General features: G+C 42.1%; 1 protein-coding gene across 2 annotated transcripts; it reads right to left on the bottom strand.

Annotated features, from left to right (window-relative positions):
- Positions 1 to 17,102: 17,102 nt before the first annotated feature.
- LRIG2 (leucine rich repeats and immunoglobulin like domains 2) lies at positions 17,103 to 65,330 on the bottom strand. Of its 2 annotated transcripts, none has more exons than XM_019730395.2 (18): positions 64,863 to 65,330; positions 43,815 to 43,880; positions 41,810 to 41,884; positions 41,516 to 41,650; positions 40,789 to 40,932; positions 40,537 to 40,680; positions 39,885 to 40,028; positions 39,536 to 39,679; positions 37,250 to 37,330; positions 36,425 to 36,496; positions 36,218 to 36,286; positions 31,991 to 32,154; positions 29,986 to 30,306; positions 28,739 to 29,020; positions 26,951 to 27,400; positions 26,210 to 26,332; positions 24,249 to 24,539; positions 17,103 to 22,284 (listed from the first exon to the last, which is right to left on the bottom strand). In XM_019730395.2, exons 1-18 carry the CDS (start codon positions 65,099 to 65,101, stop codon positions 22,058 to 22,060), a joined length of 3,171 nt encoding a protein of 1,056 aa, XP_019585954.2. In that variant the 5' UTR covers positions 65,102 to 65,330; the 3' UTR covers positions 17,103 to 22,057. The 2 variants fall into 2 exon arrangements, with proteins under 2 accessions (XP_019585954.2, XP_019585953.2); XM_019730394.2 differs by having other exon boundaries at positions 26,183 to 26,332; positions 64,863 to 65,329.
- Between the last annotated feature and the right edge of the window lie 6,759 nt (positions 65,331 to 72,089).

Raw genomic sequence — 72,089 nt, 5'->3', positions numbered from 1 at the left:
GCTTATTTCACCCAACAAATAACAGTGGACAGCCAGCCCCAGGCAAAGCCCTGTGCCAGGCACCACGGAGGAGACAAGTGTAACTCAGGCCCATACCACGCCCCACACGGGGCTCCTGAGTACGCAAAGCTGCCAGCCCAGGCCTGCCAAGTCCTTGTGCAGTGTTCTTTCCACAATAGCACTGCCTTCCAAAAGTAGTGCCCAGCTGCCAGAATTAGGAGCAAGCAGTCTTCCAGCAGTGTGTGCTCTGGAGGCTGCAACTGAGGTTTCCGTCTGCGGGCCCTGCAGCGCGCTAGGCGAGGACCCAATGGAAACAGGTCTCACCCCACCCCAGGGAGCTTCCAGTGGCAGCTGCGTCAGTATCTAGATGAAATGGAGGAGATAAGAGGGACCTGCTCCCAGAGACTGAGACCAGGCAGGAAGTGGGGTTAGTGCCTGGGAAACCAGAAGCCACAGCAGCGGAAGGAAGGAGCAGGTGTGGGGGAACATGCTCTGTTTGGGGCGTCAGTAACCTGGGGCTTCCTGACTGGTTCTTGTCCTGGGATGGGACACTCCCTCCTCACGTAACAAGCCCACAAGCTCCTTCCGCAGCCCCTGCCCCCGTCTGGTCCAGCGACAACAATGGACATGAAGGCTTCCTGCTCTTTTGCGTCTTGCTGTCAGTCGTCTTCCCCAGGAAGTGTCTGCTCTTCAGGGTACATGAGCACCGGGGTGTGTCTTCTGGAATGCCTGTGCTCCCTTATGTGGAGTGTGCTGCAGGGGACATAGTTGCCCACCCCATTCTGAGGTATTTTCAGTTGTACAGGCAGATCAGGGATAGAGAACCAGGCGAAAGAGCTTTCAGGAAGCCAAAGGAGATGACGTATTGGTTGGCCTACACAGGATTTCTCAGCTTTGGTACTACTGACATTTGGGCCAGATCATTCTTTCAGGGGTAGGGTGGGTGTGGTGGCTGCCCTGTGCTTTACAGGATGTTTAGCAGTGTCCCTGGCCTCTACTCACTGCGTAACAGTGAGCAACTTCCCAGTTATGGCAAACAAAAATGTCTCCAAACATTTCCTATGTCCCTTGCTAAGAATTATTGGAGCACCAGCTTCTGGTTTGAATCCTGGCTCTACCATTTGCTAGCTGTGTGACCACAGCAGGTTAATAACCTAATCTGTGCCTCAATTTTCTTATCTGTAAAATGGGGATAATAATACCCACCTCATAAGATTTTTATGAAAAAAGTTAGTATGTATAGTAGGGATCCAGTCCAGATGGCAGAGTAGGTCAATGCTGTGCTTACCTCCTCTCATGACCACATCAAAATTACAACTAAACTACAGAACAACCACCATTGAGAATCGCCTGAAGTCTTGCTGAACCGAAGCCCTACAATTAAAGACATACAGAAGAAGCCACCTTGATACTTGCAGGAGGGGTGGAGACGTGGAACTGGCAGTTCCCATATCCTCATGTGACCACTAAAAATCAGGAGGGATATATTAGCTGAGGAGGTAGCCCCACCGACCCCCCACCCCAGGGGGAGTGAGGGATCCCAGCACCATATCGGGCTCCCCAACCCAGGGTTTCAGTGCCAGGGAGAAAAGTCCCCACAACCTCTGGCTGTCCAAACCAGCAGAAATTGTGGCTGAACGAGATGAGGGTGGCTGCATTCTCAGATGCTCCTCTTAAAGGGCCCATGCATGGACTTACTCACTGACGAAATCACTGGCTCCAGCACTGGGGCAGCAGCTCGAAAGGCACCAGGGACATATGGGGAGGAATTGAGTTGTCTGGCCTCAGGGTAAGGGCTGGAAGGGCAACTTTCTCCTAGAGGGAGGAGCTGGCAGAAACCATTGCTTCTTTGTTGAGCCCCCACTCCTCCCAGCGTGCAGACGCAGGCGGCCGCCATATCTGAGTCTCCATCAACCTGGCTAAACCCTTCGTTTGCCCTGATTCCTTGAGACCCCACCCCACCCAACTTTCAGGCACACCCAATTCTCTTCCAGTGGCTTTGCCATATAAATGGCCTATCTTGGCTCATGCTGGGGACTTTCTTAAAATCTCTCAAAGGTTCACAAAACCCAAACAAGCAGCATCTGGCTTTGGCATGTCCCATACCTCTGTCTGAGCAGCCCTAAGCCCAGCACTAGCGACAGCAGACTTCAGTTTGCAGCTTGGCCTCCCAAGGTACCTCCAAGCCCAGTGCGGGAGGCAGCCATCTATGAATTGTTTTGTGGCTCATGCCAGGTTGCCCTGGGCAGGACACAGGCTGTGGCTGAACTTGGCCTGTGGTGGGTCCCCTCCCAGGAGGCCCCGGGACTGGCACGCCCAGTAGCCAGCTTTGGACCCAGCCAGAGCATCACCTGGCCACCTCTGGGGGCGACACACCCAAAGGGTACACTGGGCAGGTACCAGAGCCCTGCTAAAGTGAATCCTGCTCTGTACAGTCAGCCCCTGCACACAGCTCCTCCACTGTAGTGATGGCCAGTCCTCACAACCAGTCGGCCCGAGGGTCAATCCCTTCCATTGATGTGCCAACAGCAACCAAGGCTCAACTACAACAGGAGGGCACACATAAGGGACACACCTGGAGTACCCAGCTCAGGAGACCAGGGAGACTGTGCTACTGAGCCCTACAGCACACCTACTACATAAGGCCACTCTACTAAGACCAAGACGCATAGCAGCCCTACCTAATACATAGAAACAAACACAGGGAGGCAGCCAAAATGGGGAGACAAAGAAACATGTCCCAAATAAAAGAATAGAACAAAGCTCCAGAAAAAGAACTAAACAAAGTGGAGACAAGCAATCTACCTGGTTATCAGGATGCTCAATGATCTCAGAGAGAACTTCAACAAAGAGATAGGAAACATAAAAATGGAGATAGAAAACATAAAAAACAACCAGTCAGAAATAAAGAACACAATAACTGAAATGAAGAATACATTAGAGGGGATCAACAGTAGATTAGATGAAGCAGAGGATTTAGAAGATAAAGTAGCAGAAAACACCCAAACAGAACAGCAAAATGAATCCAAAAGGTGAGGATAGTTTAAGGGGCCTCTGGGACAACATCAAGCATACCAATATTCACATCATAGGGGTATCAGAAGGGGAAGAGAGAGAGCAAGGGTTTGAAAACCTATTTGAAGGGGCGGCCAGTTAGCTCATTGGTTTAGAGCACGGTGCTCTTAACAACAAGGTTGCTGGTTCGATCCCCACATGGGCCACTGGGAGCTGTGCCCTCCACAAACTAGATTGAAACAACTACTTGACTTGGAGCTGATGGGTCCTGAAAAAACACATTTAAAATAAATAAAATTTATAACAAACAAACAAACAAAAAAAACCTATTTGAATGATGAAAAACTTCCCTAACCTGGTGAAGGAATAAATATATAAGCTCAGGAAGCACAGAGAGTCCTAAACAAGATGAACCAAAGAGGCCCACACCATGACACATTATAATTAAAATGCCAAAGGTTAAAGATAAAGAGAGAATCTTAAAAGCAGCAAAAGAAAAGCAGTTCAATGTCCACAGGGCGCTCCCATAAGACTGTCAGCTGATTTCTCAACAGAAACTTTGCAGGCCAGAAGGAATTATGGCAGGGAATATTCAATGTGATGAAAACTAAGGACATACAAACAAGAGTACTCTACCCAGCAAAGCTATTATTTAGAATCAAAAGACAGATAAAGAACTTCCCACCCAAGATAAAGCTAAGGGAATTCATTACCACCAAACCAGTATTACAAGGAACTTCTTTAAGATGACCAAAAAAAAAAGATTAAAAATATGAATAATAAAATGGCAATAATTACATATCTATCAACAATTACTTTTAATGTAAGTGGATTAAATGCTCAAATCAAAAGACATCGGGTGACTAAATATATAAGAAAACAGACCCTTACATATGCTGGCTACTTCAGATCAAAAAATACATACAGATTGAAAGTAAAGGAATGGGAAAAAGAGATTTCATAAAAATGGAAACAAACAAACAAAAGCTGGGGTAGCAATACTCATTATACCAGACAAAATAGACTTTAAGACAATGGCTGTAAAAGAGACAAAGAAGGACCCAGTAATCCCACTTCTGGGTATTTATCTGAAGAAACCCAACATGCTACTTCGAGGAGACGTGCTCATCCATATGTCCATTGCAGCACTGTTTACAGTGGCCAAGATGTGGAGGCAGCCTGGGTGTCTGTTGATGGAAGAATGAATAAAGAGGACGTGGTTCATATATACAGTGGAATATTGCTCAGCCATGGAAGGGAGTGGGCTCTTGCCATCTGCAGCAGCATGGATGGACCTGGAGGGTATTGTGCTGAGTGGAGTATGTCAGACACAGAAAGACAGATGCAATGTGATTTCACTTATATGTGGAATCTAAAGAACAAAATAAACAAACAAAACTGAAACAAACAAACAGAAACATTTCAATGGTTGCCAGATGGGAGGAGAGTTGGGGGTGGGTGAAAAAGGGGATGGGATTAAGAAGTACAAATTCATTGTTACAGAATAGTCATGGGGATGTAAAGTACAGCATAGGGAATATAGTCAATGATACGGTAATAACTAAGTATAGTGCTAGATGGGTACTAGTCGGGGGGATCACTTCTTAAGTTATATAAATGTCTAACCACTATGCTGTACACCTGAAATTAATATAAAATAATACTGAATGTCAACTGTAATTTAAAAATTTAAAAAGGGGAGAAAAAGGTGAAGGGGAATAAGAGGTTCAGATTTCCAGGTATAAAACAAATAAGTCATGGGGATATAATGTACAGCATAGGAAACACAATCAATAATATGGTGATAATGTGGTACAGTGTCAGATGGTTGCTGGACTTATCATGGTGATCACTTCTTTAGGTCTATAAATGTTGAATACCTATGGTGTACCCCTGAAACTAATATAATATTGTATGTTGGCTATATTTTAACAAAAATCATTTTATTAAAATAAAATTTAATAAAAATCGTTTTTATTATGTGCTTAGCATAAATTTATTATATATTATTATTTTATATAAATGTGCTTAGCATTTATTTATTAAATTTAATAAAATTTAATAAATAAAAATTTAATAACATTTAATAAAAATCGTTTTTTATTATGTGCTTAGCACATAATAAACATTCAATAAATGCTAACTATTGTTCTGATCACAAAAATCAAATGCAGATAAAGTAGATGATCAGAAAGACTGCTCCATAAATACTCATTACAGCATAGAAACAAGGAATTTAATTCATTCGTTGATTTTCTGCCCTGCTTATATCTGGTTAATTACCTGAGGCAGCTTAAAATAAAAGCACACACACCATAGGCAATTAAAAAACTTTTTTTACAACACAAGGGCAAATCATTTTAATATTTAAAGAACTCATACAGATCAACAAGTAGAGCATCAATATCACCTAGATTAATGAGGGCAGGACATGAGCACAAAAGTTTACAAGAGAAAATAACATGGAAAAATGTTCAAAAGACATAAAAACTTAAATAGCAACCAAACAAAACCTATTAATATTAAAATGTCAGATTAGCAGGTCAGAGGGCAAAGAAACTAACACTCTCATAGATTGTAGTAAGAAACATGGCAATTTAAAATTGATTCAGGGATTAATAACCAGTAAAAGGGGAGGAAAAACTGGAGAGGGAAAGTTAATTTTATCATGAACTCAACATCAGATGGTGTGTCCGCTTAAGCAACAAATAGAATCCCGAGCTTCCTAGCAGCCACTGCAAAAATAAAAACACAGGTAAGAAAACTCATGGGCATGGCCTCTAGGAGAGAGAAACTTTGTTCACCAAGGCCAACGGGAATTTTGGTCGAGTCCTAACACAAGGCCCTGAGGAACAGAATCTGACAATGTTTCAACAGCAGTTCTGAGGTCATGTAACATGTGCCTCAGCTGCAATCAAAGCTTATTTGAAGCAGCACACACAGCTCTACACATCTACTCTGGCCAAGAATGTACCCTCCCACTCATCATTGAAGAATGAATTCGCTGAAAATGCCCGCCACTCTAGCAGTACGTTGGGCCTGGCAGGTACCCGGCTCACCTGCAGGCCTCCTCCAGGCTGACAGGCAGGGATGGCTGCCAGCTCAGGCTGCCAGCTGCCTAAACAGTCCTGCTGGCTTGGCTCTCTGGCTGCAACCCCTCACTAAACGGAGGCCCATAGCACAGCCTGGCCCTGGGGTAGATGCTGCAGCCAAATTCCCCCACTGCCCCCCCCAAACACACACACACACACACACACACACACACACACACACCATTCAGTTTTAAATGGCTCCCTGTGGGAAAGTAGGGAGGGGAAGGGGCCAACTCCAAGTGTGTCGAATAAAGGAAATGGAGGCTCAAGTGCCCCAGAGAAAAGAAAACACTCACCTGAACATGACGCAGTGAAAGCAGTTTCTTGCTCTCTTAACGTCACTGTGCCTCAGTTTCCTCTTCTGTAGAATGGGGATAATTCACTTATCATCAGTAGGTTCTGAGACTTTAAACGAAACAAATCTAATGAAATCAATTTTACCCTAGGCTAATTGACACAAACACACGTTAAGTTCCTACTGCGTCTCATCAACGTTAGAAAGAAACTATGAGGACCAGCTGTGGTGACCTCAGGGGGTTACTGGGAGGATTAAAAGAGCTGCACGTGCAAAGTGCTTTGAGCTAAGCCTGGCACATGGTAAATGTTAGCTGCTATTATTGTCATTATTTTTGCCTTCAGCACTCCTCTGTGTGTATCCTAGACTCAAGCAACATACATATCTCCAGGAGGGGCTCACAGTGCAAGGGGGGGATAGGAAAAAGTTTCTGAACCTTTGAGTCACTGGGTAATCCTCAGCCTAGAGCCAAGCAATGGGACCAAGTATTAGTTCATGATATTAATATTAATATATTGGAGGAGCCCAAGCATTGAATAGTCGTCTCAGCCCTGCCACTAACTGGTGCCCCTGTGCAAGGGCATTGGGCCGTGGGCCTTGGGCAAATCCTTGCTCCAATCTGGGCCTCAGTTTATTCACCTATAAAATGAAATGATGGGACTAAGTAATTCCTAAATTTGACTACACGTCAGAATCACTTTCAGGGCATCATAAAATGCAGATTTCCAGGCCCTGCCAATTGAATTCAAGTCTCTGACAATGGAAACTGAATGTCTGCATTTTAATGAGCTCCTTAGCAGATTCTTGATGTTCAGTCAGGTTTGGAAGCCACTGACTAGGTGAGCGGTCAGGCCCCCTCCAATATTCACATGCTAAGTCTACCTGCAGGGCAGAAAGGGGCCGTGAGTGTCGTGTGCTTGGTGGCCCAGGGCAGGAGGTCGACTGCCTGTGGGAGCCCCAGAAGGATATCCGAGTACCCTTGGTGTTCTTCCAGGGCTTAGTCATGCCTACAGGTAGGGAGTTATACTTTTCCTAACCCCAGCTCTGATGGCGTCACGTCTCCACCCTCAACCCTCCCCACCACTCCATCAAAACCTAACTGCTCTCCCCACCCTTCAAGGCCTGGCAGGGCCTAAACCAACCACATTTTTGCTTTCATAGCTTATTACATTTCTCTTCCATAACCCCCACTGGCAAAGAGCCACTTTGGGCTACAGTTAACGTTCTCGAATTTTTTTTTTTTTTTTTTTTTTTTTTACAGAGAGTTTCCCAGACTTGAATAACATGGAACACTCTCTCCCCACCACTGCCTGTTTTTCATGGCAAAAAATACCTGCAATATGCATACAAAGTGACTTATGGAACTCAGTTTGGGACCCACTCTCTGTGCTCTTCCATCTGCTTGCCAACGGCTTGACTCTCTTCTGGCATTTGCCCAGGTCTTGAGCTCCGACTCAGAACAATCGCTAAGGTTCTTAAGCCTGCTGTCTCTCCATCTGACTGCACAACTGTCAAGGTTCTACAGAGACGTGGGACCAGAACACTACTTTGTCCCCACCCTTATTCCTCTCTGCCTTCCTTTGAGCGGGTATCACACTTTCCCCAAGGGTGGAACTACTCAAAGTCCATCTTGGTTTCCTCTAGCGAGCACGTTGACCATTCAACCATCTTTGTTTCCCAACTTCCAAATAAACAGCCTCTTCTTCTCATTAGCAACTCAAACAGGTAAATCCTGACCTCTCCTGGAGCTACTTCCCTTTCCTGCATCTGTGACAGTGCTACTTCCCTTTCCTGCATCTGTGACAGTGCTACTTCCCTTTCCTGCATCTGTGACAGTGCTACTTCCCTTTCCTGCATCTGTGACAGTGCTACTTCCCTTTCCTGCATCTGTGACAGTGCTACTCCCCCTTCCTGCATCTGTGACAGTCACCATGGACTGATCACAGCACTTGCTCCTAAGCCTCAGATGTGACGATGTACATTCAGCATCCGTCTCCACACAATTCCCCAGGCAGGTATTATCCATCAATCAGAGTTGGCATGCCCGTCGAGACAGTCCTACTTACCATCAATGACCTAGTTGATTAAATAGCGAATGTGTTTACCAGAAAAGCTCCACTGAGTTTCAATTTCAACTCCCTTATGGAACCTTAAACGAGAGTAGTCTCTAGTTACATTCTATCTACTCGAAGCCTTTCAGGCGGGAGGATCTGGGTTGTGGGTGAGGATCTATCAGAAGTCTAATGTGGCATAAGACCTGGAATAAGACTGCTGAGATCAGAAAAGCTTGTACAAAGAACTGCCCTGGAGCATGGTCCACCTCCCATCTTTTTCTCTGGCCAAAACCCTAAGATGTATCTGGTGAGCTGGCTGGTCTTAGACATAAAGAAGAGCACTTGAGAGGCTACCAAACAAATGACAAACCACCCCTAGAAAGACGAATCTCTGGAGCAGACAGCAATTGGAGATGGCTGCAATGTCCCTGAGCAGTGGCAAGGTTTTAGACTTGGCCTGAGCCAATGGAACCATGTGCAATGGAACCATTGACCGGTATCTTCGGTCAGATAACAGGCTGCTCCAGTTTCTTCTCGCCTCCTCCCCCTCCTTCTCCTCCAAGCTGATCACATTTCCTTGGTGATTTTCATGCTTAGTCAGTAGGTCTTAGGGGACAAGTGTGAATTCCATAGGGACCTGGTTCGTATATGCTGCTCTGTACTGATGCTATCCTCTGCATGGTATCTTCCTTCCTGCCTGCCGTAGGCATTTACTAAACACCTACTATGTGCCGTGTGGTGAGCACGACTGTAGAGAAGAAAGCCTTTGAACTCTAACTGGAGCCACCAGGGGAGGCTGTCTATTAAAGATAACGCCCGCTGCTCTGATCAGCAGAAAAATGCATTTCAAGTTGCTTCCTCTCTTCTTCAGGCCTCAAAAGACGTCTAACTGGGGTTGGAGAAAATGGAGAGGCTGGCAGCTAAAATACAGGAATTTCAGCGAATTCTCCAAAATCATGAAAAGCCCCCTAGGATGAATACAAACCAGTTCTCAAATCCACGACACTACAAGGAGAGAGCAGCAGAACCCTTGCGAACTTTGGCTAATGGCCAGGGATTGTTTTGTTTTATGTATATTAACTCCCTAAACCCCCACAATAATGCTATGAGTTAAATAGTTGATATTCAAAAGATGAGAAACAGGCACAGAGATGTTAACTGATTTGCCCAAGGCCAGCAGCAAGGAAGTGCTGGAGCTGGGATTTGAACCTCTGTATTCTCCTGGCAGAGTCCTAAGCTACCTGTGTCTGTGCATTTAAACAACAAAGAAAGTGCTGATCTCAGAAGGACTGGAGAGGGGTGGGGTGAATAATGACTGCATAGAGAAAAGCCTCATAAAGGCCACACCCCCCCAGAGCCACATCTCCTAGTGTCCCTGACAAATAGCAGACTGGGGCCTCAGGGCCTGACCCACTCTTGAAAGCCAGGCGTGGACACAGATCCACATAGGTCCCTCTACGTCCTAGCAAACTGCATTTCTGACTGGGAAACCTCGCGATGTAATTAGTGCCTGGTGCAGCCCTGTCACAGGTCCTAGCAGCCTGAAGCCCTAACTTCTAGACTGGACTTTACCACCTTCTGTCCTGCAGTTCAGTTTTTTCCCTCTGTAAATATTTACCCATTCAGTAAACAATTCTGAGCACCAGGCATCCTGTGCGAAGCCCTGAAACCCCTCAGCTGAATTCAGTAGCTGCCCCCAAGGAAGTTGCCATTTGCTGGTAGAGACGAGGAAAGTGAGCTTTAGATTGCACTGTGTCCTCCCAGGGCTCCAGAGAGCAAGGGAGGGCCCCACTGTGTCCCTCCTTCCCCTGGGAGTTTATGAGCAGCAAATAAGATCACACAGGGGAAAGTGCTTTGTAAATAGCAGAAGGTGAGAATGAGGTGTGTGGGGAGGAGGGGCAGGATTTAAACCCAGGAGCTGGTGGTCATGTGTGGAGGCCTTGGGCAGGCAGCTGGCCAAGCTACCTGCTCCGTCCGTCCGGGGCGGTGAGCCTCGGCGAGGCCTCGTGGGCGCGACAGGACAGCCTGACGCTCTGGGCCCACTTTCTCCGCAGGCCAAGCCCAAACCTTGCGGCCCTGGGCTGTGTCATGGCAGGGACCCCAGTTGGGACGAACGAGGTGTTTCTGCAGCCCCGCGCCAACCCCTGACCTCTTCAGTGTCTCCGCGTGAACAGTGACAAAGGCTCTGTCTCCCCTCCATTGTGCAGCCCGAGAAGCCAGATTTCCGTGAGTCCCTTTACACAACGACGTCCCTGAGACCTGGTGGACCGAGGCGCCGCCGGCACAGCCATTCTCTGGGCTGAAGCACCACCTAGAGGCCAGTTCTAGCTCGAATGAATGTGTAGGTCTGTTTTACAATTTGCCTGCGTAGGGGGAGACAGGCAGAAAAAGGAGGTTCACAGGACTAAAAGGCAAAAAAATGGCAGAGGATCCTTCAGGAGACCCCATCAATCCCTTCCCAAACCCCTCTGGTGTTGGCTCATGAAGGGCTGAAATGTCTCTGCTTCTCACTGGGGCAGGATTTCCTCTACATCCAGGGACCAGTGTGAGAATGTCTCTAACTGAGTATGTCACATACTCTAAAATCTCAATCTGAAGGGCAAACATACTGAGAAAACCCCCAGTCTGCCCGACAGCCCAGACCCCAACCCATCTGCTCCTCTCCCCCTGTCCCTCTGGCGAGCTTGGGAAAGTGGTTTTTCAATGGCTGAGTCCTCCTTTGGGGGAAGAGTTTGTTGATTCTGCTTACATTTCTGGAACTGGCTGCCCTCCGCTGAGCATGAACACACATTTATCATGGGCCATTTATTCAGAAGTAGCTGGACAAGTCTACAAAGGCATCAAAGATACGCCAATAGTTCAAAATCAGCATGGAGTTATGTTTGCCCAAAGAAAATCCAAGCCAGATGGTAGCAGAGTATCAAGACAGGTAAGCCAAACTCCCAAACTGACCAACTTGGTTTTGTTTTTTTTAATCCTCTTACTTTAGGTTTTTCTGTTCAATCCTTTGCCAGGGCAGCAATTTCACTTCCTACTACTAGGCTTATCAAATTGTTACGTCTAATTAGAAAACAAGACACATACAATATCCAAGCTCTCACTGCCCATCCAAGTGTCCTAGCTCACGCTGCTTGGGGGCAGCAGCTGGCGCAGTGTCCAGGGAGGGCCCGCAGAGGCCATAACACGTCTTGGCCTGCAAGCAGCTGCTGCCCTCTCTTCAGATCACCACCAATTCCGACAGGGGCTCCCCGTAGAGGAAACCCTGAGCCGCCTTGGGAAAACTAGAATGATGTTTGGATCTATTAAAAAGCTACAGCTGTTCCTCATGGATAAAGTGCAGTCCACCGACTGGCCAAAGGGCCCAGAGGAAGTGAAGCTGCCATCTCCACGCTCCCAAATGAGTCCGATTTACTAAAACTGCAGTGTTTGCTTCTCCCCAGTAGAAACAAGTCCACTTGGCGCTTACAGCAATCTTGACATATGATCTTGAGATGATATTACCATCACTGCTCTCTCTTGCAGAGAAGGAAATGGCGGCTACAAGAATTGAGTCGTTTTCCTGTACACGACGTAGCCAAGATTTGCACTCAAGTGTTCTGGTTCATTTTCCCAATGCCACCGTCTCTTTTGGCGTGACGCCAACATATTAAGTACCCAAAGAATATTCTGAAAAGCAATTCATTTTGCTACAGATTGTTGCAAGAATTCTTACACAATCATAAGGACTACACTATAAGGTGGAATTCATGGACCCGGGGTGACCTTCCTTCAGGAATAATGCTCCCTGGAGGTCAGTTCACACAATTCACTTTGAGAGCTCCAAGTTTCTCAGTGAAACTGAAATACTTCTCCTGAGTTCGTTTCCTACTGCGTTCCTTTGATTTGAATCAGACAGGATCTTTGTCCCCTACAAAATCCCATGCAAGTGTTCGGAACTCTTCTTCTGATCAAGTGAGTTCCCTCCTGGGAGGGGAAGGAAGAGAAAGAGCAGCGCTTAGCACGAGTGCCCATAACAACAGCTAATCTTTATGGAGTGCTATGCTGGGCACTGCGCTTAGCACTTCACGTGCAATAGCTCATCTAACCCTCTCAACAGCCATATAAGGTAGGCATGTTTATTTTCACTTTACCGATAATGAAGCACAAAGCACCTAAGGAGCTGGCTTAAGTTCCCACAACTTGTAGGAGTGGAATCCGGCTGTGTTTCAAAGGCCGTGCTCCAACCACTGACTTTTAATAACCACATGGTAAATGCAGGGCCCGGGGAATCAAATTCTATCTTGGCTGACCCCAGGGAACCCTCAAACACCAGCAGCCAGCTGTCCTGGCACAACATTGCAGCCTCGGCTAAAGGGAATGTCAGCAGGTTGGGGCCTTGGGAGTTTGGTTTCTTGCTTCTCCTGCCCGAACTCTTTTACTTGGGGATGGAGGAAGCGTAGGACAGCAGGAAGGAAGGAACATTCAGGACTGGAGGTTTAGTGGGGACAGAACACAGAGCAGGTCTGTTGTCTACACCAAGGGTATTCTAAGAGCCACACCCTCCTTCTAGAGCTACAGAAAAAAATTCGATGCCATTCTTAAATTCTTCCACCAGCCTCAAAACCCATTTCACTAACAAGTCTTCATCTGCTAGAACTTAAATTAGACACAAGAAAGGAATTGTGGGCAAAATGAACCAGTCGTCTCTGTAAATTGGAATGTCTCTTCACAAAATCCCTTTCCTGGCATGAGGAAAGTAATGTACCCAGCCAGCTAGCTCTTAGGACCGTCTCTAAATTAAGGCTGCCCAAAGGAAAACACACTGAGATTTCCAACAGGGGAGACAGAAGGGAGTTTTCAAACTTAGTACCTTCCTTGGTATTAAAGTCTTTTGCCCTCAAGGGACCTCCAGGAACTGGCAGGCATTTAGCAGGTGAGATTGGCTACTAAGGTCTAGAAAAAGTAAGAAAGTTGGTGTTTATGGAGGAGGCACAACTCCTGCAAACACCACACTGCTTTCCCCCCCGAATCTGCAATTTATTATGATTTTGTGCTTCTCCATGTGTCTGAAGTTCTCAATATCACACACTTGGACCATAACCGTAAGTTCCTTTTCAGGAAGAGCCTATTTGTGTGGATTTGTGTGGTCCCTGGATGACACCCCCCCCCCCCCCCAGGTTATATGTATAAAGATCAGGGCCCCGGAAGCAGCAGTAATTCACTGTTTGACGACAAATCTATTTTAGGTTGGTGCAAAAGTAAATGCAATTTTTGCGATTATTTTTAGCATTTTGAACCGCAATTACTTTTGCACCAACCTAGTATTTCTTCTCTGCACTAGCTGTTTCTGGCCTGGCACGTACACCCGTGCACTTGTCTCTGGAGCTTACCCAGAATAAATAATTCAAGCGAGGTTCTATCACGTGGCGACTTGAACCACACGCCTATTGTTTTTGAGGCTGGAATTCACATTGGCTTTAATGGGGGATTTAAAAGGGACACACCATTAAACTACTGGATCTGGCGTGTAACTCAAGAACGGCCAGTAATTCCACATATGGGATTCTACTTACTGATCCAAAAGCCTGGTTTCTCCTTGGGTGAGAATAAAATGGGAGCTTAAAAGCACGCACTCTGGAATGTTCCAAATAGTTCGCTGCTTTGTTCCCAGATGCACTCGACTTATGATCACTTATGCTGTAAACACATGTCAGCTTCTTGCTTTCTGGCAAGCATCTTTCAGTGCTGCAGTCGCCTTTTGTTTGAACTTCTGAGAGGCTGAGGAGGTGTAGAGCGTCAGGCCTCCAGCATGCCAGCCCGTGTTCGTGGGTTTCATTTCGTTTCTCTGCAGTGCTTCTCAGTATCTAAAGCCCTGACTGGGACCAGAAGACAGCATGCGTCAGCTTTGGAGCATGTGACTGTAGGTAAATCACCTAGCTTGAGTTCTAAGAAAATTCTACCATCCTGGCTGGGTTATTGGAAGACTGTATTAGTTTGCTTGGGCTGCCATAACAAAATACCACAGACTGGGTGGCTTACAACAGCGGTTTACTTTTTCACGGTTCTGGAGTCTTGAAGTCCAAGATAAATGCTGGCAGCTTTGCTCGAGGCCTCTCTTGTTGGTCTGTCTGCGGATGGCTGCCTTCTGTGTCCTCACATGGTCTTTCCTCGGTGCGCACACGTCTGGTGTCTAAATTTCTGTTTTTTAGGACAGAAGCCATATTGGATTAGGGTTTACCCTAAAAAAAACAAAAACCCTCATTTTAATTACTTCTTTAAAGACCTTATCTAGTCACATTCTGAGGTAGTGGAGATGAAGGCTTCAACATATGAATTTACGGCACACGATTCAGTCTGTAACAAAGACGGACAAAGTAGGGGGAAAGAACGTGTGCCTTGCAATCATAAAGCGTAATTTCAACCCTTGCTTCTACTGCTTGTTAATTATGTGAATTTGGGCAAGTTGCTGAACCTGTATCATCTGTAAAGTGGGATTAATCTCTCTCTCAAAGGGATTGCTGTGAAAATAAGTTAGGTATGTGACGTGCTTAACAGTATATGGAAGGGGTCGGCCGGATGTATTGCTATTATTGCATTATTTCTTCCTAGCAAGAATTGATTAATGCTTCCTATTGGCCTCTTTTTGTCAAAGTGCTTTGCACCTAGCCTTGGTGATGGTCTGTGAACTACATAAAGTGACAAATCTGTCCTAGGGATTTCAAGAAACACTTCTTAATTGGTTGAACAAAGGCTGCGGCAGATGAGACATCCCCAGTGACACCTCACCATAGTGATTCCACAGTCCACATCGGACCCCGCAGAATCAGACCATCTCCCTCCCTCTTTGGACGATGACCTATGTTCTTCCTCTTCCCTTAAGACTATCTCATGACAGAATTTCCCTTGTAACAAAAGTCACAGCCTGAGGCAACCCACCGACAGCACTGGCCAGTCTCACAGCAGGACTGGAGAACAGGTGGCATGTTACAAAGGACTCCCGCACGCCACTGAGACGTTGTAGAGGCGGAGGCAGCTGAGCCAAAAAGGTGTTTTCATTGTTGCTTCTGGTCAGGGAGGCCTCCAGACAGAAGCCCAGTTCTCAGTTTCAACCATTGCAAACCAGCAAGAATAAAGAACCTCCAGAAATGTGCCAGAAAGGTCTTCGTGACACAACTGTGAACGTGGTCACAGCAGCTCCTCCACACAGGGTCTGCAGACCTGTCTCTCTCCACAAAATGTTTGCTACTGGTCCACGACCAAGCACAGAAATGAAGAGTAAGCATCTAGAAGCAGCAGTTTGACAGGGCAATTTTATATCTGTTAAATCTATGAGAACTTCCTGCTTTTTTCCTTCCTAGAAATTCATCCTTATTGAATTTTTACAAAAGTATCAATCTGTGGCATCTAGTCCTGCAGCAGAAAGAGCTTAAGCGCTGGGTTCCAAGCTTCTAAATTGCCCTCGGAGTGACTCTCCTCAGTCAGCAGATGCCACTACTTGGGTCCTAGTAGATCACACTCCAAAACAGAAATTAGTGAGACCGTGGCATTTTTCTTCCTTCCAGCCTTTTAAGAAAATGCTAGTCTGTTCTCCTATCAGGAATACAGTAAAAATCAGCTTCCAGGGTTCATTCCAGTCCAAACTTTCACCATTTTGGAAGTGATCAATGCCCAAAAGGGTTTTTATTCAAATGTGTATGAAGACACTCGACACGACACTCAGTTCAGAACTGGAAGGTATCACAGTGGAAAAAATCCTGAATGAGTCAGAAAATCTGGATTCAAATCCTGACTTTATTGCCTGAAAGCTTTTTGATCCTGTATGAGTGATGCCACCGAGCCAGTTTCCTGAACTACAAAAAGTGATTAAAACGATCTGCCCAATCTACACCTTAAGAGTGTTGTGAGATTCAAGTAAGAGAACACCTGTGGGACGTACCTCGTAGAGAATCAAGCACAGCAGAAGTACACAGCGCAATCCCCAGCCTTCAAAAAACTGAGTGTCTCAAAGAAAACGGCCCCTAGCACGGTATAGTGAGAAGTGGACCAGGATACTGACATTCTTCCAGTATTTTGTTAATCAAAGATTCACCAAATTAGAAAATGCTGCCTTCTGGGCAGCCGGATGGCTCAGTTGGTTAGAGCGTGAGCTCTCAACAAGGTTGCGGGTTCAATTCCCACATGGGATGGTGGGCTGCGCCCCCTGCAACTAAAGATTGAAAATGGCGACTGGACTTGGAGCTGAGCTGTGCCCTCCACAACTAGGTTGGAGAACGACTTGGCGCTGATGGGCCCTAGGGAAACACACTGTTCCCCAATATTCCCCAATAAAAATTTTTTAAAAAAGAAAATGCTGCCTTCAAATGATTCCCTGTGTAGAAGACACTCTTATTTTCTCAAGAACTATTAAGTAGGTTTGTTTCCATCCTGCCAGGCGTCGTGCACCATGGTCGACACCGTGAGGGAGGCAGAGAACACAGTGCCCGCCCTCGGGGGTGCAGGGGGCACCTGGGGCATGTGCAGGCATGTGTGACTCATAGACACAGCAGGAACTACAGCAGGACTCCTTCCCATTTAACTTGTACAGCGACTTGGAGACCCTCTCAAAACCCACAAACTTAGAAATGCACCATTTCGCTGCTGTACTTGACACATGCAAAGACCAGAGAATTGTGATGTATTTTAGCTTTATTGAAGACATATTACAGTAGACAAACAAGTAGACAAACACATGCTTTATAAAATATACATTCTCATGTGTGAGAAAATATAAATAGATACCAGGAAAGGCCACACTCGACACCTTGGCTTCTCTCTCTCTTCAGGGACATCTGGTACCAGGGCTGCTCAGACTGACATCCCAAAGGGAACAAAGGAGAACTGGGGAAAGGATGGGGTACAAAGAGTCTCTCTATAGAGCAAGAGGCCACTTTAAGTAGCCAAGACATATTCCAAGAGCACTTGACCACCTGACGATCAATTTCTCTTTCAAGACAGTTACAGTTGGTAATTATACTCCTTACATTTGAAAACAGGCTCAAATCGCACTGTTTTTCACCTTCACCCTACGCGCTGGTGGAGATTAAGATTGCTAAAAAACACTCACCACACAACACTGAGGGAGCAGGTCCAATATTACTCTTAAAACACACACACACACACGCACACACACACACGCGTACACACACCTTGGTACCCACAAAACCTTCAGATGATTCGTGGGCTTTCAGGTGTTTTCTTAAGAGCAGCTTGTAATATATCTCTCAAGTCAAAACTTGTTATTTTTGCAACAAACCAGGCAGTTGTCCAAAATAGAAAGAATTTTGAGGCTAACTGATGTTGGTTTATTGTACTCCAAACAAAAAAGTTGTAAGTTAGAAGAAGCAGGAAAGAAAAATATTTGCCAAACTGAACTGGGAAAGAGACCATGTAATAGAAAAATGAAACATTACTTGCAGGTTGCCAAAAACTCTTGGCTCGACCTTTAAGGTCCATTACCTTTGTAATCTGCATCAAGAAGCAAAATAAGAAATGGAGGATGTAGCATAACGTGACAATGACAGCAAATTTACCTCTGTTGCTCTGTTACCCTCTTGGCATTTCTGTGGATATTCAAATGAATAGAAAAGGCCGGAACTCACTTGGGTAAAATATCGGTATAAAACTGAACACAATTCCAACCCCCTTCAAAATGGAGTCCCACTGATTAGAAGAAACAGGAATAAAAATTAAAGAGTAAAAGGGAGGGTTGTAATACATTATAGGCTTTTAAATTTTTTACTATGGTAATGCCATTTGTGTTAATAACTAGTTATAAGATTAGATTCTCTCAGAAAAGTAAGCCCAGAGTTTCGTGTTTTCAGCCATTAATACAGAACAGGCTCCTTTTGTCAACCAAAACCCAAAATGCTTTTTTAAAAAAATTCTTGAGTGCTCTATACTTACTGCATATACAGGATTCTGAAGGACAATTTTTAAGAACACCAAATTGCTTCTGGTGATTTCCAATGATAAAACAGAGACCTAACAGTCATCTTGCTTGTGTTCCGTCTCAATGCAGAAATTTCTTCAATGCTATTAACAGATGATTATTTAGTTCCTGTGTGTACTTTTCCCACAAAAGGCTGTATCCAATTGTCAGAAAATTCTAACGGTTAGAGAGCAGCTTATGTAGAATTACTGGCAAGAACGTACAGCGCCTCCCTGTAACTTCTGCCCCACTGAATACACTGCCCCGTCTTCTGGAATAGAGTGCATCTCATCCTTATTCTGTATGACAATCCTTTAAGGAAAGACTTTTGCCGTATCTCCCATTTCTTAGGGAAATGAGTAAGAGTCTAAGTTGCTTGACATCTTAACGTTCCCTTTACAAAATCCGAATGGGCAATGTGAAGGCAACTGTTTTTAAACATGCAAGTTACCTTCAGAAAAATACATTTTGTAAAAAGCATTCTGAGGGGGTGCCGTAGACGGGACCGCACACTGGGCTGGGTGCTGCTCGTTCCTATTCTATATCATAAGTTGTACACTAGGGAAAGCATTTCAGAAGCTGTTGGGTGACAGAAAGCCAGTAAGGCTTGGAGTGGAAGGATAATGTTAGTTCTTCCAGGTAGACTTGAAGAATCCGTCTAAGAGGGGCACAAATAAATGAACAGAATGTATATATCCCTCCTGATAGGAAGTGGTAGCTGAGTCGGGGGCAGAGTAGTTTTCTTAGCATTTTAGTTTGCGGTGCTTCTTGCAACACCCCCGATTAAACTGGCCTGAGGCAAACATTAGAGTGCTGGAAAGAAACACTGATGAGCCACTGATCCTGGTTCTAGTAGAGAGTTACGTCACTGCTTGGTCAAAAACATATACAGTATGAAGTTTCAGGAATTCCCCCTACTATCAGCATTTATCAAACTTTTTTTTTTTTTTTTAAGACACAGGGGTTGGCTATTCACATGTAAACAAATTCCTGACTAGCTTTTTAAGCAAGTTGTTTAGTTATGAAGGCAAGCCAGAAACATCTGGGAGAACATCTCAACCATGTGAGCTGAGCTGCCATCGTGGAGAACCTGGCCATGCAGACCAGCCTCTGACAGCAGCAGCAGAACGAGCACGGCTGGAGCAGAGGCAGCAGTCGTATTTGAAGTTTCCTAGGACGCTTGTTCACAGCCTGTTTTGTCCTCTCACACATAACAGCTGATGCTCTCTTCCAGTCTAGCTCTAAACTGCACTCTTTTTCACTCAGGCGAGTCTCAGAATGTGAGTGAGAGTGCTGTATAGTTACAGGGGTAGCCGTGAACACATGAGAAAGGTAAAGGAGTCACCAACTCGCCGCAGATTAGCTGGGGCACACCTCTCCCGATTCTGGAACTTGGGTGTGGTGTAACACTAGCATTCAGACCTGCTGTTCTAGAGAGCAAAGGGTGCTTTTCAACGGAGTCAAGCGTCTCCATTTACTGATTCTGTCTAGAGGCAGAGTATTTCTTCTCCTCAAGAGTATTTCTTGTAGCATTACTCCTGCGAGAGAGGAAATAAATCTGGCTCAAGTCAGAGCAAGCAGCAGCATCACCCTTGTTCTACTCAAACCAAACATTTCATGAAAGCAGCTTTTCATTAGAGTAGGATACTCCTCCTTGGTCCTGGAGGGATCACAGATTCATAGACTGTTACAGCTGGAAAGGGCTTTAGAGCATCTAGTAAAATGCCCTCATTTCATAGATGAGAAAATCGGGCTGAGAAGTAATGGAACCGGCCCTTGATGACACAACTCGTAAGTAGCAGAGCGAGGAACTACGTCAAGCCTCTTGAGTCTAGGTCAGTGCAAATTATACGACCACCTAGTAAGTAAGACGAGGGCTCATACACGGAAGGGACAGGAAAACTGATGTTTAAGACGTTCAAAGTGAAAATGAACAGAGGCTGACAGTTTAAAAAAGGGGAAAAAAAGGCATAGTGGTAAAAACAACTAAAGAAGTGCTGCTGCCTGTCGGAGAAAAATTTAGGATTGAAAACTAGTACTGTGTTTCCCCGATAATAAGACCGGGTCTTATATTAAGTTTTGCTCTAAAAGACGCATTAGGGCTTATGCTCAAGGGATGTCAGCCTGAAAATCATGCTAGGGCTTATTTTCCGGTTAGGTCGTATTTTCGGGAAAACACGGTATGAAATTCAGCTAGGCTTTCTAGCAAAAAGCTGAGAAACTATGTGAGTTTAGAACCCTTGAAATGCACAATGACTCAGAAATAGATATTGTCACTTAAGTGATCGAAGTTATCTATTCATAATCAGTACCTAATAGATTTACAGGACAGAATGTGACAGCCTATGTAAGGAAATCTGAAAGCACAAAGAAAGAACCTCAGTTCATTCCATTCCATTAGTGTTAAGTCCTTTGTTTAAATAAAGCTTTCTGTCAGAAATTCAGGAAAACTTTTTGGCTTAAATAATCACTTGTACAAAACAAGGGCCACTCTAAAGCTTTATAGTGTAAGAATTTCTGCATGTTCTTCCACTCCCGAATGCCCTCTTCCCTTCTTAAGATACACTGTGCATCAGTAGAAGAGACATTATAAGAAAACAAACACAGAAAAGAAGCAATCTTTGGTTTGCTCAACTAAGTACTTTGTTGAAAGAAGCTATTCTCCAAACAAGTTTTCCTTTATCTATGTGCATATGCCTATGACAAGACTGCTAGTCTTTTGAAAGAGCCTTTTTATGCTAGAAAGGTAATATTACCTGGCACTTATAAACAGATGGCAAATGATGAGATGTATGAACCTTCAGGTATGAAGTGGTTAATTACACCAAGATTATTGTTGTGTGTACGCAATCGCTAGGTACCCTGCCTCTATACATATACTTAACAAATACATTTTTGAAACTTTAAACCCAAGATATACAAAAATCTGTGGTCTGAGAAGCTGCTGTCAATATTGTAACTGGATTGTGTATATAATTTTGGCATATCAAAAATATTTACATTGTAGCCAACACATATGGTCAATGAATACAAAAATTATTTATAAATGCACATATATTTACAATGAGATCCCTGGGTGATAGGGATCACCCCCCAAAAAAAATATTCACATGAATACAAAACCCCTTGACCTGGTGACAGTGGGTCAAGCCTGGGATTCTTGTCCAAGACCTTGAATATCAAAGCCCCAGCCTCAACTCTATGCTAAACACCACCAAGGACGCTCAGGAGCACTTCCCAGAGGGCTCCCAAGTTGTTTTTGTTCTTTGGAAGGCAAAACAGAACAGTGATGTTTTCTCAGAGTCACTTTGCGGGTTGAGACCATCGGCGTATGAAGCAGCAACGAGCCTCTTCCTAATATGCAGTGCACATGTGGGCACATCCCCATGGAACCAGCAGGAAGCACATCTGTCTTGTATCTTCCTCGGCCCCTGCTGCACATTCTTATTAGATGTACCCATTTCCGTCAGCCATTACTCCTTCTTTGTCAGACAGAAGCCCAAACAAATGCTTGGGGTACCTTGGTGTGGTCAGATGTAATTGTAGACAAAGACTAAAGCAAATGCTGACTCTGGGGTGTCTTCTGAACTCTGAGGTAGTAAATACAAAATTAATTAATTTGGGTCTCTGCCCAGATTTCATCCAGGAATGAGTTTCATGTGCCCTCACTACCATCTTGAACATTCCGAGTCCTACTAAAATCAAAAGCATGGTCAGGTGACCTGTGACAGGGTGTGGGGGACGCGGAACAGTCTGGACCACTCTCTGCCAGGCCCTCATTTGCATGAAGTTGTGGCGACTCAAGGACCGGTTGCTGGGAAAAGGGAAGATGAGGCAGGCCTAGCTCTTTGCTTACGTTCCACAGAGGCCGTTGAAATGTTTCTGAGAATTAAAGACAAAAATTATCAGTGGCGAAGACAGGCTCAAAATAAATTTTCTAAAACTTAATTTTCTTTTACCCAAATCCTCAAAGAAATAAAGATGTGCAATATTCCTGAATAAGGACCTGGAGATCAAATATATACTGGCCATCTTCTTAGCAACAACTGAAAAAAAGAAAAACTGGAACTATGGTCTTTCAAACCCTTCTACTCAACAAACTCAACCAATTATTTACCGAATCCAAGCTATATGTCATCCACTTTAGCCTATTAGTGGTTCTGTTACTACAAAATTTTGAAACTAAAACTCTTTAGACACATGGAAAACAGACTAATAGTATCCATATTGTAACGAAAGTTGCATGATACATAGATCAAAATTGATTCAGAGCAGCCATTACATTTTGAAATAACAATTAAATGCCTATGTAAAAAAAATTGTCTTAAAAATAAACAACCATTTCCCTCCAGCGTCAAGCATGCCAATAATTCTAACAACAAAATAACCAAAAGCAGCGATTTTAAATCAGATTATCTGTACTTTGGTCTCAAAACTATGAATTTCTCATTCTCCTTTTTTACTGCAGCAGAGAGCTTTCCCCAGAGATTGTTTACTGGAAGTTATATTAACTTCATGAGGATGCATTTTACAAAAAGCTAGCCAAACATTCTGGAAACAAATGCTCAGAAATACAATAAAATAAAAAACCCATGTGAAAAGTAAGCAAAAGCAGGGTTTCTCAAGCTTTAATATGCACAGAAAGAACCTGGGGATGCTGTTAAAATACCGACACTGGTTCACCAGGTCGGGTGGGATCACGACGCGCCTTTCTAACAAGCTCCGAGGTGACCCGGATGCTGACAGCCAACACTGAGCACCAAGGAGCCAGGGCAGCCTGGGTGAGCATGCGCACTGCACCCACACACTCGCGTCTGCTCATCTCCTCCCTGACCGATCAGATGAACGTGTCAGATACCCCGAAGTCAGGGAAAGGATGCAATGCACGGGAAAATGGATTCAATGTTGGTGCATTTCTTTCATGGACACTGAACTTTAAAAACAAGACACTCATTTCAGTAACAGTATACTTTTTCCTGATCTGTACCCTCTTTAAAATCTTTAGCGTTGGTCCCTTAATTAAGAACAACAGAGCACATCTCAAAAGTCCCAGGTCAGGTCATTTACTCCTGCCAGAGCCGTTCCTGGAAGCGCCACCCTACACTGCCCTCCTCTGTGTACCTCTGGTTCTCACCCTACCCTGCCTCCAGTGTCTTTCCATTTCAGGATGACAGAGGGTGACAGCTGATGAAAATCCTGGATGAACAGGAAGGCATGTGTCCTTCACTGTCTTGAAAGTGTTTTGTTTTGTTTTACTGACTGAGTTATCAAATGACTCATCTGCACAATACAATACATAATCCTTTTTCTGGGCTATGTGGGACCGAGGACACCATTCCAAAATTGCTTTCCCACTCAAGGGCCCGGTCCTAATTCCTCACAGACAAAAGCAAACACTTGCCAAGTGACATTGACATTTAATACTTACCTGACAGTAAATATTAATAAATAAAACATTTTAAAATCTCAGTGAAAACCTTCACCAAAGTATGCCCAAATTACATCCTTAGCATTTCAAATCTCTGCCATTTAAATAAAGATGGAAGAAAAAATTAACGACTGTATGAAGCTTTTTAAAAGCTTTTTCTATATGGCTTCTAAATTGTCAGAGGTGTGGTCTTGTTATTCCCACAAAAGCTGTTTTCATCCTTCAGATGCAGACTTCTTTGTAACTCTAATCTCTAAAAATCTCTGGCTCTACTTTCCACCAGCTAACAGTAGCTAATTACTCCATTATACCAACTTGATTGCTTCCTGTCAAATCAGAGTGCTACCTAAATGGCAGAATGAAAACCCAAGGCGGTGAAAGTGAAAACAAAATAAACAAAACCCACTGTGCCCTTTACCATTGCTCATCTGTGTGGAGGGAAGCTTCTTCTCATTTATCCTCTCGTGGTTGGTGGGAAAGGCAGACACCTCTCTCTCTGCTGGTAAGACCAGGCTCTCCAGGGTAGCAGCATCTTGGGAAGAATGTGCCAAGTATGTCTCTTTGGGCATCTGGACCATGAGGCTGGACAGTGTCTGATCTAGAAGGTCCTCCTCAGCGATATAGGTGTACGGACAGTATTCTCGGGTCCTGGAGTAGATGTTGGCATTGTCGTAACAATCTGAGCAGATGACCCGGGTAGTAGTGCCACCTAAGGACAACATGGGAAAGAACCCGAACATCCTTCAGTGAAGGAACCGGCTTTGCCAATCAGTTTTCTTCAGCAGCTGCCATCATTATCATCATAGCTGGCATTTATTCAACACTTACTTTATAAACCAGGTGAAGTTCCAAGGTCTTTCTGTGAAGTAACTAATTCAATCCTCACAACATCCCTGTGAGACAGGTACTATTATTATGCCCATTTTACAGATGGGGCAAGTACAACACAGAGAAGTTAAATAACTTGCCCAAAGACATACTGGAAGAGTGAGGAGCTGAAATCTGAACTCAGGCACTCTGGCTCCAGAGCCCATGCTCTTGAATTCAACACTAAACCATCTTTGTCCAGCCTGAATAAGGTCATGCTCAAACCAAGGGAGTCAAAATATGGCTGGCACTGGGCTATAAGCCATGTTTGACTTAAGCAAACTAAAGCAGAGAATAAGGAGTTATAATGACTCCCAAAAGCCCATATTCCTTTCATGAGTCGAGAGGTTATGCAACACTAGTTGCTAAAGTACCCTAGAGAAAGCCTCCGACGGCTGAGTCCTGTCTGACAAATACGTGTTTGGCAGAGGTTTAGTAATAAGCTCCCTGGACTCTTATGTGGTTTGAAAACTGAATGAGGAAAGGGGAAAGACACTGAGGAATCAAGAGCGAGTTCCTTATTCACGATCAGGCGACAAAATGTTAGAACTGGAAAAGACCTAAAAGTAATTCAGTTTAACCCAGAAGGCAGTAGTTAGTTCCCATAAATTTCAAAGAGTAAAGGCTTTTAAGTATTCTTTTAAAAAGTTAGCAATACCCCCCCTTCCCATAGAAAGCCAAAATCAAAACGAATTTATCGATTACACAGGAAAGCTCTGCTAACACCCAGCCTAAAAACATCTCTGTAGAAACGGAGCCACCTTTCATTTCTATAGGACTTGATGCACCACAAAGACTTGGTGAAAGAATCTGTGAGACTCTTGGGGGAAGTTCTTTGTAAAATATTTTACTTCAAAAATGAGGAAACTGAAGCTCAGATCGTAAGTAACTTGTTCATGGCCACGTAGCTGGAGCGAAGAACCAGGAATCCCACCCAATCCTCCTACCCCTCACCTCACCCCGTGTCCTGTCACTCCCTGTGGGAAGGGTGGAGTGGGAGGAGAAAAGCAGTGTTGAGAAGTCGGGCTCATTTCAGTAGAGAACAGTTTACCGCTCTCTGACATTCTCCGATAAACACTGCGAATCATTAGCACCCTTTAAACTTTAGTGAGTATCTATCTACCTGTCAGCAGGAGAAACAAACCTCCCCTGGATATGGTCTGAAGGGTGCTCATGCCTGAATCAGATAAAAGACACCTGAAAAAGTTTCCAGAGCTTCTCCTTCCCATAGTAACACTTTGGTTTTGGAGCCTCTGTTGTGTCCTCCCAATTTCTTGTGTAAGGATGTGTGTCTCCTTTCTGTCAGATGATTTTCTTCTCTGTTAAGACTTTCGTCAGTTTTCACCCTATTTTGCATGAAGCCAAACGTTTTCATTGAGTATCTAACTTCAAAATATTGCTCCAGGTTAAAGGGGGAAACTGTACACTGAAAAATAAACTCAGCGGGGTAGGGCTGAAGTGGTAAGCACATGTAACAGTCATTACCATCCGGGGCTTTGTGGAAATACCCACTGGCAGGAGGCATAAGCTGCTGATGACTGCCGGCCTCTGAGGTGCTGTAGCCTTCCTGTGGCTCAGACAGTGTTCCCTGGGAAGATAAGTAGCTGGGAATGTCTGCAGGCAGATTCAGCTCCTCTGCAAAAGAGAAATCTGCATGTAACGCTCAAATACAGCCAGGCAATTTAAGCAAACACTCAGAAGACTATTTTGCAAATGTGTTGCACTTTGATACTACTGGACAGGAAAAGATTATGTACCTTGGAATTTTCCCCTAAAACCATTTCTCACTAGAATTCTTCTCAAAGTTTTATCTTAAAAGTATTACCAAAAGAAACAAAACCTAAAGCCTAAAATCTTATTCCTAGGCACACTTTCACAATTTATTTGGCTGGACCTCTTCTCTTACAGGATTTCAGGGTGAAGGGGGTGAAAGACTGAGCTCAGTCATAAGGGCTCCACTCTTCCCCACAGGAAAATTACAATAGAAATAGGCCCTAGGCATTGAGGAAAGAAGGTATATACCTGTAGGATGTTTATGAGAGCAAAGTTTTCAGGGAGTGTCTACAAATTCTTAAAATTATTCATCGGGGGGGTTCCGTTATATCAAGGAAATATAACACTTTAATTAAAAAACTTTTCCTTCTACCACACATGAAGTATCAAAGCTCTTTAGTTTTTCACATTTTACAGTAAATCCTGTACTACATTCCTGACTCAAGTACAAGTCACAGGTGTCAACTGGGTACCACTCACCTGTGTTGGTGATGCTGTAGTCTTCATTTTTCCTTCTCATGTGGTAAATAACAATGACCCAGATCAGAGAGGTGCCCACGACACAGCAGACCACCACGATGATGACGATGCCCACTGTGGTCCAGCCGTCATCCTCGTGCCCAATGCCACTCTGGGAAGAGTCACAATTGGGGGATGAAATGACATTGAGGTAAATGTGACCCCGTTCTGTTCCAAGGGTGTTAGACATAATGCAGGTGTATTTCCCAGCATCTTCGAGCCCAGCATCGACAATGATGAGAAGCTGGTTGGCTGCAGCAAAGAAGTGCCGTTCTGTCACCAGCAGTGGGCCGTCGTCCTTGGTCCAGTTGAGGCGAGGGGCGGGACTCCCCCCGGCGATGCACTGCAAGACTGCAGTTTCACCTCGGGCTACTGCCTTGTCCTCCAGGGGTCTAATAAACGAGGGTGTCTCTAACAGAAAGATCATATAAAGCAATTTTATTTCTTAAATCCTACTGAATCAGACTGAGGTTATAATGAAATAAACACTTTCATATATTCATGGGAGGATCAGAAGTTAATGGTTCAGAAAAGCAAATGCCTCTGCCTCAAAAAATCTAAGCCTTATCTCAGCAATTCCACCTCGGGCAAACTATCCTAAGCTAAGAAATTCAAAAATTTATACATGAACATGTTTACTACCAATTTAGTTGTAATTTTTAAAAATAAAGGAAGAAATCTAAAAATCTAGCAGGAAAATGATTAATTATAGTACATAGCCATGTGATATTTTTATGAAGACCAGTGAAAGGATGAACTCTGTGATACAATATTAAGTGAAAACAAGTAGGTATGCATAACTACATAAAAATGAGTATAAAAAAAAGTCAAGAACATGACAAAATCTTTAACAAGCATTTGAGTGACTTCCCCTCCTTTTTTCTAATCAAACGCAATGAACTTATTTTTCTGATTATACAAGTAAATAACACAAATCAACAAATGTTCAAAACCTTAACATCTAGGGGAACAGAGAACTGAAAGTACAATTTTTGCCTTGGATTTGAGTCAAATGAAGAAAAGTATTCTTATAAGGAAAAAATTAAGCTTGTTCAGGGGAAATCTTAAGAAAAAGACAATTTACCAGAGCACAGGATTAAGAGGAGCTCACTGGAAGGAAAACAGGCAAGACAGGTCACGTTTTTCTATTAATTTTTTTTTTTAAATGAACTAAGGGGAACAACAGGTAAATTGTCTGAAGCAGTCTTTGAAGCAGTATAAAACTAACTGCAGGGGCAGCCTGTTAGCTCAGTTGGTTAGAGCACGGTGCTCTTAATTAACAAGGTTGCCGGTTCGATCCCCACATGGGCCGCTGTGAGCTGCGCCCTCCACAACTAGATTGAAACAAGTGCTTGACTTGGAGCTGATGGGTCCTGGAAAAACACACTTTAAAACAAACAAACAAAAAAAAGAAAAACCTAACTGCAAACTCACTAATGAATAGAAAAAACATGTATGGAGTAGAAACCTCACAGAGAGAGATAACAAGATAAAGGGATTTGAATTTTCAATTCATGTGATAAAGACTTCTAATTCTGCCCTCAGCATTTCCCCACATTTCAGTTCCCTGATCCACTAATATCTTAGGCTGACAGAACCCTGTATAAATTGACAAAATAAGGTGATGAAGATATATAAGGATAACAACTGAAATCTCAAACATATTCTTTTCTTGCCATTAAGACCAAGAATAGACCTGGAATAAAAAAGCTCCCACAAAACCAGGGACCCATGGAGCAGGAAACATACCCAACACTGTGAGGGAGGCATTTGCTGAGAGGCCTCCTGCTATATTTTGTGCCATGCAGCTATAAATTCCCATGTCTTCTATTTTCACGTTTGCAATGAAGAAGACATCGTCCTCAGGCATGACATGCATGCGTCTTTCCCGAGCTGCAGGAAAGTCGGTGCCGCCATCCTTCTGCCAGGAAATCTGAGGTGCAGGGTGTCCCTGGGCAGCACATTCCAATCTGGCCATGGCACCAGTGCGGATAGTCAGATCCATTGGAGTCTTCAGGAAAGATGGCATCTCTGTTCCAAGAAGATCACCAAGAGAATGTGGGTGGGGGAAATATGAATCTGTTAGACCAAACAGCAACTGTCGTATGACTCCACTCCTTTGAGAAGACATGCTCTCTGGATTGATAGTAAACACAACATCAGAGGCGATCTCTTCTCCCAGAACCTCAGGGTATTGGAGTACCGTGAGAACTCACTCTTCTAGAATGCATGACACACCTACCTGATCTCCCTGATGGACACAGGGAAAGCAGACGGCCACAAACCGTTCTGAACTCCATATTTTTTAACCTGATATTTACTATGACTCCCTTGGTGCTTACCAAACTAACATCTACAAAGCTGCTAAGGCATTTCATGATAAAAATAATTATGCCTTCAAAAATCGCATAAAACACAGAATCAAGACACAAGTATATTTTTTGGCTGCACAAAGCCTAAGGCATTGTAGTTATTCAATCTAATAAGCAATAAATAATTCAAGCCGTTTGGAAGGTGTTTTTATAGCCACACCGAAGAAGAGCATTAGTTTAAAAACTGATTCTGTGACTGCATTTAGGCAATGATGATGATCACTGGACGCAGAAAGGTCCTAACCACTCCCAGTTACTGGAAGGCCCTGTGAACAGTGTCAGGAATAAATTTCATACGTTTCAGGACAGAATTATGGTTCTGGAAAGAAAATGGAGAATTTCAAAAAAAATTTTTTCAAAAGCATCAATAACAGTGAAAGTAGTAGTAGCCGGTCTCCTGGAGCCATGGAATTTGCCTTGACACCTCAACTAATGACCAAGTAGGGACAGTAAAAGGACAAACTGACAATCCAGTCTACACATTATTACAACCCTAAAGACAAAAACAACAAGATCCTCCCCTCAACTGTCAGGTTTAGGCTAATTTTCTTGGGTCAGGTGGTTCAAAATTGAACATAAAAATCCTTCTAACTACAAAAACTATTAGGGAACATAATTCCTTACCATTCACAGTCAGTTTGGCTTTATGAGAATAATTAGAACCAAAGTGATTAGTAACGATGCACTGGTATTTTCCCTCATCCGTGAAATTCACACTGAGAAGATGTAAGACACTAGTGTATTCCAGAGCTTCTCCGGCGTGCTGCTGATAACGAACCAGGTTCTCAATGTCGGCGTCGTACAAGATCTCGCTGTCTTTGCGCCACACAGCAGACATGGGGGAGTCACTGCTGCTCACCGCAGTGCACGCCAGGGTCACATTCACGCCTCTTAGCGCAACTGTGCTTTCAGGATGGATTCTTATCTGTGGCTTGAGAAAATCATCTAAGGGGGGAAAAAATGGGGCAGGAGCCAAGTCAGTTATTTATATTTTTGCTTCTACAGACTCAATCTTAAAATAAATGATGTAAAATGGTGTGCTGTGTTTACAAAAAAGCGTATTATATTTGAAAGAAACTATAGAGCTCGAGTCCAATTCCCTCATTTAGAGATGAGAAAAAGGAGGCCTGGAAAGGTCAAACGACTTGCTCAGAGACAAGCAACTCTGCAGCAGAGCCTGGGCTGGACTTCAGACTTCAGGGTTTTAGCACCCTTGCCACTACCCCTTACTGTCATTTATGCTTAGACTGTCCTTCTTAAGCATTACCCGTTACTGGGAAAAAAGAGAAACCTATCCTAGAATTTCAAGACAAGTTCTAATACCCTTAGCCTGTTACATATATAAACATGTACGTTACCTATATAAACATGTATATTATACCCATTATCCTTTCTGCGCCAAAATAGAAAATAGGGATTATGAACTTATTATATTTTACAGGGAAGACCTACTAAAACATTATTTGAAAGTACTTTGTGCATGCATAACTTTCACCTAATAGTGAAAATTTCCAAATATGTCAAATGTCCAACTAAATATTGGCTTGAGACTGGCTAAGAAACTATAGATTCATAAATAATAATATGTTATTGAACTGATTCAGAGAGGCAGGTATATGAATTCTTAATCATTACCTTCACTGGGTAATATTTCACTGTGTCATAAAAGTGAAACATGAAAAAAGAGGTCAAAATATACAGCGTTTACATTTAAAACTAAGAAAGCCAGGAGAAAATTCGTTGTAACAAAGTACAATTTAATTATTAGATTCTTTGTTGTCTTCATTAAAATTTGTAAAAACAATATAACTACTTTGTGGGCCTGAAGCATCTTTGAGTAGATTGTGTAAATAGATCTGGCAATATACTGCTATGTAATTGATCAGAGATACTAGTGATATGCAACACAAACATAATTATCTAAAAGATCTGTATTTATAAAGCTCAGAATCAGTTATTCCACTTTTAAGGAAATGTAAGTGTAAAGCGAAAATTTCCAAGTTGAGAAAGAACAATACAGAAGTACACGTGAAAGTGTAAGTGCTACAATCAAGGAAACTTGTCTATGACTGTCCCCCTTCCCTTCAACAAACTCCAAAACCCCGCCACTTTAGTCCTAAAAAACTGCATCAAAACTAGAAACCAAGTGAACTGGGTTAATTCATATACTGCTGGTCACAGCATAAACTAGCGTTATTTTCTAGAAAACACCTTGTAGCACTTTTCAAGATCTACTAAAAAACAAACAAAAAAGATTTATACTTTTAAATGAATTCATGTAAACAAAAAAATCATACTTTTTGATTCAGGAATCTTACTACTAAATATTTATTCTAAGGTTAACAATCTCCCTAAAAAGGAAAGGCCCACATTCATAAAGATGTTATCACACTGACATTAAAAATGGTCATTTAAGAACACACAGAGGAAAACAACTGCTTATGATACATTAAGTCAAAGAATATAAAAGTTAACCTACGATTACAACAAACATAAAAATGTTAGCGAAAAACACAGAGAAATGGAAATAGAAATACTAACGGGAAAGCATTCTGATTTAATTTTTTTAAATTCTGTTGTTAGGATAGTAAGTGTGTAATATACAAAATTTTAAAACAAAAATACAAACCACAGACAAAATCTTTCAGATCCACATTCAGGATGCTTTGCCCTGCCAGCCATTCAGGATGTGCACAGCTGACATTCACAGAGTGTTGGAAGTTATTATCAACCAGCCACTGAAGCAACCACTTCAAATGGCAGTCACAGAGCAAACTGTTAGTGTTCAGGACGCTGCAGAAAAAAGAGGACAAGTAACCCTTTCCTTTTCATTCGAAGTTTCTTCAAGCATTAAAAGCTTACTATTTATCCATGCATTTTTCTTGCCAAACAAATGTTGACTCTGAATTTAACCATGAAAAAACCAAAACTCAGACTGTCAACCTCAATTCCTCAAATATTGTCAGTGTCATGAAAAACACCAAAAAGGTGGGAGAGGGGAGGACCAGGGAAAGGGACCCATTTTACATTAAACTAAAAAGGCATTACAACCAAATAAAATGCATGATCTTTGACTAGAAAAAAAAGATCTATGAAGGACACTTTTTGACATTGGGGAAATCTCAGCATGAAATGTATGTTAGATATTACTTTATTGATGTGAATTTCATCGGGTGTGACACTGGTGCTGTGGTTATGTAGGAAAATATCCTTGTTCTTGGGAAATACAGGCTGAGATATTTAGGGTGAATTGTCATGATGTCTGCAACTTACTTCTAAATAGTTAAGCAAAACAATGGTGTGTATGTGTACACAGAGAGGGAGAGACACAGACAGAGACAGAAGGGTTGTGGGGAAGGGAGGGAGAGAGGAAAAGAGGGGAAAAAGGGAAGGAGAGAAGGGAGGAGGAAGGGAGAGAAATAAATTTAGCAAAAAATTAACAATTGTTGAATCTAGGTAAAGCGTATATAGATGTTCCTTATACCTTCCTTTAAATCTCTGAGGTTTAAAATTTTTCCCAGAAAAGTATAGAGAAAAGCTTACTATGTATATTGGAGCAAAGACATCTTCATTGTGGAGAAGGTGTCAAATTATTTCATCAAGACAGACAACACTTCAGTCCTGGGGCAATGTCTACTACAACTTAAACTAAGAACCACTGAAAAATTATTTGTGGCCCATAAGAGACCTATAAAACATAGCTGAAAAATCAGTGTTTTCTTTTAATGACTCCTCATCCAGTTTTAAGGTTTGGTATAAAGCACCAAAGATCTGATTCCAAAGACAGAATCTGTTTCAAACAGTCTCTAAGCCTATCTCAAAAGTCATATTTTATCAAGGGTTAGTTTTAAATAAGGAGGCCAAAAGTTACCTTTTGCATTATAAGAATTCTTAGGTCATATTCATTCATTCATTCATTCATAGAGAAACATTTGAATCTACTATATGTCAGGAGTTGTTCTAGGCCGTGGGGATACAGCCCTCACACAGCTTATGTATTTAGAACCAAGCAATAAACAAATAAATGCAAAGTATAATGTCAGAAAGTAAGTGCTATCAAGAAAAACAAAGCTAGGCAAAGACGTAGCGACAGCAGCCACCAGTGACAGAGCCGATCACAGAGCTGCAGCAGAGTATCACAGCTAGAAGAAACTGAGAGATGGTGATGGAACGAGGTCAGAGAGCTGGGCAGAGGGGTCCAGACCACACAGGTGCTTTAGAAGCTAAGAACAACTTGAGTCGGTGTTTTCCTGTGTGTGATGGGAAGCCCTCGGGAGGTTAAGAACAGAGGAGTAACAAAGTCTGATTTACAGTGCCTTAGGTATAAGCTGGGCTTATGAGACCTGGGCTCATTTCCTAATTCCACTGACCTTAGGTAAAATACTGACTGAATGTCTCCAAAATCTCAGTTTCTATTCCTGGAAAATGGGACTGACAATGCCTCCCTCAAAAATGTTTTAAACAAAGTATTTATTTAGCACAGTGCCTAGCCAGATACCACTGAATTCACATTAGTTCCCTTCACTTCTATTTCTTTGCATCTTTCCAGCCTTCAAACGCTAACCAACATTGCGCACAAGTGCCTAACTGAGTACCTGCATTCTTTCAACACGTACCGTGTGGCCAGATATATACCCAAATATTAACAGTGGCTGTCTTTGAGTAGCAGGGATATGGGGTCTTTCTCTCCCTCTCGATTTAACTGTATTTTCTCATTTTTCTACCATGATTATATAATTTTAATGTAAATTATTTAATGTATAGGCGTCTCTCCCACCTTCTCCCCATATTTATGCAAAGCATTGTGAAGGATACCAAAAAGTTAAAGAGATTTTAATAAATGGTGATGTAAAAAGTATTATAAACATGACTTAAAGTAACCAAAAGCAACCAAAACTTCTCAGTAAAAAGGTTGCATTAGAGGTCCTACATTAGCAGTTTGTAAAAGCCAACTCCCAAATTACTGAATGACTCCTGAAAGATGAAACGACAATATTTGCTTTCACCTACTTTCTAAATTATACTTTGAACTGTGTTCTCATAACGTGAGTTAAAACTTTCTTGCTGGCCCTCACATTATCACAGGCAAAAAAAGGTCATGCTGATATACAATAAATTGGGCCTTTACATGCTAAACTAAGCCTACAAGGCATAACTCAAAATATCTCAACAGACACACAAAAAAAAGAAGAAAAAAGCCACTTCAAAAATCTGGCAGAAAACAACAAATGATAATTACCATAACATTTTTATTTTTGTTATTGATATTAGTTATTCGACTTTCACCATGTGCTGAGCATCTAGTCAAACTCTCCAAAGCTCCCTAAGGTATTTAGTGGGGAAGGTCCTAACTCCTCCTGGCCTCCCAGGCCCCCCATGACCTGGCTCTTGCTTACCTCTGACCTCCTCTCTGCCCACTCCTCCCTGGCTCTGGTCTGTCAGCTACACCAGCGACCTGCAGGCACGAGGAGTGAGGTCCTACCTCAGGGCCTTTTCAGGGGCTCTTCCTGGTGCCTGGAATGCCCTTCAGCGCGTGCTCAGTGGTTGGTCGCTTCACCTCACTAAGGTCCTGGTCCAAACGCTGTTATCTTCCGCAGAGCCCTCCCTCGCTACTTTATCTAAAACAGCAAGCCCTGTCACTCTCCATACCTTTGACCCAGCTTTATTGCTCTGTGGAACATTTATTATCAGATGAGATACTATAATCTACCAGTTCACTGCGTATCTTCCTTACGAGAATGTATTGCACTACGCTATGAGGACAGACTCTGCCTTGTGCACTGCTGTGAACAGTACCTTACACAGCAGACAACAACAAAGATTTCTTGAATGAACAAATTAATCTCTTTCAGCCTCACTAACCCTGAGGAAATTGCTATTACCATTTTAAGGAGGAAAACTGAGCCCTAGGCTAATCAGCTGGCCCAACACCACACAGTTGTAAAGAATCGAGCAAGAATTTCCAGTGCATCTCAGACTACCTGTGGTGAAGAACCAGTTTTTAAAATTTCCAACATGTTGTGGATCAGTACTTTTATAAAATTCAACAAAAGTATCACAGTAATGTCAAACTGTTCTAAAAGGTTCTACACACTTACTCTGAATTTCTATCCCTATCTCGTCATGAAGCAGTTCTGGTCCACAGACCTTTCTTTAAGGAGCTTTTAGCAGGCAAGATAAACTGTCATTGTTCCTGATTCTTCCCACTGGCTGAATATTCGCATCACCAGAATTTAAAATTAATACAAATACCCAACTAGCCACCCCTCCACCTGGGAAATCTCTGAATCAATTAAGAGCCTTTTTTTTTTAAATCATGAATGGAAAGGGTATGAAGTGATATGCATTTTTCTATTATAACTACTTAAGTTTCTGAGCATTTTAGTTGTTTGAGCAAACAGGTAAGAGACATCCTCTCTGACCACTATACTGAAAGTGCGAGATCATTTCCCCCCCCAAATTACATAATACCTGAATTGTAACCCACCCCACGGGGTAAGGATTAGAAACACACGTTTCCAATAGTCCAAAAGGGATGAGGGGAACAAAGAGGAAGAACGGAACAGTAGGGCACACAAAGCCTGAGGAGCAGCGCTCGGCTCTCACTGACCATTAGCACCAGCAGAACGGCTGGCCGACGCAGAAGGGCCTGGGGCCACACCCTCGGGGCTTTGCAATCTGGGTTATTTTCAAATTATATCCAGCCACTGAAATAACTGCATAGTAACACTTTCTTTCTTCCTGCCTGAATTGTGTGCTTTTGAAAACATCTGGGTCACATTCATCACACAAGCATGGATAATGATCTAACTGGTGATTGAAAGAAAAAAAAAAAAAAAAGACTTAAGTTACGTACAGTTCTTTCAAGCGAGTCTGAGAAAAAGCATTTTCTTGGATAGACATTATAGCATTGTTGTTCAAATCTCTGAAATGAAGAGAAACAAAACATTACCAGTCACCATTTCTACAATTAAGTTCTATAAACACTTTAAATGGTCATGAAAACCTCTGCTAATAGCAAAGATTATTTATAAACTGAGTAAAATATATGCAGAATACTTACAGATGCTCAAGGGATTCAAGCCCCATGAATGCTTTCTTTGTAATTGATTTAATCTGATTTCCTTGTAAGATTCTGAAAAACAAACAGACCTTCCTAATAAAGCTTTCCACTAAATGAAATTAAATTCATTAAATCAAACATTTACCTATAAAAGAGGAAAAGAAGCTTAACGTGCATGTTTAAGAAAGCTGCAAACCTTTCTGATTAACCAATGCACAGCACAGCATGAAGGCTTCCATTAAGATGTTAGAGCTCAAAGAGGTCCCCATGAACAACCATCCTGACTACTGACTACACTGGTAGTTTTCATGAGAAATTGGATTATTTCCCCCGTTTCTCCCTTCTTAGCAAAAGACCATCAAGTCAAAGAAATACGCTGTGAAGCCTAGAAGAAATTCTCATGGGCAAAGACCTAAACTCTTACTTGAGAGCGTCCTCCCTTGCTAAATTATGGGTAATTTAGCAAGGGAGGGTGCTCTCAAGTAAGATTTTAGATCTTACATAATTAAACAGATTACTGGTTCAACTCTGGTTTCTCAGTGCATTTCTTTTACTTAAACAGAAATTCTAGTTCCATAAACAACTTCCCTTTAAGTGCCCATAGGAAAGCTCTTCCAATAGAAAGTGTCCCATAACAGAAAACAAAATTTTAAAAAAACCCAAAACAGAAAAAACTTAATAAACAGCAAAGCCTCTTCCTTTAGTAAAGGAGTCAGAAGGCTCAGACTTTCCAGCCATAGCAAACAGACATAAATCCAATCACATTTACAATTCAGTCTTGAAAATATACCTCTGTAGACATACATAAATATTATAAATACATACAACTTAGTGAGACTTGTGAGTCCAGCAAAGGCTTCACTAGCATCTTCTATGGCCCATGAAATTTCATTGTTTCTTAAGTTTCTATAAAAATGTCAGAGAAAAACAGGTTATGTTAGTCAACATGACCATTACACCATCAGGCACCAACCTGGCATGGCAATGCTAATTTTTATCCTTATTTAAACAGCTAAGTTATGAAGACTCAACTTTTTAAAGAATATCTGTGGTAAGTATGTAAAAAGTAATTCTCATAAGCTAAGAATTAAGCTGGCTTTGATAAAGAAATTAAGCAACCTGCAAGAGTATGAATCGTCCTAGCTAACAGTCTCTAATTGTATTAGCATATTAAAAATTATAGTCAGGGTCCTGCAAAAAGCAGGAACATTTCCAGATGCTGGGGATATGGCTTACAAATCTGATTTCACACTAATGGGATTTCTGGGTGACCCAAGCCTTCCCCTGGGCCCTTAACCTAAAAGGGCTGACAAAGAGTGATGTGAATATAGTTTCACAGCTCCACAGCAATTAAACATGCCCCCTGGGAAGCAAGAGTCTGCTAGAGTGATCACTGTTTTCTTTAAAAGGAAAAGTATGGATCTTTTCAAATCCACTGTTCCATTCTCAGAGGAAATGCAATTGCACCACACCACGTCCTCTGATGGAAGAAACACCAGTTAAAGATATTTAATCAGTTTTGCTTCCTTAAGTTGTCTCGTAATAAAGCACAAAGCTTTTTTGCTTTATAAGACATAGGTACAGTTGTATGAATCACAGTAAGGAGATAGGAGACCACTCTTCCCCTTCAGCTATCCATTTCCTTGAAATGAGAGCTAGCAAAGCTCATTTTATTTTACTAAGGAATAAAGACTGAAGCAACCAATGGCTCGGCTCTTCAGGATGTTCCCTGTCTTCCACAGCACAGCAGAAATCAAACTCATCACCAGAATGAGGAAGAACTACACCTACAATGGCAAGAGCGCTGGTCTGAAGCCAGGATTTTTCGGATCGGATCCTAATTCTGCCTTAACTATCTCTGCGGCATTAGACCATCAGTTACTTCTGCAATTACTTTACTAAACTTTAATGTTATGATAATCACTAGTATACTGAAAGAAACTGTTTGCCATCCCGACTATGAAAAGGCAATTTGTATCTGATAACTGATCTGGTTTCACCTCTGATAATATAGAAAATGGTAGGGGGTGACTGAATTTTTCAAGGCCAACTGAAGGAAGACTACCTCATTAACTTTAAAAAAAGAAAAAAGAAAATCAGACACACACTCAAGCACATAAACACACCTTCACACCATCATCATGCTTTCTTTCTCATTGATGGTTAGGCCACAAAGTTGGGAGCCTGCATCTTCTCTGAGACCATTTATCAACCCTGAACCTGATGACCAGAAAGTCCCCTATTCAAGAACCTTAGAATCTAAAAATTCTACTAATTACTCTTTTTCTCTAATTCTGCTCTATGCTTGAGATTATTGTATTTCATTAAAATACCTCTTCATTCAATTATATTCATGATCATTCAACTTACAGAATCACAGAATTTTAGAACTGAAATTGCCTTCAGTAACCATCTAATATGTGCATCTTCACTGGATGAAAAGACAAAGAAAATGACACCCAGGAGAAGTTAAGTGATGCTGTTCAGCGGGCAGTATGGCAAAGCAGGCGAGCTTTAATATCAAACAGGCCTGGGTTCTAACCCTGACCCAAATATTTACAAGCTATGTGACTTTAAACAAATCATTATAATCTCTCTGAACCTCAGCCTCCTGCTATGGAAAAGAGCAATCATAGCCTAGTGTTCTGAAAGCACCTGGCACAGATCATTAACAAATGTTAGTTTTTTCTGTTCCAAGTTGTACAGCAAATTAGTGACAATGAGCAGGTCTCCTGCCAGGGCTACACATCCTGCATCCTTCTGAATGAGCAGTGGTGGTTCTGGTGGACTACTGGTAGTTCAAGGTCAGAGGAACAAGAAAATGTGCATTCCTGACACCAGCAACTGTGTTTTATCCCACAGTAACTGGCACAGTAAGACATGCTTTGTTGTTTGGTTGATTAACTGAGAATTACAGTACAAACTGAACTGGCTAGAGATGAGATTTAGATATGAGGACAGAGACAAGTAAGACTGTCTACACCAAGGCACAGGACAAAGAACCCAAAATATTAACATAAATAAATCTTCAGGCTGATCAGCTGTTTTAATGTATTTGCTTAACTGCTTTTAAAAAATCAGCAAAAAAAAAAAAAAGACAGATTTACTTACAGTGTCTGAAGATTGGAAAGAAACCTAAAGACACCATCAGCAATGTGAGTGACTCTGTTGTCCCCTAAATTCAGTGTCTCCAGTAAGCTCAGACCCACAAAGGCAGATTCATCCAGGCGGGTCAACTGGTTATAGGACAAATCACTGAAAACAGAAAACATGGAAGGTAAGGAATTCACTGTATTTCACTTCAACTTTCATACCCTTATTTTACTTACATGATAAATTTAGAGCTTTCAACAAGCGTCTAATAAAGAGGGATGTTAGATTGCATTACTGGCCCTGGGAATGATTCATCCCAACCTGCGCTAGTCTCACAGCCTCCACTGGAATGCCACCCAACACTCACAGTTCGGACAGTCGTTGGCAGAACTCCCAGGCATCAGGGCTGATTCTTTCAACAGCGTTCTGGCCCACATAGAGCTGCTGTAGCATTCGCAAGCCATACAACCACCCCTTGTTCACTTCTGTAAGGTTATTATGCTCCAGTTCTCTGCACATTAGAGAAAGAAGGGGAAAAAATATGTTTCATAACAAGCTCTGTGATGAGAAGATTCCAAAAATCTTCATGAAGTCTCGCTCAGAGAAACACAGACCTTCACTCAACCCACGTAAGCCAACAAATTCTGGTCAATAAATATTCCCATCTTCCTTCAGATTTGGGACTAGCAAGTAGTAAGACTGTCTAAAACATCAGATCTATAAAATCGAGACACCAAGAGGTATAGTATACCTGTTCTGGATAAATTCTGATAATTTTCATCAGCCAAAACATTAAAGGAATATAGACTATTAAATGAAATGTTTGTAAAAATGATGACAAAAATGCCAGTTAGATAACAAAACTTAAAGAGCTTTGTATACACTTATTTCATATCAGGGAAGGGAGAAAGAACTAATGTACCTTGGTATAATTAAAGCAATTACCCTAGTTGTTTGGCACTAACAAGCCCCAGTCAGACTCCCTTCCTAACAATCTCCTATTCCAGGTCAGTACTTACAGTTCTTCCATGTTATCCAGGCCAAAAAAAGCGCCATCCTTAAGTTTGCTAATTCCATTCCGCTGCATTTTCAAAGATCTTAAGGAGTCAAGCCCTTGGAATGTTAGACCTTCCACAACTTTAATCCTGTTTCTTTTAAGCTCCCTTTAACAAAAATAGTTTTACAGTCAGAATACTGATTTGCTGATGTGTTCTGATAATAATTAAAAAGAAAAAGACACTGTAAGAAACAAAATCTACGTGGTTACTCACAAGAACTGGAGGTGAGGCAGTTTGAAGATTTTGGGTGGAATCATGCTAATTCTGTTTCGGTTTAACTTTACCACTAACAAGGAACTCGATAAATTATCGAAGCAACCAGCCTCCAGAATGGTTATCCTATTATTACTCAAGTTCCTAAAATGAATAAGATTGCAACAACAACAAAAAAACTTAGTGGAACAACGAAAATAAATATTACCACCAGAAAGCTGCCCAAAGTCTACGACTGAGCCCCAGTTCTACCACTTAGCAACTGCATGCAACTTTACAAATATAACAATTTAAGTGCTTTGTTTCTTCAACTACAAAATAAGAATAATACTATTCATTTGGGTTGAAACAGTATGTGTGAATATGCTTGTAAACTGCAAAACACCAGCACATAGACTAATTACCATCATCATTCTATAGGGCGAACCATTGTTTAACAAAATCACTCAACTATTTACCTCTTACAAAACTGGCAGTGAAACACAATCCAGAATTAAATCTCAAAAATTACGCAGGATACATAACAGTATTTTCCGACAATAGTGCATAGCGCACTCTTTCTTTAAGGGGGGAAAAAACCAAAAAAAAAAAAAAAAAAAACTGACCATACATTTGTTTCACATATGCATATCAAAATAACAACAACAGACATTTCTGGAAAGATAAGCATCAATGAATAATAAACATGCACTTTAAAGTAAATCTAATTTAAACTGTATTAACTTACAGGTATTTAAGCTGCATTCGAGGAAATGAAGATGTCTTGATTTCTGATATTATATTTGAGCTGAGATCTAAGTTCTCAAGAGCAGGGTAAAATTGGAAAGCCTCTGCATTTATTTCTGGGATTATATTATGGACTCTACAAAACAAAGATTAAATTGAAGTTATTGCCAGTGATCCACCCCAGGCCACACGCATATTAAATAACTGGGATCAACACTAAGGGTATCCAAAACAAAAACCAAAAAACTGTACTACTCATAATTTAAGTAAAAGATCTGAAACCTTATTTACTTACAATGACAGTAGAGTAATATTAGAGGTTGGTTCTCCAAAATATGGGATTTCTGTTAGCTCATTGTAATTCATTTTCCTAGGCAGGAAAAAAAAAAAAACAGATTTCAGTTTTGTGAGAGATGTTACCTCTTGAGTTCTGGTTTACTGGCTAATACATACTTTAGGACAGGTGCCACATCTGAAAAAAGCCTACGACTCAGGACGAATTAGACAAAATGTATCATACGGCGAAATTAGAGGTTTTAACAAGAAATGTTTTTTCATGGTGTTAGATATACAACTGATTTCAATATGTAAAAGGTTAGAAAATATTTTGCACATTAAGTATTTTTAATCCCAGCAAGGTTCTTTGAATAGTTACATTTATGACAGCTAGTATGACTCCTTAAATAAAAGAATTAAGCATCCATATCTCTTTTATATATAACAGATAAAATTATACATTAAATAAAGTATAGGGGTGGTCAGGTGGCTCAGCGGGTTAGAGCGCGAGCTCTGGGCAACGGGGCTGCTAGTTCGATTCCCACATGGGCCAGTGAGCTGCGCCCTCCACAACTAGAATGATGTCAATTCAATGAGCTGCCGCTCAGCTCCTGGGTGGCCAGATGGCACAGTTGGTTGGAGCGCAGGCTCTCCGCCACAAGGTTGCTGGTTCGACTCCTTAACTCCCGCAAGGGATGGTGGGCTGCACCCCCTGCAACTAACAATGGCAACTGGACCTGGAGCTGAGCTGCGCCCTCCACAACTAAGATTGAAAGGACAACAATTTGACTTGGAAAACTCCTGGAAGTACAGATTGTTCCCCAATAAAAACTCCTGTTCCCTTTCCCCTTCCCAAAAAAAGTAAATTTAAAAAAATAATTAAATAAAAATTAAAAATAAAGTGTAAAAATATAAATATGTTTTTAAAAAGTTACTCAAAGTGAGGAAGGGTTGCTCAACAGCACAGATGAAATTAATTTGCCTTCCCAAAGATGGAACGTAAGATTGATTTTATAGAAGACATGTCACCATCTGATCCCAGCAGCTCTGTAAACAGATCGTCTCAAATGTTTTAGTAGCAAATCTAATATAATCACACTTCATTAACCTGGTTTTCAATCACTGAACAACCTCAACAATCTAGAATACAGAAAGAAAAATGAAAAAGTAAAAGTCCTCTAAGAAACCAACCAAACTTACAAAGTCCATGTAATAGAAAAGCTCATGATTTCCCATCAAAGCATTTTCACCTCCTTCCTCAGTGCCTACTCTTTCAGCTAATAAGCTTGTCAACTGTGTATTCATTCCATAGCAGATTAGAAGCAGTCAGTTTGCGACAGGGAAGGAGAGAATGCAAGGACAATGAGTGCACGAAGAAGTTACCCGTCAGCAAGAAAGTAGAACCAAAAATAAACCTGAGGGTTCTGGGGGTGTTTAAGGTAGAGAACAAACAGGATCAATAGCCAGACCTCTGGGAACATCACAATGCAATAATTGATATGAATAATGTTTTAGAAAATTTCCTCCAAAGCATACATAAATCTCAGTATTAAAGGAAAAACTTCAGAGAAGTGGAAAATTGAATCTTATTAACCACCACATTACAAATGATGCTGAAAATACTGTATTTCATATAAATCACTTCAGACATGATGCTTCCATCTTAGATGAGTTAAGACATTAAAAAAAGTTTACACAACAGAGAGTTTGACTGGCTTAAACTTTAGCAAAAAACAAACAAAACATATTTACTCTCAAGAGAGGAAAAAAATCTTACTTTTGGCCCCAAGGAAGAATATTTCTTCACAGTTTGCAACTTGAAATCACCAACGCAATGGTACAATGCCCACAGAGTTTGTGATAATAAAGCCAGAGATGACAGTTTAAGTTTTTAAACAATGTCTTTTAGTTTAAATTTTTTTCAATTTTTTGATAGCACTTCTGGATTGAACATACTCAAATTCATAATTCATCAGATCACCTCAAGGAATTTCATGTAAATTTAAATAAGCAAAATAACTTACACTTCTTGTAACGTCTGAGATTCCAAGCTGACGTTCCAGTGAGACAACCGATTATGACTCAAATCCCTAAGGGAGGAAAAAAGATCATTCTTAGTTTAGTGTTATAAGCAGACCTAAGGGGGGAAAAAACCTAAACTAAGAAATCTAAAAGCGCTATCAAATGTGAAGTTGAGCAGTACAGACAAAAGGAATGTTCATAAAAGATGAATAAAAATTTATCTAGATTTCCAAGCAGCTATTTTATTTTTTCATTTTTATGAGGTTTTCGTTTTGTTTTGTTTTTTCTAACTAGGAAACACATTCACATGGTCCAATAATCAAAAAATATAAAAGGATATACAGCAAAAAGTCTCCCGCCCTTATGTCCAGCCATCCAATTTCCCTCCCAACAACAATAAATGAAAACATACCATTTTTTGTGCAGCCTGTCAGATATTTTATGCATGTACAACAAATTTTTACACAAGTGGTAGAATAATTTACACATTATTTTGCCCGTTTTACATCTTGCAGATCATTCCACAGCAATATTATAAAGTTTGTTCATTCCTTTTAGTGATTATACTTTATTATGATGTACTATACTTTAGATGCTTTTGAAAGAACATATCTTTTTTTTTCCCAAAGATTTTATTGGGGAAGGGGAACAGAACTTTATTGGGGAACAGTGTATATACTTCCAGGACTTTTTTCCAAGTCAAGTTGTTGTCCCTTCAATCTTAGTTGTGGAGGGCGCAGCTCAGCTCCAGGTCCAGTGGCCGTTGCTAGTTGTAGGGGGAGCTGCCCACCATCCCTTGCGGGAGTCGAACCAGCAACCTTGTGGTTGAGAGGATGCGCTCCAACCAACAGCCATCTGGGAGCTCAGCGGCAGCTCAGCTCAAGGTGCCGTGTTCAATCTTAGTTGCTGGGGGCGGAACCCACCATCCCTTGCGGGAGTCGAGGAATCAAACAGGCAACCTTGTGGTTGAGAGCCCATGTGGGAATCGAACCGGCAGCCTTCGACCGGCATTAGGAGCACAGAGCTCCAACCGCCTGAGCCACCAGGCCAGCCCCCTTTTTTTTTAAGACAGTTTATTTCTTCCTTCCCAACCTGTATTCCTACAATTTCCTTGTTTTTTATTTTATTTTAATTTTACTGGGGAATGTTGGGGAACAGTGTGCTTCTCCAGGGCCCATCAGCTCCAAGTCATTGTCCTTCAGTCTAGTTGTGGAGGGCGCAGCTCAGCTCCAAGTCCAGTGGCCATTTACAATCTGTTGATGGGGGCGCAGCCCACCATCCCATGCGGGAATGGAACTGGCAACCTTGTTGTTGAGAGCTCGTGCTCCAACTAACTGAGCCACCCGGCCGCCCCAAGAATATATCTTTTTAAAGGAATATTGTACTTTTTAAAGTAATATATACTTTAAATTATAGAATAATATATACAAACTCTGACAATTAAGTTTGTGAATTTGTTACAACGATGTTGCTAACCTTTTTTTTATATCATAGGGGACGACCCGGTGGCTCAGGTGGTTGGAGCACCACGCTCCTAGCACCGAGGTCGCTGGTTCGATTCCCAAATGGACCAGTGAGCTGCGCCCTCTACAGCTAAGATTGTGAACAACGCTCTCCCTGGAGCTGGGCTGCTCTGTGCAGCCGGAGGTCGGCGTGAGCTGCTGTGGGCTGCTGAGTGCTGCCACAGGCTACTGTGTGCTGCCATGAGCAGCCGGAGGCCAGCGTGAGCGGCCGACCAACAACTAGCACTGACTGCCTCAGCCGGTGGGGCACAAGGCTCATAATAGCAGCATGGGCCAGGGAGATGTGTCCTACACAACTAGACTGAGAAACAATGGCTTGAACCGGAGGGGTGGGGGTGAGGTGGAAGAAAGGGGGGGGATAAAAGATATCTGGCACCAGGCATCATCAGTTCAAGGGCACTCGTGAATGGAGAGGTGTGTTGGAAAATGTAAGAGATAAAAAACATGATCAATTTGCTCCACATAAAAATCTTAGTGATACCTTATCCAATTCACACTTGCTACTGAACAACAAACACAGACTTTCACATAAAAGATGTTTATTTATTGTGGTGTTTCAACTGAAGGAGAAATTCATCTGTTCTAATTTAAGTTAGATATTCCATATTCTGCTCCAAGGTGGCTGGTCTGGCAAAGAGAGAGCTAATATTATCCGGGTAAGCAGACTAGCATACTATGATTTAATTCTGTATCTCATGCTTGTTGAAACTTAACTTATTTTCCTTTTACAGACTAAGAGCTTTCATTTTAACAACAATGCTTCTATGCCTTCCAAATCCTAATCTCCCTGGCAGTGTGTATCTCCCTACTACTCATCCACTAGAGTTCTCTCATGGATGTCAATGTGACCAGATAATCAATTTTAAAGAAAACCATTACTCATAGTAAAGAAATTGGAAGCAATCAAATTAAACTCCACTTAGTACCAACTTGGTCAACTCGACGTGGTATAAACCACTTTGGATTCAGTATCAGTGAAAACTGTCCAGCGTCTCTATTGGGAGAAAGAGTGATTTTCTGTGTCTTTGAAGAATCTGTAAGGCGTTTCAATGGAACCCAGTGGATACCTAATACACTTTGGAGCCTCTCCACAGGGTAACGTGCCTTAAGGATATATTCCTCCTAGGCCAGAACGCCATAGAATGAGGCTCTCTGGACCTTTCTACGATAAATTCACATTGAATGGACTTTAAAAAAACGAACAGTGAACTGACACACTCCAGAAGTAGTACTATCCTAGAAAACAACTGTAATAGTATCAATTAGTGTAGCTGTTTATCAAACTATCAGGTGTCTTACTAGAATGACACGGATTGATCTAATCATCGGGTAATCGTGCAATAAACGGTTACTGAGCCATGTGCCAGGCACTGCGCTAAGTGCCAGGGTTACAAACACTGTCAACTTGAGTGACCTTTTTCTTCGACTTCTTTGAAAACATTTATAATAGTTGGAGGGGGAGTCACTCCAAAACTGTAAACATAAATTCAACATCAACTCAACTATTCTCCTTCACTGGAAACGTGTGAATTAACTTTCTTTTATACCTAAATTTCACTCTGGAATTTAATGACGTGTATCTGAGAGTGTACAGACACACGTTTGCTCTCCAAGGCACGCCTTTCCTGTTTCTTTTTAAAAAAATACCCCAAAAAGGTTTGAAGACAACTGGTATTTGAAAACTTTAAATATCAGATGTAAAACTCTTAATTAGGAATTCAGATAATTTTTAAAATTAAAAGTCTCTCACTATTCTTCCCAGTGGCCAATCATTAATTCCATTTAGTTTGCATAAGCTAATGACACTTTGTCCAGTTTTCTTTGTTGTTGTTTTTTATTAAAGCAAGAGTCCTGAAATGGAGAACTGTCTTTCAAAATTTTCCCCCTTGACATATCCCTTAAATGTACTTAAAATTTTGAAATAATCTAATGCTTGATAAACATAACCTAAAGAGGCTAAAGCTTTGTAACAGTCAATAATCTTTATTTTTTAACACCACCAATACCTGAATATTTATGGATATGATGTTTGGAGAGTAAAGGCCTCAGAGAAGGCTTTACCTCAGGACTGTAAACTCAGCTCCCACTCATGCTAATCTACAGGGCTGTATCTGTAATAAATGATGAATTATTAAGGTTCTTGATCTCCTGTGGAGCCAGAGGTGCCATTAACGTAGTCGTTTAGTACCATCAGGGTGTAAATAATTTATAGGATGGACAGAGCAATCACAACGGGTTGAGGAGGAGAACCAGTTCTGCGAGCTAACTGCGAAGAAGTCCTGCAGACACGGAGAGGCAGGGGTGTGCTCCTGCCCACTCACACAGGGACACTTCTGAGTCACTGTCCATCATCTCTGTCTTCCAGAATCTGCGGCACTAACAGGCCAGACTGTGAATTGCAACAATGACAAAACTTCTTCAAAGGGGCCCTCTGCACAAGTTAAAAGGACCTATTCCATCCAATAGTTTGGGCATGACGATGCTCGTGTGTTTAGCCAGCGTAATCTGCCCTTTCTTTTGGCTGATGATGGCAAACACTCGGAGCATACTGAAGACAAGGACTCTAAAACAACCTTCAACATTCTGTCTGCTTTTAAATTTGCTTTTTCTTTACCACTAACAGCTTTACACCAAAAGCTATCTCTTCTTGGAACTGTCAGCCTTTCTGTCTGTAACAAGGCTGCTTCAATTTTTTCTAATTTGTTGCTTCTCATCAACTGCCACAGGCTAGGACACCGCAGTGCCTGTTAGACGTGCCTCAAACAGGAGGAAATGAGATCTGAGAGGCTCCTTCATGAACACATGCTTCCTGGAAGCATTTTCACTTTGTGGGTGAACTAGAAATGGCTGGAAATATTAAGTATCTTTAGGATAAATAAGATTTTATTATAGCATGAAGCATAATGCTATTCCAAATTAAACTTTCTATCTTTCATTTGCACTTATTTGTAATACACTGTACAACACTTTTTCTATGAATCCAAAAAGTTGGAGATGGTAGGAAGATGAGAGCATTCATTTTAAGAATAAGAGGCATGTTTTATTTTCTTCCATTATCTCCCCTGGGTTCCAAATGACTGAAAATATTGCTTCATTGGGGGAAATACAACCAACAATACACAGCAAATATAAATTCTACAGTTACATTTAAGAATAGAGTTTTTGCAGGCTCAGTTCTGGGACACTGGGCAAGTCATTTAACCTCTCTGAACTTCAGTCTCCTCTACTGTTAAACGAGAATACTAGTGCCAATCTCACTGGGGTGCTTACAAGATTAAACGGATACAAATAAAATGCTTAGGTCAGTGAGCAAATAGTTGATGATATGATGCTAGATTTGAAACAGGATGGTCCAGTACTGTCACCTTCTCTATTGCACATGCAGGCATAATCCACTTCCCAAAGTAAAACCTTAATTAACTGGAACTATTCCCCAACAATACCTTATTCATGTAGCAAACTAAATATTCCTTCTGGATTCCAATTTCAAGGGCTCACATCTTCTGTCTACCACATCCCCAGATAGAGGAGGATAAAGAAGATGAAATATATTAAACTCCTTAACGCAAAAAAAAAAGCATATTGTGTATGCTGTGAAATGACTGTTGGAAGTGAAACAGTTCATTGTAACAGTAACGTGCGAACCAAAGACACGTATATTAGATTCAGGAAACATGATGGCAGTGCATTCCCCTTCCCCCCAAATGTGCTTTAGGGATTTACCAGTAGGTCTGTTTCTTCTGAAGAATAAAACTGGTGTTTCCACTAGCGCCTAGAAACAGAGGGTATGTGAGACATCCACGATGCCTTTAAAGTATCCCAACTATAGAAATGCATGGCTGCAAATGTATGGTGATGGAAAGAGAACTGACTCCGGGTGGTGAACACACAGTGTGATATATAGATGACGTGTGTATTACAGAATTGTACACCTGAAATCTATGTAACTTTGCTAACTATTGTCACCCCAATAAACTTTAATTAAAAAAAAAAAAAAGAAGAAATGCATGGCTGGTACACAGGTTGGAATGAAGTTGTAGACTATTAAAAACCCCTCAAACAGGAGAACTGACTCTGGGTGGTGAACACACAATGGGATTTACAGATGATGTAATACAGAATTGTACACCTGAAATTTATGTAATTTCACTGACAATTGTCACCCCAATAAATTTTTTAAAATTCCAGAAAAAACAACCCTCAAACGACAGCTGCAAGCCATGACACTCTGCATGCAACTTATTCTTCATTAATATTAATGAGTATCTAATAGATGCTGCAAAGACCTATTAAAAACAAAGATGACCAGAATAAATGAAAGATTATTTGTGCATGCAAGTTTTTGTGAATTTTGGTGCAATTAGACAAAACATCCCAGACAGTGAAATGGGAGCTAAAGTCAGTAGTAATTTGATGTGTCTATATATAGAATTTTTCTTGTTTACAAATGATCTTAAAATACAAATAGTTAGCTAAGATAATGCCTTGATTCATTCATAACGTTTACTATGGAGAATGAGGTACCTTGAAAAGAAATCATCTAGAGAAGCAAATGAGAAAGGACTGCTTTGGATGTTTCTCCTCATCTCCCTCAAAAAACACAGCCTCATACTTTCTATAATTATTTACTGCATTCATTCAACAAGTATTTTTGAGTACCTACTGCTGGTCACTGTTGGTCTACAGCAATGAATAAATAGGTATGTACACTGTACTGAAAAGAAGACAGAGTAAAATATATAACCTATCAGAATATGATGCTTACTATAGACAAAAATAAAGGCAAGAAGGGGTCGAGGTTGTCTCTGGCAAAGGAGAGAGATTGCAAGCCCCGAGATACTTGTGGAGCCTGGTAAACACGAATAAAGGCCATAATGAGACTGGGGCTGGTCTCAGGCAGCCAATGGCTGGTGTGAGAATGAGGGTTAAGGGGAAAGAAGGGCTGAGGAATCTTTCCAGGAACAAGCACACAGTTCTTTACGCTGGAGTGTAGACTTGGAACAGGGTGATACTGTCCAGATCAAGTAGAGCTGCCTCTTGATTCCTGCCTCTGGAGGCCTAGAGGCCGAGACAAGTCCTACCCAGTTGGTCACAGAGGGAACCAGGTTGCTAATCCATTGTATGCACAGCCCCAGGGCCAATCCCACTTCTCTGAAAGAAGTACCCTGAAAACGTGGACATAAATTGGAAGGAGGAAGTGGAAAATAAAGGTAAACAGCAAAAACTGAGGCAACATGAAGGACCTTAACTGGATGGAAAATCTAATCTGTAACCTTTATTTATTTATTTTTAAAGGGGAACAGGACTTTACTGGGGAACAGTGTGTCCTTCCAGGACTTTTTTCCAAGTCAAGTTGTTGTCCTTCCAATCTTAGTTGTGGAGCACGCAGCTCAGCTCCAGGTCCAGTTGCCATTGCTAGTTGCAGGGGGTGCAGCCGGCCATCCCTTGCGGGACTCGAGGAATTGAACTGGCAACCTTGTGGTTGAGAGCCCGCGCTCCAACCAACTGAGCCATCCGGGACGCAGCTCAGCTCAAGGTGCCGTGTTCAATCTTAGTTGCAGGGGACAGAGCCCACCATCTGTTGCAGGACTCAAGAAGTCGAACTGGCAACCTTGTGGTTGAGAGCCCACTGGAACCATGTGGGAATCGAACTGGCAGCCTTCAGAGTTAGGAGCACAGAGCTCCAACCACCTGAGCCACCGGGCCGGCCCGGTAACCTTTTTTAAAAGGACTCATTTTCAATTCACCCCCTTGTGGTTTAAAACAATTAAAGACAAATTGCAAAGACCAAATATTAGAATGAAAGATGCTCCTAGTGTCCTTATCACTTAGGAAATTACAAGGATATTAGGAGCTCTGTGCCAGGAACCCGGGGTAGAGACCAATATACATATTTCCTATTATTCCACAGCCTACCCTTTTGGTGTCTGGCCACAGACCCCTTACAGCAAAAACAGTATACATAAAAAAGCCTTCCACTGTATGCGATGTCAGAGGGGTAGTAGATGAGGGGAGGGGGGTTATCACTGTGTGAGGGATATAAATGATAAATATCTATTACATTGTTTTGTACACCTGAAACTAATTTAAAAAAAAAAAAAAAAGCTTTCCAGGCACCGGCGGCTTGGGTTTGCAGGCTTCCATTTAATCCTGTCAGGTTCCAAAAGCAGGAATGGTCTAAGTAAATACACAGTCTCATCCTTTCAGTCAACTGGTATACCTGAGCTAAAAGACAATGCCACCGCTTACTCTGAGCCCCTCTCGAGGTATTAATACTGGCTTTCCCTCATTATACAACCATTTGTTCATTCCCTTACCCGCAGCTACTATTGCTCCTGCTCTTCATTTACACCCAAACTCTTCCACCTTTGGAAGAGAGCGCAGGCTCCGCCACTGTGCTGGTCTAGATTGGACACAGCAATACTAGTCTAGCACGTGCCTCAGTTCACTCTGCAGCTGGGTAAGGTCACATAGGGCAGAACTATGGGGCTCTCTTTCGCACCCAGCACTGCATCGGCATTCCCTGTTAACCGTAATTTTGCCAGATGCAGTGAAAGCATGACCCACCCCCATGAGGCCTTTAGGAATTTTGACCTCAAGTTTAAAAATGTAGCTTCCTGCTTAGGAATCATCCCGTTTCCAGCACCTCTATTTGCAGCCTCCGTCCTATGACCACTTCATCAATTAGGGGGAAAAAAAAAGTATAGTTGTTACACCGGCGCACTCTTCCTTTGGTAAGAATTTAATTGTCATTCCAGCATCCTTCCCCATAATCACCAGAAAAAAAAGAGGGCTCAATCTAGTGGGGCCGCTCCTTTAGCCGCACCTAATGTTGAGTGTAAGGTAAGTAAGCCAGCCCTTCACATCTTTTATCTCCCCCATTTTAGACAACCAATGTTTTAACTGCCCATTCCAATTCTCTTTCAAACTAGTACAGCAGGTCCTCAAATTATATCATTTAGTTATAACGTTGATGAGATGCTGTAGACCACGGGTGTCCAAACTTTTTTCAACAGTTTTCACCAAGGGCCACTCACTCAAGGTGAAGTACGTATTGCCTCACCTGGTTTATTTAAGTAAACTAAATATATTTTTGGGATTTGCTGCGGGCCAATTAACAATGGATCGCAGGCCACAGTGGGCCCGCGGGCTGCAGTTCAGACACCCCTGCTGTAGACACTTGGTCACATCAATTAGCCTAGAGTAAAACTGGTATCATTATCGTCACTCCACCAAGTTCCAAGAACCTTTTGATGACGTTAAGTGAGGACTTACTGCATGTACTCTGAGGAGGATCTCTCTGCCCACTGTTGGGCATTATGGGCTATAAATGTATTCCTTGGTCTGCAGGAATGACGGCCAGCCATCTGAACTGGTACAATTACCTTCTGTGCCGGTTCTTCTGCGGCACTCTGAGCATTTGCATCTACTACCCAATAAGCAAAGCCCAATCCAGTCAGCGTGTATTCCTGTCAGGACCCGTTTGTAGCCCCCCAGGGTTACCAGCATCAGTGTCACTTGCCAGCTCTGTTCAGGGAACAGACGCTTCCCACCAGGGAATCTGCCACATGGCCACCTGTGGCCTCCGTCTCTTCTGCTGGCAGACACAGATCTTACTGGCGTTCTGAGCCTCGGGGGTGCAACAGGAACATCAGGTCTGCACAGCTGCAGTGCCCCCAGATCCACTCATCACATGCACCCCGTGGCCACCCCAAGCAAGCACACAGGGACATCTGCTTGTTGACGCCAATCGCCTTCCGAACCTGGAAGGGGGTTCTTCTGATGGGCATCGACATGTCCTACCTTATGCACCCCTCAACTTCTCAGGGATTCCCATAGGGCTGTCTGTGCATCCCTCTCCTAGGCCAGGATCCCACTGCTCCTCTGCCTGACCATCGGCCAGGCCATTGGCCACGGCCCATGAGTCAGTAAAAGCCAGACAGGAGCTTTTATCAACCACAGTTCAATTCTTCCATTACTGCTAGGAAAAGAGCATGCGATTCAGCCCACGCGCTAATTTGTCTTTACCTTCCTCAATCAGAGTGGTGGCCTTGCAAGTAGGATATTGTCCATTCATCTTGGAACTGCCATCCACAAACCAGCAGCTCCTTGTTGGTCAGTTATGAGCTGTTTATAGGACACTGCCCAAGTGACAATAGAATCCAGCGCCAAAGAGGAAAAGAGCCTCTTTGCTCATGGGTACGTCCTCCTTGCATTCGCCAGGCAGCAAGATCCTGTATAAACCACTTCCATTTTACTATGGACTCTTCTGGGCACTGCCCCCCCTATTGGAGGGCTTACCCGAAATTACACAAGACAGCACAGTGTTTCAGGTTTCAGGATTCCTTTTATGGCTTTTAGTCATCGTGGCAGTTCGATTCCTGCCCAATCGCAAGCCAGCAGTTGCCCTTCAAATGGAAATTCTCTCGTCCAAAGTTCTAGCAGTCGTTGCTGGGAGAGCACGACAGGCTGTCACAAAGAATCTGTCCCTGCCAGCACTCCGGCTCCTAGTCTACACTGTGACTGAGCAATCTTACTGGTTCCCGTTTGGCAGGTCCAATTAGTATTGCTTGAGGGGTGCATTTACATGCCTTCTGTTTTACAATTCTTGGTAGAGGAGACATTCCCCAGTCAGATACAATGTCTATCTCTATAATACAACCAGATAAAAGCCTGTTCAGATGTACCAATTCTCCTACACTCCTCTTTACATTCCTAACTGTAACCTCCATTAGGACTTTACTAAAAGGATTTGGTTTTACAATATTAGTTAGGGGAGGTGTTCTCCAGCCAGACCTAACGTCCATGTCCGTAAAATATTCTGATAAAGGACATACAACTTCTTCACATAAAGCCTGTCTGAACATTCCAACTCTCATAATCTTATCAACCCTTGTGTATTTTTTATGGTCTCTCAATTGCGTCATAGCTTTACCAATGGATTTGGTACCACAGTGCAAGAGGCTCCCATATCAAGCAATCCTGGAAGTTCTCTTCTCCGACTCCTGACCATTTCACCCACTGTAAGGCTTTGGACACTCCCCCCAACCTACCCCTGGCAGGGGTTGAGCCAAGGGACCCTGGCCCTTTTGTCAATTTTTCTCATTCAATCAGCCTAACCAATGTCCCAAGCAATTGCTGCTCAGGTTTCTCATTGTAACCTCTGCCTTTGGACTTTTAAATTTCTCCATACTGGAGTAAATAAAGCAGACGGGTTTGGGGTCCTTTAATGTTGGGGAACCAGAAGGTGGTCCCTTTGGCCTGCCCAACCTTAGGTAGAGCTATATTAAAACTTTTGTTTTAACCCCATCAATGTCTGTTTTATTCATCCCATTTTTTAATAGCCATCTAAAGCTTTCCATTCTGCTGGGTGAGTCCCACAAGTCTTCCCTTTTTCCTGTTTGGCTCCAAATAATATTTGCTTTATTCACTTTATTTCTTAATAATCATTTAAACTTTTCTGCCTTGTTAAAACCAATCCCTCACTCTCTCCTCTGCTCTTTCTCATTCTGCTGATAATTAACCTAATATTTTCATTAGCATCTATAAGACCCAGGAGGGGAAGCTGAGACAGCAAATACATAAGATTTCCCCAACTATCCCTTGGTTTTGCAGCAGTAAGGTTACATGGGGTGTCCATGTAAAAGAGTCCCCATTAAACACAGCATTTCCCATGAACTGGGTAACTGGCATATTCAGCAGGTGAATATTATCATAAAGATAATCCCAACCAGGCTTATATACAAAACATATCATCTGCCTCATTAGAGGTGTCCCACTTGGCATTTATAGGGGGAAATGGCAGTCCCTTTCTCAGGGTCAAAAGATCTTGCAGTGGCTTTTACCCAGTCCACCAGGCGGGCCGTTCCCTCGGGGAAACCTGCTTTGTGTCTGGATCACACATCGCCATCTGTGATTGTTTCATAACGAGGTATAAATCCTGCATCAACCCAAACCTGCTCTTCCCCACTGCAGCCTTTAAAACCAGATACTGCTCCTAAATTAATTACTCTCACCGTCCATTTTAGTAAAGGTTCTTCAAGAAGTTGACGTTACTCATCCACGAAATAAAACAACTCCTTCACACGGCCCTCCCTGGTTTCAAACAGTTTCTTGGTTTTGCCCTTCCTCACACCGACTACCTTTTCGGTGACCAGGGTGTTAGAGGCACTTGCTGTAGTCTTTGTGTAATTTTCCCGTGGGGGCCAGCACTGAGGCGAGTGGCCAAAGCTCAGACTCACTGAGAAGTGAGCTGGGTCTAGCATCAAGGTCTGACCCAGCATTCTGTTTTAATTTCATTTAGCTATTACAGATAAAATAATCAAGGGACTAACCATTTGGCCTTTTTCTTATTAGTTTCTATTTCTTTATGCATCCAGTGAACCAACAAGCTGGGAACTGAATTCCACTGGTAGCTTTTACCTTTGGTAACTGAGAGCAGCACAGCCACTGCTCCATGCCATGGGTGACCACGTGACCACCAGGAATCAAGGTTCTGCATCCCCCACCCTTGTATCCTTTCTCTTCCCAAACCACGTTTCTGTGAGCCAGAGCCATTCTAGCACATCTCGTTTCTATGACACCAAAGGTCTAGGAAAAACTCCCTGTTAAAATATGCAATGGCACTTGTTAAAACCCAGTAAGGAAGACCTTACCCCTGGGGGTGCAGGTTATCTCTATAGGTACAGGGACCACGGGGGTGAAATGTTTCAGTCGCAGAAAGAGATTGGGCTCACTTCCAAATCCTGCATGGGTAAGGGGGACTTCATAGCCAAGGAGCAGGGAGGTCAGCCCAGGCCAATGGATGGATAATTACTAAGAAGAAACAACAGGGCTTAGGGGGGTTTTGGCTAAACAGACCTAAGTGAATTCTTACTGGAGAGGCCAGCGTGATTAGACAGCACCCGAGGGACGGTGGACGAAACTCAATCAGGTATCAAGTGGGGGGCTTCTCATTAAACTAACTGAGCAGGGCTCTGGCTTAAACTGCATTTTATAAGGAAGAATATGGATAGGCCTAGGAGAACTTTCAGGAGTCTGACTAAACGTTTGTCAAAGAATCTTTGCCAGTACCCTCTTGTTCAAAAAAGAAGAGACATATTTCTTTCCTCTGAACAGTATCAGTCTATTTTCTCATTCAGTAAGCCTCTTGTTCACTAAGGACCAGGTGAGGCGTCTGCTGGGACTTGTTACTAGAGGCTATGTGCTTGGTGGTACCAGCAGTCAGGCATTTAATGAAGGGAGTTTCTATGAAAGTAAAAGAAGAAGTCAAAAGGTAGAAACCCAGTTCTGAGTCCAGAGGGCAGCCAGCTGAGATTTTTAGACTTGAGTTGGAAGCATGTGTAAATGGTAGAGTGAGAATGCCAGTGGCCACCGAAAGAATTTTCCTGGTTGCAGTCTGAATGTCTCTGGTGAGGGCATCAGGTGTTCTGGAACTGATGAGTGGTCCACAGAGCAGGAGGCACAGAAGTTGCCCATACATGACCTGCTGTGGTAATTTGTTTTTTTACGTTTATATCAAGTCAACCAGCTTCAGCTTGCAGGGTTTCAAGAAAAGGGCAGTTATAGTTCTTAGTGATGCCAAGTCAAGAGGACGGAAGAAAAGCTGGAAACTTTAGTTTGGAGAGTTACAACCAGATACTGGAGGAAACTAGAATTGAGAACTTGGTAAAAACTGGCAAAACATGCAAGAACAGACCCCACAGGTTACACTATTGGTTTGCATCGAAACAAACAAAAAATCCTCTCTACAGTCAACCTTTTAATTCTTACTTACAAAATAATTCTGGTCTCCTTCGATCTGTTCCGATTATTTCCATAAGTGCAGCAAGAATAGCGACTGGCCATAAAGGCTCTTTTTGAGTTTACTTTTGGGGAACTTTTCATAAGGAAGCTCAAATGAGACTCTGAAAAGCCGCTCAAGGCTAGGAAGCCAATTCAGGAACCAGCCACCAGATTGGGGAATCCGATACCTATAGATCTGGGTGAATTCCTCTCTTCTCAAGGTCCCCACATATGCTGAGGTCCCTGGGCGTGTCTGGAAGTGAGCTTCCCTCCTCACCTATAAGGCTGGGAAGCCTGCAGGCCATGTCCCAGGCCCGTTTCTCCAAGAACATTGGCTCCACGAGGTCAGTCTTAGTCCCTTAATCCAGAGCCCACATACATCACTGTCCAGTCAAAGCCTGGTAATAATATAACCAATGTTTCCCATGGTGCTCTGCTACAAAAACAGATTCTTCCTGAACTTATGCAAAATAACTATATTATCATAAAAATCAGAATGCATACTCACTAAGAGTTTCTGAATTCTGAAGGGGTCAGTTAGGGACAAAGCAATTGTTTCGTATTTGTTTGCAAAAGTATAATTGACCAGACTGTTGTTAGCTACTGATAGCTTAAGAGAACAGCAAAAAGGATTCTTTAAATCTGGAAAACAAAACATTAAAGAACCAGCGATATTTCAAATGAAGAGTCATATAAAATTATAATCAACCTCAGCAGTTCATTCAGTCCCATGTAATTAACTCTTGTTCCACTTGATCCTGGGTTAACAGTTTTATGAATCCATCAGCTTCTTCATTAGTTCTGGAAATTCCTACGCAGCCCAGGGGCAAGGTCTTAAAGTTATTCAACTGATACCAGCGTGCAGCATTGTTGCCTGTAGCTGATTGTAAATGCTTTCAGAAGAATGAGAGTAAAACAAAAACTTGTCTGTGAATGAGAAAAAGGCTTAACATGGCCATGGTTAAAGTTCTGATGAGAGTTCATTTGATAAGGAAATTAGTTATTTCTATGGCATACAGAATTCTGATGTAAGAACTAGACAACAAGGGTACTGACGAATTTCTATGAACTTCATACATTTCTGGAATACCTACATTAGTAGCATCCATCTATCTATACATACATAACCTAAGAAGGTTTGTCATCATTTCTTATTTGACAATGCTTCCCAGGTAATTTAACATACCAAATAAACGTGATTAGTTTAACATCTCTTTTTTACAAGGTGAGAGACAAATCCGTTGAGATTTTTCAGGGCCCTCCGGAAAATCTCAATGTCAGTTTGAGGTCAGAAAGACTCCATTTAGAATTTGATTTCGTGAAGTTGTCAAAAATATCAAACACTTGGCTAAAGAAGATCACAGGTCACTGTGAAACAATACTTAAGTTATTCATTTAAACAAAGTGACAAAATATTTCTAAGGCAAATATAGAAAGTTACACAGTTACAAACAAAAATTTTAGCTCTATTCTTTTTTTAATTTTTTTTTTTTTTTAATTGGGGAACAGTGTGTTTTTCCAGGGCCCATCAGCTCCAAGTCGTTGTTCTTTCAATCTAGTTGTGGAGGGCACAGCTTAGCTCCAAGTCCAGTCGCCATTTTCAATCTTAGTTGCAGGGGGCGCAGCCCACCATCCCTTGCAGGACTCGAGCAGTTGAACGAGCAAACCTTGTGGTTGAGAGCCCACTGGCCCATGTGGGAATCGAACCGACAGCCTTTGGAGTTAGGAACACGGAGCTTCAACCGCCTGAGCCACCAGGCCGGCCCAATTTTAGCTCTTTTAATATTGAGAAGACTCAGTTTTTTTAAGTAATCAAAGACCTGATAAAGACAAGATGAAGCACAGGAAATTAGTTTGATGACACAAAATCTGTTTCCTGGCCGGCCCGGTGGCTCAGGCGGTTGGAGCGCGTCCTCTCAACCACAAGGTTGCCGGTTCGACTCCCGCAAAGGATGGTGGGCTGCGCCCCCTGCAACTAGCAACGGCAACTGGACCTGGAGCTGAGCTGCGCCCTCCACAACTAAGATTGAAAGGACAACAACTTGACTTGGAACAAAAAATAAAAATCTGTTTCCTAGGCAGATTATTTAAAAGATAAAAGAAAACCTTTTTATAATTTATTAATTAGAGCAAATATTCCAAGAAAATTTTGGCATTCTAGTTTTGATCAATACACTTTTGATTTTAAAGTTTGATTTTTAACTTATAAACCAATCCATTCAATCTTAGCAACTTAATCACACAAAATTCCTGTTCTATAAATCCACAACCATTTTTCTAATATCCTTTTGGTCTTTGTCCTGTATTTCCCCTTTCTCATTCTGGAACAACCAGTCAGTCTACCTTAAAATAAAATTACCTTTTTCCCCTGAACAAACACACATCCTTCATACCTGGCATACTTTGCATATGATGTTGTTTCTCTTCATTCTCATGGTTTCTAATAGTTTCATTTATATATATTGATTGTAATTTTTAACTATTAGTAACATTTCTTTTACAGAGAAAACTAGGAAGTAGACAACTGTGGTCTGCCCTATGTCAGTATTCTGTAGATTAGTAAACTTATGAATATACAATTGCACAATTTTCTAGAGGCATATGATCCCTCACAGTACAATTTTTCAATATGGCAAAGCAAAGGACATGTTTACTAATAGATCCAAATAGCTTTAGCTTCTCTACACCATATAAAAACAAGATGCCAAAAATACATAAACTTAAACTTAGGTTTCAGCAGTTCGTAGAAATGACCTCGATTTTTATCCTAGGCAGACATAACACCAAACAAAGCTTGCCATCATCTCAAGTTATATTCCTATTAACTATTTTTACAACACATGCATGTTAGGCAGGCATCACAAAAGCAAATACCTAGAAAGGTTAAATACATGGTCTTTCCCCTTTTTCTTCTTTTTGCACCGCTGTGCTTGACACACATCAAGCAAGTCATTTTTATTGTATACTTTATTCTTAGTTTGGATTTATAGTTTTATAATCTTAAACATCTAGTACAGACAACTTGTCTGACTAGTAAACCTAGGTAGGAAAAAAATTGTATATCTGCACTATATTTAATGCTGACAGTTCTGAAGACATGCCTGTTGTTATTTTACCAACAGCTTGCAAATTAGCTTTATTTACGAAAATCATCCCAGATCATGTAAAGTTAAAACATGGGGATAGTTTCTCTATTTCTGAGTTCCAGGAATACTTAATTTATATGAGCACTAGTTTATTTCTAGGCCAATTTGAATAGAACTCCTTCAAGGGATTTTATAAATTAATTTGGTAATACTTCCCAGAGGTAGAAAAATATCACACATCTGTAACATACACACATATACATAAAATCCAGACTCAAATAGAGATCTTACAGTTTTCATTCTAAAATTTTAGCTATGAGTTAGTAAAGCATAGCAAGACAAACTCACTGATTTATATAAAATAATTAGCTCTTGCCTTTTCTCAACCTTATATTTACATATATGTGAGTGACCAAGGAAATATCTAGCAGCTGTCTGGATGTCTCCAAAGCCCATCCAACTAATTAAAACATCCAGTCCATTTCCAATTAGTCTTTTTCTTTTTCAGCCTCAAGTAGTTGCTTTTGGGGGTCTCTAAGTCCCTTGACTGCCCCTGTGGAGGGTGGGGCTCAAAGTTCAAGTGACTATGGAGATTGGCATGAAAAAAGGTCTGGCTAGGATGGACAGAGGGATGGAGGAGGAAGATGTCTGCAGGGGGACACATCAAAGGAGTCAAGGGAACTGGAGTTAAGACTGAAGGTAACAAGAGGAGAAAGGAGGAGCAGAGGCAACGGGAGGGGAGAGGTCTTAGGGGAGCCAGTTTGAGGACATCTCAAGTTTCCCAAAGAGGCCATTGAATTTCCACTTATTCTCAGCAAAGGCCTGCCAACAAGAATGGAGGTAGACGGAGCCAGCAGAAAATATATTCGGCAGGGGTTTAACAAGGGTGTTAGTCAACTGAGAAGTTCCATGATCTAATACAGAAAACTGAGAGGTGTCACAGACAGCCAGGAAGAAAGAACTGCCAGTGCAAAGAGTCAGAAAATAGTCAAAAAAAGAGCCAGGACATGATAAAAAAAAAAGAGCCAGGAAGAAGAGACTTCCAGCCCAGTGTCAGGGAATAATCCCCACTCAGGTAGAAAAGAGCCAGAAAGAAGAGACTTCAGCCCAGCAGGTACCTTTCAAAGAAGCCCAGGCCTCTAACCCAGCTTCTTACGAACAGCAGCTTGGCTAGGACTGCGCGCTTCTTAAAAACAGGGAAACCTAGGACTTTAACTCAGCCTGTGTTTATCTGGTATTCTATCTCATCTTCTGGAGTATACTCAGACTCTTAAGAATCAAAATCTGTCCTTACCAGCTTCCACGGACGTTTGTCCAGAGCAAGGGTTCAGGATTCGGACTCACCAATGGATCCCCGATCAATCAGTCAGGAGTGAAGATAAAAACTTCAAAGGTACGCACTTAGGGTCCTGGGTGAGAGGTCCGGGGGTCCAATGATGAATCTGATCCTATTGGAGCTGTGGTACCATAACTGTTAAAAGGAAAAAAGTATTCAATAATACTTAATAAAGCGTGGTAAGGAAGACTTTGCAGGGTGGGGAACTATCTCAATAGGCATAGGGACCACTACAGTGAAATTTTTAAGTGGGGGAAGGAGAGTGGATTCAACTAGGAATACTGCATGGGTAACTGGGAATTTATAGCTAAGGAACGGGATGGATGGAGTCAGTGGATGGAAAATACTAAGAGAAAAACATCAGGGATAAGAGGGTTCTGACTAAACAGACCTAACGGGATTCTTGCTGAAAACAGGTCAGGGTGATCAGACATCACCTGGGAGATGGCATAGGTGAGGCACCCAATCATATATCGAGGGTGGGGGCTTCTTGCTAAAACTGCATTTTACAAGGATGTGAACAGACGGTTTAGGACAGGGTTCAGGAGCCTGACTAAACTTTCATCAAGCAAAGATTTTTTTTTGTCACCTGTTTCTTCCTTTACTTACACACATAATACTTCTGACACCAGATATACGTTGTTGGTTTTATTTTTCTTCCCCACACCAACCTTTTCTCCACCACCAGCTGGGTATCCTGCAATTCAATTCAACTCTGACACTAACTGAAGTTAGTGCAGATCTCACTGGGTAAGAACTCAGTCTCACAAGACTGTACCCCACTTCAGACGCCAATCACAAGTAGTAGGACCCCATGTGACCCACAAGTTCTGTCCAATTTAGCTACAAATTGGAGGTCTCCATGACGCCCTCCTTAGATTCAATGACCTGCTAGAAGAGCTCACAGAACTCAGTGAAACATTTACTTACATTTACTGCTTGTTATATAATAAACAATAAACTGTATGATAAAGAACAAAGACGAACAGCCATACAAACAGACACGTATGGCGAGATCTGAAATGGTACGGCAAAGGAGCTTCCGTCCCCATGGAGTTGGGGTACATACACCACCCTTCTGGCACGTAGATGTGTTCACCAGCCCAGAAGCTCTCTGAATCCCACACTCTTGGGATTTTTATAGATTTCATCACATAGGCATGATCAATTATTAGCTCAATCTCTAGCCCCTCTCTCCTCCCAGGAGGAAGGGGATTGGGACTGGAAGTTCCAAGCTTCTAATCACCAACTGGTCTTTCTGGTGACCAGACCCCATCCTGAAGCTATGCAGGAGCCCCAACAGTTGCCTCATTAGATCAAAAGACACTCCTATCACCCAGGAAATTCCAAGGGATTTAGGAGCTCTATGTCAGGAATCAGCGTCAAAGACCAAATATTAAAAAGAAAGATGCTCCTAGTACCCTTATCATCTAGGAAATTACAAGGGTTTCAGCTCTGTGCCAGGAACCAAGAGCAGATACATACATATATATTTCAAAAATCAGGATTAATGAATTTTGTCTACAATCTTTTCAATGATGACCACGCGTCTGAGCATTTGAGTTTGAATCACTAATATTTTAAAGTATTGCGTGTGTTTTAAACATTCAAAATTACATAAAGAAACCCATGTGTACCTGGTGGTTTCATAGCTGAAGGTAATTGCCAAAGAATGTTACATTGTCAGTTTAAAATAGCACAATCCCATCTTTTAATACTCTAAGAGTTCTGCTAATGTAAGACCTCCATACAATTACATTTCTACAACAGAATTGCTCTCCATGGCATTTCACTTCAATTGAAAATATCAACTTCATTATAGAACATTTAAAATTTTTTAATGTCATTTGGCTTTAGACAGTTTGTCATGATTAAACAAAAATCAAAGTGAGACGCAAAGTAATGTATCTTATGTAAAACTATTTCTAATTATTGTTTACCTACCACTGGAGAATCTTAAAAAGTAGGCCACACTTATTTCAATTACAGCTAAATAAAATTGTGCTGTTTTTCAACCTGCACTAGATTTATTCTGTCATGATCAGGTAGCTGTTCCAACAATTTCTTAGAAAAAGACACTTGCTGCATTACACAGATGCTGTCCTAGGTTTAATTCAGACTATGCTGCACATTGATATGAATTTTTAAATTTTATGTGTAACAAGAGAACCACAACTAGCTACAGGTGTCTCAAGGAGTTTATGAGGTAGCTTTCTCTCCTTCTAGTCTAACCTATTTGCAAATGTATAAACACTTTAACCTCGGCAGCAGACAGGGACCTACTAATTGTGTTCTATTCCCACTGGAAATTCAAACAGCCTTTCATATTTTAATTTACACCTCAATCTATTCTTTCTTGTGACAACTCTTTTAGAGACGACTCTATTAGAAGTCTGTCAATTAATAAATGAATTGTTCAGTTAGCGGCAGAGAAATAACTGTACGTAAGTGGTTATGAAGTTCCATAATTGCAGCCTTTAATACCTACTGTTGCTCCTAATGCCACCAGGCTGACTCAGGTTAACGAGCTCTCCAGGTGCCACTGTCCAACACAGCCCTGTCAAAATGAGCACTCAGCAGTGGGGTCTCCCGAAGAATTCACCCAATCACTGTACTTGCTTCTCATACGTAAACAAAGAGGATTATTTTTAGGTTCTTTGCCACAAGAAATATGCACTGAAAACAATTAAAGCATCACATGACTTTGGAAAGAATACTCCTTCCCTTCTTTACAGAGAATCCTAAATTAGAACGAGAATGCTACTTAATATTCTTTCGGGGTAGGACTGGATCTCCTACCACATTTCATTTTAACCCTGTTACGTATAAAAACTGAAGCACAAGAAATGAGCCAAAATGCGAACTGGGGACAAAGACAGTTCACGTGTCTTTAGCGACCGTGGTTATAAAACCACATGCCCGGGGACCATTCAAGCTGAGGTGCACACGGGGCGATGCAGCCCGAAATGGGCGAGGAGCGCCAACTACCCAGAGTCAACGCGGATGCCCAGGCCCATTGAGCCCTTGACAATATCCCTGCCCCAGCTCCTCCCAGCCCGGGGTTCACAGACTCCGTGACCCTAAGAATCCTAAGTGGTTTTCACACAAGTGTCCAGAACCTTCACACCAGGCTTTTCGGGCTGCCCACACTCCCCCGCGAAGACACGGCTCATAACCTGGTCACGGCCCTTCCCTGCACAACGCAGGCTCCCGACCGCGCCCTGCGCCCAGGCCTGTCGCCCTCCGGTCCCCCTTGCAGGGGCAGCGCCCCTTTCCTCAGACGCCCCACCACCACCACCACCGCCCCGCAGCTCGACTCACAGGCTGGCGATGTCGGGAGGCAGCGGGCTAGACAGCGCCCTCCAGCTCGGCGCGGGGAGCTTCCTGCGACTGCAGTCCAGCAGAGGGATGCGGCAGGCGCAGGGCGCGGGGCAGAGGCCTGCCCGGGCAGCCGGCAGCAGGAGGAGGAAGGCCTGGGCGAGAAAAAGGAGCCGGGAAAGTGGTCCCGACCCGCACTCCAGCAGCGGCTCCTCCCGGACGCCTCGAGGCGCCGGCGCCATTTTCACCCCCGACCTGGAGCCAGCCGAGAAGAGCCGCGAGATAGAAAAGGTGGCTCAGCGGAGACGCTGGGCGGCTGTGCGACCACCGCAAGCCGCGGCGGTGGCCTGTGCCCTCTAAAGGCAGGAGAGGGGCGGACACTGCACAGCAGTGGGGGCGGCGGCCGAGCATACACCGCTGAAGCTCCACAGAAAACGCTCGTCCGCCCCGCCCCACAACGTAACGTCTTCACGCACAGAAGCCAACCAATCGGTGCCACAGGACGAGATCGCGTCGGGGGCGGGACCCCGTAGGGGGCGGGGCCGGAGACAGCGAGTTCCTTAAAGGAGGAGTTTAAGGTGTCCTGCACTTTCGGGTACCCCTCTGGGGTTCTATCGCCGTTCTTCCACTGGAGGGCGCAGTGGCTCCTTAAGACGGCGTAGGGACCGCGCTGCGAGTCCGAGGTCCCGACTTGGGGTCTATCTACTATAGTAAGAGAAAAGGATCTTTTATCTTTGGGCTCCAAGAAAAGGCAATGGCAGACCGGCTGCCTTCCAAGTCGCAGCCACGAGAGCGGCGCGGGAGCTTCCTTCTGGCTCGTCGGCCGCCGGAGCCGAGCTTAGGCCTCCTCCGCCCTCTCCTGCTCGCCAGCGGTTGGTGCAGTCCTGCAAGTGGGCGGCAACTCCTGCTCTCCTAACCGGAAGCACGTTATCACTGTCCGTTGATGGACCCGTGAAGTCCTAAGGGCAGGAGCCGGGTTTATGCATCTGTGTACTTTCAGCTTCTATTCCAGCTTAGAATTCAGTAAATGTTGGGAGGACAGCTCCTGCGAGTCACGTCTCTAAGGAAAACACTCCTTTCCTCTGTTTTGGAGAATGCTGTCCTTATATACACATTCGCTCTCAGAAAAGCTAAAGGAACATGTAGATAAAGTGTTGGAACAGCCAACAAAGTGAAGGCTGGGTGTGAGGAAATTTTTTATTTATCCTGAAGAAGAGGCCATGGAAAACCTACTAGAAACAGTGATGTCTAGCCACCTTAAGCGCACTCAGTCATGTATATATATCCAAGATTATGAATAAGTGAATAATAGTGATGGTGCACTTATATGTAGAGTTTTTATACTTTTATAAAGAGCCTTTGCATGTTACCTTGTTTGGTCCCTCAATGACTGTGAAATTGGCAAGACTGTTATTGCTGATGAGGAAACAAGCCCTGAAAGGTTCAACCAAGTTGCCCAAAGACAGAGGCTGGCATTACTATGTATGAGTGTTCTGACTCTTATACATTAAAAACCTGAGCAGGTTAAAAAGAAGGCTAATGCCTAGGTCACAGGGCTGTACTAGAGAGTAACTGAAATCAATCTTACCATGGCAGGTTTGGAGTCACAATTATGCATTTAAAAACCTGTTTTCTGTTTTTTAATATTGAAATATTTCTTGGACTCAAGGATATACCCAATGTTCTAATCCAAACCAAACTTTGAAAGCCAAGATAGCAGAGTGAAACTGACTTTTGGCCTCCATTCCCGGGTTGTTGAGCTTGACCTCCACTAAGAAAATGGGCATAGGCAAGAGCCCGGCAAAAAAATAGGGCACCTTAGTACCTCTCTGCATTATAGTTTCAGAGCCTCCTTCTAGTCTCATTAAAATATTCTCCTGTGTCCTCCCCAATAAGGGCTGCAGGTCACACCAGCCAGGAGTCCCTCCCAGCTCTTAATTCATCATGCACATTATTTTTCACCATTCTGTTAGTACTTGTATATCTTTATATTCCCCATATGTGCTAGCAGAGTACCTGGCACATAATAGACACTCGATAAATGTTTGATAAACGAACGTATGATGAGATTATCTTACACTCTATATAGTTCCCTAAATATTTTTTAAAACTTTATTATGAAAAATGTCAATACACACACAAATAAACGAATCATGGAATAAGCCCCAATATATCCAACTAGATTTAGCAAATACAGGTTTTTAATGGAGTTTAGTGATCCATTTCTCATTAATAATGGAATAAAGAGTTTGTTTGTTTTATTGGGGAGTATTGGGGAACAGTGTGTCTTTCCAGGGCCCATCAGCTCCAACTCAAGTCATTGTCCTTCAATCTAGCTGTGGAGGGCGCAGCTCAGCTCCAAGTCCAATCACCGTTTTCAACCTTAGTTGCAGGGGGCGTAGCCCACCATCCCATGAGGGAATTGAACACACAACCTTGTTAAGAGCTTGCATTCTAACCAACTGAGCCTTCCAGCAACCCCTCGGCAGCTCAGTGGCAGTTCGTCTTCAGTCTAGCTGTGGAGGGCGCAGCTCACTCGCCCATGTGGGAATCAAACCGGCAACCTTGTTATAAAAAAGCTTGCGCTCTAACCAACTGAGCCATCTGGCCGCCCCTGTTGCTAACCTATTTTGATATCAGAGGGATTATTCATTATGAATTTGTACCAACTAGACAAACAGTTAACCAAGTTTACTATTTGGAAGTACTGAAAATGCTGCATGAGAAAGTTAGACCACCTGAACTTTTCACCAGCAATTCATGGCTCTTGTATCACGACAATGCACCAGCTCACATGACACTGCCTGTGAGGGAGTTTTTAGCCAGTAAACAAAAAACTGTATTGGAACACCCTGCCTACTCACCTGATCTAGCCCCCAGTGAGTTCTTTCTTTACCCAAAGATAAAGGAAATATTGAAAGATGACATTTTGATGACATTCAGGACATCAAGGGTAATACGATGACCGCCCTGATGGCCATTCCAGAAAAAGAGTTCCAAAATTGCTTCAATTTGAAGGGTAGACTAGGCGCTGGTGTCAGTGTATAGCTTCCCAAGGGGAGTACTTCGAAGGTGACTGTAGTGATATTCAGCAATGAGGTATGTAGCACTTTTTCTACCATGAGTTCATGAACTTAATTGTCTGACCACGTATGCGTGTGTATGATGCCAAAAACATGTACACACATTTTAAGAGAGGAAAAAACTGTATTAAAATTGTAATACTCAATATATACGGATAACAAAAGGTGAATACAAGTCACATTTGACTTCTGCAATTACAAGAGGTTATCAAAGTGGTTATCATCAGCGTAATTTTAATACAGTTTTTTCCTTTCTTAAAATGTGTATACATTTTTTGGCACCCTCTGTATATATATATCACATAAATACATATTTTTTTCATATACTCAAAGAGTCATATGGTTTTTCTTCAACACACATATATACTATATGATACATAATATAGGTCACATATGTCATTTGAGATATATGTAAATATCTACTCTATGAGATATATCACATATGTATGTAAAACATAATATTCCAGCCATATTCATTATAAAAACTCTTGCCAACTTGGAACACAATGAACTTCCTTGAGCTGATAAAGGGTATTTACCAAAACCTGCAGCAAACTTCATACTTAATAGTGAAACATTAAAAATGTTCATTTAAATTAGGATCAAGAAAGTAATGCCTACCACTGTTTATATAACACTGTACCAGAGGTCATAACCAGTGCAGCAAAAGGTCCCAACCAGGGCAAGCAAAGACATTAAAGATATGAGGTGTGTTTTTTTATTTTAAGATATGCCATATTTAAATACAAGATCACCATTTGTAAGAGTGCATAACAAACTGGTCTTTAAAGAGTAAAAGATTTTAAAGAAAGAAACAAAACTACCCTCACTCACATGGGATATGATTATCTGAAGAAAAAATCTAAAAGAATCTTCAGGTAAATGATTGGAAATGAGTAAAAAGGTTCAACATAATAAAATCAGTATTATTCTAATGAATTAGCAATTATAAAATATAATTTTTAAAGACAGCATATGAGGTGCTATCAAGAAATACAGTGAATGTTTAAATTTTAAAAATGTATTACAGTAAAAGGCACATTGCCATTAATCCCCTTTAAAATACTCTCCCTCACTTTGAAAATACTTATCCCATCATTCTTGCCACTTTCTCAAGCAGTTCTGGAAGTCCTCTATTGTGAGTGTCTTTAGTTGCACTGTCATGGCTGCCTTGATGTCCTGAATTGATTCAAAATGTTTGCCTTTCATGGTCATTTTGACTTTGGGGAAGAGCCAGAAGTCACATGGTACCAGATCCGGTGAATAAGATGAATGAGGACACACTGTAATTTTTTTTTTTTTAAACAGTTTTGGAGTTTTGTTTTGTTTTCTTCCCCCTCTTCTTCTGCCTTCTCCCCACCCCCTGCCCCGCTCCGGTTCAAGCCGTTGTTTCTCAGTCTAGTTGTGTAGGACACAGCTCCCTGGCCCATGCTGGTGTTATGAGCCTTATGTTTCCCCAGCTGAGGCAGTCGGTCGTGGTCCTTGGTCGGCCGTTCACAGCAGTTCATGGCAGCTCTCGCCGGCTGGCGGCCACTCATGCTGGCTGCCGGTCACTCACATTAGCCACCAGCCGCTCATGGCAGCACACAGCAGCCCACATCAACCGCCAGCTGCTCACAGCCACCCAGCTCCAGGGAGAGCCATTGTTCACAATCTTAGCTGTAGAGGGAGCAGCTCACTGGCCCATGTGGGAATTGAACCGATGACCTTGGCCCAACCACCTGAGCCACCGGGCTGGCCCGCACACTGTAATGTTTCTATTTGACAGAAATTGCTGTACCAGAAGCAATGTGTGACACAGAGCCTTTCTGTTGTGATCACAAACTATGGTGAATGCTGCTACCAAGTGCCATCCAACGGAAAGGCACAGGAAGTGCCTCTTCAATAGAGGAAGTGGCACGTCAAACCTTAGTAACAGTATGGGACAAGTTTCAACTTGTTCAGTGCAGTCAGTCAGGCGTGAGCTATAGTTGAGAGATGTGTTTTAAAATATGCTGTAAATCATCCTCCATCATGACAATGCTCCATATCACACATCGCTTCTGGTATATGGCAATTTCTGTCAAATAAAAACATTACAGTGTGTCCTCATTCATCTTATTCACCGGATCTGGCACCAAGTGACTTCTGGCTCTTCCCCAAAGTCAAAATGACCATGAAAGGTAAACATTTTGAATTAATTCAGGACATTGAGGCAGCCACGACAGTGCAACTAAAGACATTCACAAAAGAAGACTTCCAGAACTGCTTAAGAAAGTGACAAGAGCGATGGGATAAGTGTGTTTGCAGCAAGGGGGAGTATTTTAAGGAGGGATTAATGGCAATGTGTCTTTTACTGTAATACATTTTTTTATATTTAAACATTCACTGTATTGTTTGATCACATCTCGTGTGCAATAGCAATAAAATCTAAAAGATACTTAGATCAAACAAAGAAGTGTAAGAGAAAAATTACATGGAGAACATTATAAAATGTTGTTAAAAAGTATTTTTAAAAAAAGACCTAAGCGGATGGAGAGTTATACTATGCTTTTAGACTGAAAGAATCATTATTATATTATTATTAAAGATGTTAACTCTCCAGGTTCGTTTGTAGATTTAATGCAATCCCAATAAAAATCCTAAATGTACATGGTAGTGTAAGAGGAAAATAATAGCAAAGATACTCTTGGGGGAAAAAAATGTAGAACTTGATTTACCAGCTGTCAAGGTAGGTTTTAGGTTTTGAAAGCTATAGCAATTAAAAAGTATAGTATTGCCACAGAGAAAGTTAAATAGACTTTTGGTACATATCAGAGACGTCACTGGCTATTTGATTTATGACACAGCTGGAACTTCAGATCAGGGGAGAAAGTACAGGCTGAGATCATTAGATAATCATATGGAAAAAAATAAAACTGGATCCTTTCTCACACCACATTCAAAAATCAATTCAAGATCAAAAATGAAAGGCAAAACCATGAAGCTTTTATTATTTTTTTGTATTTTTCAATTACAGTTAGCATACAGTATTTAGTAAGTTTCAGGTATAGCATAGTGGTTAGACATTTATATAACTTACTAAGTGATCCCCTCGATAAGTCTAGTACCCACCTGGCACCGTACATAGTTGTTACATTATTACTGACTATATTCCCTGTGCTGTATTTTATATTCCTGTGACTATTCGTAACTGCCAACAAAACCATGAGCTTTTAGAAGAGAATAGTAAAGGCTATCTTCTTCACTTGGAGTAGAAAAGCATATCTTAAAATGGAAAAAAAAAATCATTAATCATAAAAGAAGAGAACAATAAACTTGAATACATTAGAATAAGTTTTCATTCACAAAAGACACCATAAAAAGACATTTGCAACATACATAACCACCAAAGTATCCAGAATTTGCAAAGAATTCCTACAAATCAATGAGATAAAAGCAAACAACCCAAAAGAAAAATGGGTGCAAGATTTTAACATGCACTTCAAATGAGGAAAAAAAAAACCCAATAGAGATAGCCAAAAAGCATATGAAACATTGCTCAATTTCAATATTTGTCAGGGAAACAGAATATTAAAAGCACAATGAAATACCACTACCCAGGTGAGATTGACAAAAATTATAAAACCTAACAATCCCACGTGTTGGTAAGAAAGTGGAGCAATGAGCAGTCTCGCCAAAGGCTTAGTGGGAATGGGAGTTAGGTAACCACTTTGGAAAGCAGCATGGCATTATCTAATAAAGCTGAAGATGTGCATGTGTCCGGATCCAGCAATCCCATGCTTAGGTATATACCTTAGAGATAAGCATACTGATGCACCTGGATACATGTACCAAGATGTTGATAGCAACATTGTAGTAATTGCCCAAAACTGGAAGCAACCCAAACATGAGCCAAAATCCCAAATGATAAAAGAAGGCATACTATATTAGTCTTTTCATGTAAAGCTTAAAAACAGGGAAAATTTTATTTAGACGTAGACCCTGGCAGAAAAACTATTTAAAAAGCAAAAAAAAAAAAAAAAATTCCTATGAAAGTTAACAGTGGTTACCTCTAGAAGGGAGGAGGACGATTGTGATTGGTAAGGAATAGACAAGTATAGGGGGCTTCTGGAGTTCCAGCAGTATTCTGTTTCTTGACCTGGGTGACAGTGACGTGGGTTTTGCT

This window comes from Rhinolophus sinicus, linkage group LG14 (assembly GCF_036562045.2).
Source record: "Rhinolophus sinicus isolate RSC01 linkage group LG14, ASM3656204v1, whole genome shotgun sequence".
Lineage (NCBI taxonomy): Eukaryota > Metazoa > Chordata > Mammalia > Chiroptera > Rhinolophidae > Rhinolophus > Rhinolophus sinicus.
Note: the sequence above shows the minus strand (reverse complement) of the source record. Positions and strands in the feature narration are given on the sequence as shown.

Bases quoted from the DNA above. Each gene is read 5' to 3' on its own strand.
- LRIG2 (XM_019730394.2), bottom strand. From the start codon at position 65,101: ATGGCGCCGGCGCCTCGAGGCGTCCGGGAGGAGCCGCTGCTGGAGTGC. The intron at 36,497-37,249 runs GTATGTATTTAT...TTTGTTTTTCAG, and splicing joins CTCACAAGTCTCACTAAGTT to AATCTTACAAGGAAATCAGA. The intron at 32,155-36,217 runs GTACGTAACTTA...TTTTTTCTGCAG, and splicing joins CAGACTCGCTTGAAAGAACT to CGTCCTGAACACTAACAGTT.